At 37.5% G+C, this 62,960-nt stretch overlaps 6 protein-coding genes, 1 long non-coding RNA gene and 1 other non-coding gene across 8 annotated transcripts in view; 5 read left to right on the top strand and 3 right to left on the bottom strand.

The window, feature by feature from the left end:
• LOC140855860 (uncharacterized) overlaps nucleotides 1–4,952 on the top strand; it is a 5,825-nt gene extending 873 nt beyond the window's left edge. Inside the window, exons 2-3 of the long non-coding RNA XR_012139260.1 lie at nucleotides 2,080–2,508; nucleotides 3,008–4,952. This is a non-coding gene — a long non-coding RNA (uncharacterized lncRNA). The remainder of the gene's footprint in view (nucleotides 1–2,079; nucleotides 2,509–3,007) is intronic.
• LOC105039486 (probable WRKY transcription factor 54) lies at nucleotides 2,958–5,643 on the bottom strand. Its single transcript, XM_010915652.4, has 3 exons — nucleotides 4,354–5,643; nucleotides 4,113–4,241; nucleotides 2,958–3,850 (listed from the first exon to the last, which is right to left on the bottom strand). The coding sequence occupies exons 1-3, from the start codon at nucleotides 4,659–4,661 to the stop codon at nucleotides 3,217–3,219; spliced, it is 1,071 nt and encodes a 356-aa protein (XP_010913954.1). The 5' UTR covers nucleotides 4,662–5,643; the 3' UTR covers nucleotides 2,958–3,216.
• Nucleotides 5,644–18,652: 13,009 nt separating this feature from the next.
• On the top strand, nucleotides 18,653–24,685 carry LOC105039465 (RNA polymerase sigma factor sigE, chloroplastic/mitochondrial). The gene is made up of 5 exons (XM_010915625.4): nucleotides 18,653–19,429; nucleotides 19,820–19,966; nucleotides 21,628–21,864; nucleotides 22,068–22,331; nucleotides 24,197–24,685. The coding sequence occupies exons 1-5, from the start codon at nucleotides 18,776–18,778 to the stop codon at nucleotides 24,389–24,391; spliced, it is 1,497 nt and encodes a 498-aa protein (XP_010913927.1). The 5' UTR covers nucleotides 18,653–18,775; the 3' UTR covers nucleotides 24,392–24,685.
• A 10,224-nt stretch (nucleotides 24,686–34,909) lies between these two features.
• Nucleotides 34,910–36,999, top strand: LOC105039457 (transcription factor TRY). The gene is made up of 3 exons (XM_010915613.4): nucleotides 34,910–35,146; nucleotides 35,272–35,359; nucleotides 36,583–36,999. Exons 1-3 carry the CDS (start codon nucleotides 35,092–35,094, stop codon nucleotides 36,695–36,697), a joined length of 258 nt encoding a protein of 85 aa, XP_010913915.1. The 5' UTR covers nucleotides 34,910–35,091; the 3' UTR covers nucleotides 36,698–36,999.
• A 2,920-nt stretch (nucleotides 37,000–39,919) lies between these two features.
• On the bottom strand, nucleotides 39,920–41,984 carry LOC105039449 (protein WHAT'S THIS FACTOR 1 homolog, chloroplastic). Its single transcript, XM_010915601.4, has one exon. It carries the CDS (start codon nucleotides 41,784–41,786, stop codon nucleotides 40,194–40,196), a length of 1,593 nt encoding a protein of 530 aa, XP_010913903.1. The 5' UTR covers nucleotides 41,787–41,984; the 3' UTR covers nucleotides 39,920–40,193.
• A 2,907-nt stretch (nucleotides 41,985–44,891) lies between these two features.
• On the bottom strand, nucleotides 44,892–51,791 carry LOC105039443 (uncharacterized). Its single transcript, XM_010915588.4, has 8 exons — nucleotides 51,412–51,791; nucleotides 51,254–51,327; nucleotides 49,777–49,857; nucleotides 49,597–49,681; nucleotides 48,616–48,713; nucleotides 48,430–48,517; nucleotides 46,915–47,269; nucleotides 44,892–45,359 (listed from the first exon to the last, which is right to left on the bottom strand). Exons 1-8 carry the CDS (start codon nucleotides 51,697–51,699, stop codon nucleotides 45,109–45,111), a joined length of 1,320 nt encoding a protein of 439 aa, XP_010913890.1. The 5' UTR covers nucleotides 51,700–51,791; the 3' UTR covers nucleotides 44,892–45,108.
• A 3,494-nt stretch (nucleotides 51,792–55,285) lies between these two features.
• On the top strand, nucleotides 55,286–57,397 carry LOC105039436 (uncharacterized). Its single transcript, XM_010915575.4, has 3 exons — nucleotides 55,286–55,792; nucleotides 56,143–56,391; nucleotides 56,801–57,397. Exons 1-3 carry the CDS (start codon nucleotides 55,427–55,429, stop codon nucleotides 57,044–57,046), a joined length of 861 nt encoding a protein of 286 aa, XP_010913877.1. The 5' UTR covers nucleotides 55,286–55,426; the 3' UTR covers nucleotides 57,047–57,397.
• TRNAM-CAU (transfer RNA methionine (anticodon CAU)) lies at nucleotides 55,856–55,941 on the top strand. The gene is given in 2 exon segments: nucleotides 55,856–55,893; nucleotides 55,906–55,941. It is a non-coding gene; the product is annotated as a tRNA-Met (tRNA).
• Nucleotides 57,398–62,960: the final 5,563 nt, after the last annotated feature.

Below are 62,960 nucleotides of genomic sequence, written 5' to 3' on the forward strand. Positions count from 1 at the left end.
AAAGTGCCTGAAAATAATCATTCCAAGCTAACAGACCGGCATTTTTTTTTTTTTTTTAAAGCTTGTGTCATACCTCTGCAATGCAGAATTGCAATGTCTTGGATTCAATTCTTCATGCAAATGTTTCTATATACCAAGAATGGAGGTTTATAATCTCGGTAACAGTGTATGCTGGATGGAGACCGGTATGGTATGGTGCCGGTACCATATGGAACCCTACCAGTACACCAAAAAGATTTTATTATTTTTTATTCTCAATTTTTGTAAGCTTGCTTTATTATTTTTTAGTGGAATGATATTTAAATATTATATGCTTTAATTTTTATAAAATAAACTTTATTTTATAAAATAAAATAAATATCAAAAATCAAAAAAGTTATGCCATTGCTTGGATCTGACTAAGATCTACAATATATGGAAATTATGGTAAAATACAAAATTTTACAAAATTCGGGCATGATTTTTCCATATTTTTTTGATTTCTTCCCATTCATGGAGTGTAACCAAAAAAAAAAAGGAAGGAGAAATATCTGGATTGAACTTCCTCCTCACCCTTCCACTTTCTCCCTCTTTTTCTGCTCTCCTTCTCTCTTTCTCCTTGTTTGCTCCTCTTTTACTTTGAAACACAGAGGGAAAAGAGTGTCAGGTCCTTTCTCCCCTAATTATGAAGGCCTCAAAATGATATGCGGCTCTTTTTGGGGTGAACTGCTCAGAATTGAGTGGTTTGTGGTGGTTAGTTCTGATAAGGAGCGTTTCAGGCCAAAAACTGCATCACGATCATGAACCATCCAGATTTATAGTAGGTGTGGTATAATACCGACTTTGGCAGGGGGTTTGGTATGGTATTACATATATACCGTGGTAAGAAGAACTGTTATTGGATTAAGTTATCACCAGATTAATTCTCTTATGCTTTATTGGTTGTGTTATGCTTGTGCTGCTTATGTTATTTTCGTATCTAGTAACTTCTTTGTTTCTTTTCCTGTCATATGATTGAACATTCTTCATGCAGTTCCTGTTGGCATATATGGTAACTACCATGGTTTGTTGTACCACCTCATATGTCCGATACAAGGTATACCATACCATACTGATAATGTTGTACCACTCTATACCGACACTATCATACCATACCGAACTGTATACCGATAATATGATAGGATTTCACCGTTATGAGATCCGGTACCAAGATGGTGAATCTTGGTAACCATTTTCCTAAGCTATTGAAGTTACGTAAAAAGAAGCACTTTTCTTGGGGTCACTGTGTTGTAATTTGAAGTTCCTATATTTTTGACAGAAAAAGTGCAATGTAGAACCTCCTTATCAAATGTTGATTGGCTGCATGGTAGTGCAGAGTTGTTGCTTACTCTCACCAACTTGTTTATTGTGTTGGGACTGAGAGAAGCACTGAGGAATATCAGGGGTGCAAAAAGGAGTAAAAATCAAGTTGTTTCAGAAGTGAAGGAAAAAGGTTCTGTCTTGTAAATGGATCCTATGTTAAGTTGTCATTCTTTGCTATGCAATGTCACTTTGTCCATCGGTTGGATCAACTATTTGGCATGCCAATCTACATCTGGCTTCTATAAGCCAAGCAATCAAGCTAACATTTTAGTTCAGTGGTTCTCACCCTTATAACCAGAGCGCTGCAACATAACCTCTTTATGCTAAGAGATGAGGAAGCGTATGCATGATTTTCCAAATGTCATTGGACACAAATAAGTATGTTGACTATCTTCTTGTTAGCAGGGCCTGTTAGGGGTCCTCTTGTATGGATATATAATATTACCATCCGTAGTTAGGTCTGAGCTGAAGTGATTTGTTCTCTTATATATATATATATATATATATATATATATATATATATATATATATATATATATATATATATATATATATATATATATATATATATGTATGTATATATATATGTATGTATGTATGTATGTATGTATGTATTAATGCTCCAAATTTATTGAGGGCACATTGGTATATGACTTTATTTAACAAGATAGTTAGTGGAATTGTAAGGATATTGCATTGTCATTAACTGACTGATTTGTTTTATTATTGCATAACTAGAGAGCTCCATGTGGTTTGTGCATGCATAACGAAGGAAAGCAGCAATGACCTCCAATAAAGTGAACATGTATAAAGTACCTGCATGGGACTTCTTAAGAGATCTTTTATTCATATTTCAGCAATTTTTTGCTGTTGATTTGCATAAATGATTCACTGTAATTTGTCTCAGCTCCATATAAACATGTGAGAAAGCTTTCTGGCAATGATCTGGTTATCTTATTAAAAGATTCAGGACATGAAATGCAACCCCCATTAACACCGATTTTGTGTCTGAAGAGTTTTTACTTGGCACATGTGGTGCAGTGGAATAACATACTTCCTTTGAGGGTTATTCAGTTGTTGCAGGTTTTTCAATGGTAAACATTGCGATACGTCGAACAACATAGATCCAGTTGGCAGATTTTCTGATGACATGTCTATTTTAGCAAGGTGTAGTATTGCTCATAGTTTATCACCTAACAATTGTTGATTTGCATTATGTATTTATTTAATGCACATAACTTGTGGTCATTCAGAACAAGAAAATCTATAGAAGAATGCTGTCTGATTGTAAATAGGATCTTGGGATCTGCTCATGTTTAGCAAACTAAAACTCCCGCAGTTTTGCCTCATGTCTTAACCTTTTCCTCCTCTCTATCATTTTATTATGGTAATATAAAGCCTATGAATTAGTATGGAATCAGTGGACGTTTATATTTGGAACAGACTTCAAATAACATTAAGGGTCTAAGCATTCAGATATTTTTTTACCTTTTTTCAAACATGAACTACAATGGGTTTGCCAGTATTTAGCATCTCTTCTGAGCATACACTGAAGGTGGGAAACAGAGCAACCATAAAAAGTTGGCTTAGCAGTATCAAAAAGAATTCATGCTGAATTTATGATCAAAGGAGCTTTATTGATCTTCATCAATTAAAATAATAACAGTTACAGGTACACAACCCGAGAAAGAGAAACAGAAAGAAAGAGTTCCTTCTATTTCTGCTACATTAGCCAGAAAATAAAATCACTTGGCCCCTGATGGGGGTGACTTACTGCAAGCTGAGCTACTTCTACCACTCCGTCCTTTGGTGGCCAGGATTTCAGGCTAAAGACCTATCTAATAACCTACGTCAAATATATTCTCTCTTGGAGCCTTATGAGAAGAAGCTGGAAACATCAAGTTGAAATTTTGGATCGAACTCCAGCGGTTCAAGCATGAAATCCATGTCCATCAGAGGAGAATTGGTGGCTGAGGTTGCAGCCGACATTATTTCGGTGAGGTCAGACTCGGCTGTCTGAAGATTGAGCCCCCCACCATAGTTACTCATGCTGCAAGGGGATACTGAGAAATAGTTGGACTCTGATGTTGTTTGCGAGAGGAATGATGAAGAGAAGCTGCCCATGAAGCCACTATCCAGTGTTGGAGGGCAGGAAAAGATATGGTTCTCAGCCTTTACGGCACTGACTGGAGTGGAAGGGAAGGAGAAGGATAATGATTTCTGGTCCTGAGCTTCCGAGTCCAAGCCTTGGGTTATTACTTTGAGGCCTCTTTGGAAGGTTAGAAGCAGGTTGTGGTCCTGCTGCTGAGAATGCTCCTGGGAATTAGGTTTGTTTTGTTTCAGCTCTTGTTCCCGGGACGCTGATCTTGGGACTGCTTGGGACCTCTGGAGGCATGTGTGAGACCCATGGTAGGTGACATCGAAGACCAGCGGGTTCTCATCGGATCTCTGCACCTGTTTTGTTGCTGGGCAGCCCTGAGTGTTGCGGTGCGTGCACCTATAGTAGCCTCTGCAAAGAAGTGCAACAATGTCTGGTTAGAGGGAAGGGAAGGATGTTTAAAACTAGCTACCAACATAATCCAAGATTGTAAGTACTTTTCTCTCCTATTTTATAGCATGAAATGTGAATATACTTGTATTTTTGCATTTATTCTGAGATACCTGTCAATAATTGAGGCATTCTGACACTGTAGTAGTAATTTTTTATGAAAAGGATAAAGTTTGAGACTCAGAGGTGGAAAATAAGTAGATTAGTATCATTAGTTATTAACCTTGGATGTTTGGCTCCAAGTATTTCTTTCTGCCCATATTTCCTCCAGCTATAGCCATCGTCCAAAGGCCCTTCAACTCCTTCCCCTGGGCACACCTTGATGTGGCTGGTCCACTTGGGCAGTGTCTTCCTGCAGTTACACACAAGGGGGGAGCCATGTCAGCGAGGCTGGCTTATAATTCTGATTTCAAGCCTCAATATCTCAAGCTATCTGGATGAGAAGCAGGGGAATTTCTTTGTACCTCTTCTTGGACATCTCTTTGCGGTCATAATCCCTGAAGGCTTGATTGGAATTCTCACTGTGCGGGCTCTCGGTGGCAGAGTGTGGGGAATCAGTGCCAGCAAGCTGCTGCTGCTGGCCCTCTGAATCACTAATTTTGGCCATACAAATGGACTTGTCGATCGAAGACAGCATCTTTGCTGCTAAAGATTTGCAGAATTCGTTCGGACCGGGCTGATTGAGATGCACTTCCAGCTGTCTCGCCAGCTCCTGAAGCTGAGTCAGCTCAGTAACCAGCAGGCTTTGATTGCTTCCTGTTCCATTCTCCATTCTGGCCTCTAGGAAGTGCTGAAGAAGAAACACTGGAGTGCAAAAAGCCACCAGGCAAAAGAAAGCAGAGCAAATGGATGGTATTCTTATGGGATACGAGTGAAGATTACTGCTCTTCAGAAGAGCAGTGGGAGTGGAGGAGCCAGCTGAATTGGGAGGTGAAAAGTAGAAAGTTGAACAGATAGACTAATGAGTGCTTTTGAAACTAGAAAGAAGCAAAATTTGGATGAAATAAGTGGATAAAGTATAGAAAAGGCCTGAATGAAAAAAAAAAAAAAAAAAAAAAAAGAACCAGGAAGTGTAGCAAGCAGAGGAATGGTGTTCAAACCAGAAAGAAGCTATCTCTGGCAGTGTTTATAGGGGAAAAGAGATCCAGAGCAACAACAGATGGTGTTGTTTGGATCCACTAGGAGTAAAGCATCGAGCGCACTATCTTAAGAAGAGAAAAGTCGATGTGGGACCTCAAGCCTTCCCTTGTTTTTAGTTAGAGTTAGGAGGCCAGGGTAAGAGAGAGGAAGGAGCGTTTGCTGGGCGAGTGATGGGGAGGCAAATGAACAAACAAAAGGGCCTGTCTTATAAACACGCAAATGAGCGGGAGATAACGCGTTCGGATCTAACGCTTTGGTTCGTTTGTAAAATAGAAGGGGGACTTGACTTAGAAAAGCGTGCTCCTTGTTCTGTTTCTACGTCCTTTTGTGTCCCAAAGACCGGTTTTTTGGTCATAGTGCCAATGGGAGATGAGAAAAGAGATTAGAGAAAGATCACAATGCTGACCGTTTCTTCTTTGTCTCCAATTCTCCGAGTCATAGACGAGTGGCGAGATAAAGGGGAGGTCACAGGGGGAAGATGCTTCGAACTGACCGAGAAGAATCTTCAAACCAACTGGCCCAGAGAGAGATAGAGAAAATGAGAAGGATGGTGACAATCATAATATGCCCCTTCTGCTTACGCTTGGGATTATGGGATAGGTTGGAGCAGCACCACCACATGTGAGGGAAAGACAAAATACCGCAGGAGAGGATGCAACTGGGGATGGATGAACTCACCAGCGATAGGTTTCTCTTTCTTGATTGATGGGAAATAAAGGGACGCGCTTTCCATTAGAAATGAAAATTTTCTATTCTAAGAGTTTCCACTTGGACATTGGGATTCTCCGTGGTTGTTCAAAACGATGGATGTGGCATATGTTAATCTACAAGATAAAATGACATTGAGCATGATCTTTTTTTTCTTCAGATTAATCCTTTGCTACCAACCTCCTTGAATCCTTTAGATAAATATATTATTTGCATTAGGTATGTAATTTTGTTGATATGTTGGTATGCTGAAATGATCATAGGCCGGGTTCCTGGCCTAAATTATATTCATTTATATTTGAGCTTCAAGTTTGTCCTATTTAAAATGTAATTTTTTGTGTCCAGATCTGGCTCATAAACAGTTCTATCAGCGTGTGTGGTTCATAGCCAAAAATATTTTATTTTTATTATCTTCTTAAAATATATAATAAATTATATAATTTTTATTTATTTTTTTATTTGTGTTTGAGTGTTAAAATTTGAGTTTGGTTCTTTCATAGGAACCTTAGACATTGATCAAGTCAGCAGCCAGTAGAATCATGAACCAACATATGAAGAAAACAGAGACATGAGGCAACATAGAGTGATACGTGCGTATTTTGTACTTGTTGGTTCGTAATTAGACAGGTCCACCACTAAGATCTAGTCCAACTAAAAATTTTACATTTTTGAGGATATTAAAACTATTTATCACATTCATACCCTTGGGCAAAATTTAAAAAACAAACCCCAAGGTTAAATTTGTTCTAGTTAAAACTAGTCAGTTTCTATACATTCAATTAAAAATTTATTCTAGTTAAGACTAGTCAATTTCTATATATTCAATCATCCGTCATAATTATAAAAAAAAAAAAGAAAAATCAAAAATTAAGGAGCTTTGCTTCAAAACTCACAAAAACTCAAACATGAATCTCTAGCTGCTAAGCAGAAAAGATATGACCACCAAGCTAAAGTCCTGGTTGTTATCAAATGCCAGTTGATTAAGAAAGATAAATTTAAATTCACAATGAGCTAAATTTTATATTGTAAATACATTTTTCCTATCTGTTGGACATGAAAAAATTTGCCAAGCAAAATATATAACCTTACAATTCTCGAGATAATCGGGTTAAAATTGTCTTATCCAATAGGCTAAGCATCAATAATCCAACCAATACTATTTTGATGCTTGAGTAAATATATTGGACATAGCATTCATGTTAGAGTAATGCATAAAGGCAAGAGTCAGACCACCACCTAAAGTAACTCGCAACTCTCATGTCACTTACCAATCGGATATTGGACTAGTTCTGCAAATTGAATCATTCCTCCCATTCAAATGAGGGATCGGGGTCATATCTTTCGCACGAAGGAAGCATTCGTCTTCTCTGATACAAATCCACCATTGGATCAACCATCGTACATATCTCAAATCACTTGGAATACCATCATTCTTTTTTTTTTGCATAGATGTCAAAGCAATCCATGGATGATCCAACGATAGATCCACATGAAGGAAAATAAATCCTTCGTACACACAAGAACAAGATACATCCCGGACCCTAAAAGGCACACCGATTGTGACAACTTTTACAGCATTCCCTTACGCTCGCATGACCCACACCAAGGAAACTCCCATGCAAGCACCACATAATTGTTACGACTTGGCACGTGTGGACCGTTCCCAGTAGGTTACCCTTTTTACTCATTTTATACTTGAGGTGCAAGATCACCGAGCCATTTTATAGCTGGATTGGGGAAGACTTTCCACGTGGTGCTACAGAGGGTCTTAAATTGAGCACTTGGAATGCCGGATATACCCTGGTTGTAACGAGCAATTTCCCACGCGGTTGCGCGTCTGTCACTTGACACGTCCCAAAAGCATCAATCGTGGAAACAGAGTAATTGACAAAGTCATCCTCCTGACCGAGGAAAAAAATAGTTGGAGTGGAGCAGCGACCGACGACCATTTCAAAGTTAATTCCGTGTTCGATTGCCTCCCGTTATTTGGTGCGGTTAATGGATGAGGAAGCTGGAAAGGAAAATCTTGGTACCGATGGAAGCTTTTTTGTCAACAGGCACGGCGCCTTGTTGCGGACGGTCCACATCAGACGCTAGAAACTCTGTGATATGGCCTGTGTCACTATGAATAAAAAGGGTAGTTCTATTAAGGACGCGCTTGGTCCATGACCCGAGTTGGAATTGAAATAAGAATTAGACCGGACTAAAAGGAGAATTGAAATGACTGCATCCTCCAACATATTTGGTTCACAATCATAATTAGAATTGGAATAGGTTCTTAATATCGAGAATTAAATTTTGGAGGATTGGGACATATTTCTGTTCCCATAGAATTGGAATAGAACTCCTTCCAATGAAATAGCTGGAATAAGAGTCATTCATTCTCATTTCTTTTTCGTAGTCTCATTCCTCCAACTAAATGTGTACTAAGAGAATATTTGGTTTACGACTGGAATCGAAATTGCAATCAGAATGGATTGAAATGAGAATTGGAATGACCATATCCCTTAAAACATTTGGTTTGTGACTGAAATCACAATCTAAATCAAAATCGGAATGAAAATTTGAATCCTTAGAAGAGAGTGGGGATCGGATTTTAGGAGGATTAGATTATTCCCATTCCGTCCAAAAATCAGAACGAGAACGAGACTTTCTCCAACCAAAAGATTAGAATGAGAGTCACCTATTCATATTTCCATTCCAGACCCCAACTCCTTCCAACCAATCACTCTCTAATATTCTACCCTAGTAGATACAATCTTGATTTGGCAAGTGACAGTACATTTGGCTAATTAGAATGTCTATTTTCCTTGAAGAAAAATAGGTTACTCCAGGACAAAAATATAGAAATGTTATAATGGTGTTATGGGCCTCAATTAATTAGAGAACAACATGATCGTATTAGTAAAAATACGGTAATGATCCTACATCAGAAAGGAAAAGGAACTTAATGATACTTATATACTCATGGATTTATCCCTCTGTTTGCTTGAGCTTTAGAGATCAATTAGTTGCTTAGCATGGTTTTGGAGAACATGATCATTTTTGCCCACCGATCGTTCCTTTCGATCCGTACGTCGTCTCTTGATAGTGAAATATACGCGGACCCATCCACCTATGATCTTTAAGTTTTTGGAATCAATTGATTACTACTCAACAGGCATAACTCTATCACGTGGTATGACTCTTTCAAGGTAAATTAATGAGAATTATAATGGCATGGCCCATCTTGTTTGTGTGGTGACAAGCATGAATGATACGTTTCTTCTATCCCAACATATTAGCCATATTTTTACGGAATTAGAGTGATACAATGATGTAGTAGTGTAATATCCAACATTGCTCCCAAGTAATTATATCATAGAGAGGAAACATAAATCTAGACGACCATAAGAAGGACGTAGCCGCTAAGGAGAATGGTTAAAGAATGAGCAATCCTCGGTGAATCACCTTTCCAAGCATCTACACTTCCAAAGCTGGATTTTTATCCATCAAACTTCTTCTGCTGGCATCCGAATTGACCCCAAATGTTTATAAGGTTCAGATGGTATACCATTGAGTGGATGTTATGCAACCAAAGTAGCTGCTAACTCCATATAAATCAAAAGCACATGCCTCCGACTTTGGTGCACCACAATGTCTCGAAGCAAGGCACCTACCAACTCCCTCTCGAATTGCATGCTTTAAAGATGTCGCACATCAAGGATGAGTTCAATGCATGTGATTAATTCACATGGGCGATCCTTATCAGGTATAAGACACTCGTTTCTTAATGCATTGAAACCCTGGGACATGCCACTGAAACTTTCATCATGAATAGTGCCATTGACGAAGATACATGGATCCCCACGTTGTAAACTTGTTTTATAAACGTGACTGAAATCCTCATGTTCTAGGGAACCAGCGTGCAGGTCGGCATTTCTAACCATTAATAGTCAATGCAACAAGATCACAACTTATTAATAAATCAGTGAATTAGATGAAACCACCCACAACCAAGATATGCAAGTATATGGAGAAATAAGAGAACCAAAGAGAAGGCTACAAACACGACAACATAACACGAAATTATGTGGTTCAGCCACTATCGGACTACATCCATGGGTACAGAGAAGATCAAATCCACTATCAATTTAGGAGACTATAAAAGGTTTGAGGAGAGATTACCACTCAACACTAATGGACTTACTACTTTCCAATGGAAAACTCTTTTTTTGCTACACCTTCTAAACGCCCTTTCGATCTCGCGAAGCCCTCTTCGGAATGCTCTAGAAACCCTTCCAAACAACTTTGGAAGCTTGAACAAGCAAGAAGAACAAAAAAACTCACCACCATTAAAATCCTCTTCTCATTGCTCTTCTCTGTACCAAGAAAAGAGCACTCAAGAGAGAATACAAGTGACTTCACCTACTCAATACAATAGAAGTTTTCTTTTACCAACCCACCTTAGCCCAACAAGCTAAAGCATCAAGTAAGCCCAAACCCAACTAACCCATTACATGAGTTTTAAACCAAACCCAAAATAAACCCAATAAGCTAATTGATGAATTTGATATCACCAAACCCAACAATCTCCACCTTGATAGCAAAGTCATCATGCTCCACATCTCCGTGCCAACCATGTGCCTCTATGCTTCTTTCATCTTGAAGTCCAAAGAAGATAGGCTCCATTTCAATTTCTCTATTTGCATCGGCTATATAAGCATATCGAGTACATTCTCATGAGTGCCCATTTTCAACATCTCCACATTATCATTTTCAATGACCTTCCGGATGTAATGGTATTGTACATCAATATGTTTGGTCCTTTTATGATAAATCGGATTCTTTGCCAAATATATAGCACTCATACTATCACATAGCAACATCATGGGAACCATTTTCATGCCAAGCTCCATCATCAAATCTTGAAGCCACATTGCTTCCCTACTTGCTTCTGTTAGTACAATATACTAGGCCTTCATGGTTGATAAAGCAGCCGTCGTTTGAAGTTTAGACATCCAACTAATTGGACCATTCCCATTTTGAAATACATAATCCGTTGTCGATCTTCTCTTATCAAGATCACCAACAAAATTTACATCCGCATAACCTTATACTGAACTTGAGCTCTTGCTAAAAGTAATTGCATAATCACTAGTCCTCTTCAAGTAACGAAGTACCCACTTCGCTGCCTCCCAATACATCTTTCTGGAATTTGCCATAAACTGACTAAGAATGCCAACTGCATATGCAATATCCGGTCTCGTGCACACCATAGCAAACATCAAGCTACCTACTATACTAGCATAGGAAACTCGATCCATCCACTTCTTTTCATCCTCCGTCTTAGGGCATTGCTCCAAAGATAACTTAAAGTGATATGCAAGTGGTGTCTTCACCACTTTTGCTTTGCTTATACTAAACTTTTCAAGCAATTTCTCTACAAATCTCTTTTGTGAAAGTGATAATGTACCATTTTGCCTATCCCACCAAACCTCCATACCAAGAATTTGATGTACAGATCCGAGGTCTTTCATTTCAAAAGCCTTGCCCAGATCTTCTTTGAGCTCTTTAATTATTGCTTTTTTTTTTACATGCTATAAGCATATTATCCACATACAACACTAATACTAGAAAGTTACCATCTTTGAAGAACTTCAAGTAGACACAATGATCATACTTACTTCTTTGAAATTCTCGGTTTAACATGAATGTATCAAACTTCCGATACCATTACCTTGATGCTTGTTTAAGCTCATATAATGACTTCTTGAGCTTACATATAAGATGCTTCTTGTCTTCTTCTATGAAGCCTTGAAGTTGATGCATATAAACCTCCTCCTTTAGATCACCATGCAAGAATGCCATTTTCACATATAATTGCTCAAGTTCCAAGTCACTAGTAGCAACAAGACTAAGAATAAATCGAATAGAATCCAACTTAACAACGGGAATAAATACTTCAAAGAAATCCATACCTTCCCTTTGTGCAAATCCTTTGGCAACTAACCTTGCTCTATACCTTTGGATCATCCTATCGGTTCTTCTCTTTATTTTATAAACCCACTTGCAACCAATCGCTTTTCGGGCCTTTGGTAAATCTACCTAATCCCATGTTTGATTTTTATGAAGTGCCATCATTTCCTCCTCCATAGCCTCTTTCCAATGGTTTGCATCAGTAGTATTAATGGCCTCTTGAAATGTATACGGCTCTTCCTCCGCAATTAGTGTCTGAAGTGTACTTGGATCCACAAAATTTTTTAGATATGTAGGTGTGCGCCGCTCTCTTATTGAATGCCGAGACATATCATATACTTCTCCATCTTTATGAGAACTCTCTTCCTCATCGAAATCTTGCTCAACTTGCTCTTCAACCTCACCAAACTCAACCGATGCATTCTCCGATTCAACACCTTCATTTGGTGCATAACTTGTAGATGGAAGTTCAAAACCTTGAGTCTCATGTCGGATTTCTTCCTTCTCTTTACTTTTATTTTTCATGTCTCTTCTCAATACATTTGATTCATCAAAGTGCACATCACATGTTGTGATAATTTTGTGGGCCACTGGATCCCCTAATCGAAATTCTTTTACACCTTTTATATAGCCAACAAAGATATACTTCCTTGATTTTGGATCTAATTTTATTCTTTGACAACTAAAACCCAATGCAAAAGCATGACAACCAAAAATTTTTAAATTAGAATAATCACAAAGAGTTCCGAACCATATCTCCTTCGGTGTCTTTCCATCAAGTGCCATGAAAGGTAAGCGATTGATAAGATAACATACCATAGACACAGTCTTGGCCCATAACTCATACTTCAAATTGGTATTGCTCAACATACTACGAGCTTGCTCCATTAATGTACGGTTCATCCTTTCTGCAACTCTATTTTATTATGGATCATAGGGGTTGGTGTAATGCCTCAAGATACGCTTCTTCTTGCAAAAGAGAACTCTTCAGATTTATACTCCAAACCATTATCCGATCAGAGAACTTTAATGTGATGCCTGATGAGATTCTCTACTTTGGTCATAAAATATTTGAATACTTCAAATGCCTCACTCTTCGACTTGAGAAATTTAACCCAAACTTTCCATGAGAAGTCATCAATAAATGATATGAAGTAATTGGAGCCACCATATAAAATAGTAAGAGAACTCCATACATCCATATGAATATAATCAAGTATACCTTTACTTATATGAGATCCGACCTTGTAGCTCAATTCATGATGCTTCCCATAAATACAATGCTCACAAAATTCGGAAGCATCAAAACTAACATTTGGAATAAGCTTCCTCTCTACTAGAATCTTCATAGCCTTCTCACTCATGTGACCCAACCTCTTATGCCATAATCGGAGGAGAAGGTCATCATTTCCCATCACATAAGCTTCATCCATCATTGTGCTCCTTAATAGTTTGTATAAATTTTTAACTCGAATATCCTTCATGACAACCATTGCAACTTTAGAAAATCTAATAACTTCACCTTGCCCTGTGAATTTGTAGCCTTTCTTGTCTAATTCAAAATGGAAAAGCAAGCTTTTCTTCAAATTTGGAATATAACGAATATCTTCAAGCACTCGAACCATTCCATCAAACATCCGCAAGTGTACCATATCAACTCCAATCGTCTTGCTACTTGAGTTGTTTCCCATCAAAATCATACCACCTTCACAAGCCTTATATGTGCTAAACCATGAATGATGTGGACACATATGATGGGTTGCACCACTATCAAGAATTTAATTTTGATGAAATATCAAACTTGAACCCACCATCAGGACCTCATTATCAATAACATCCGATGTTAACTCTTCTACTTGATGTACTTCATTATTCAATTTAGAGCCATTCTTTCCACTACTTGATTCACCAATATCTTTTCTGAAATTTGAATCTTTTCGATTTCTACAATCTTTCTTAAAGTGTTTGATTTTACCACATAACCAACAAATCCCTTTACCATTTCGGCCTTTAGATTTTGATCTATACTTGGACTTGCTTCTTGAAGGACTTGATGTGCTTTCACGTTCTCTTTGATGATCTCTTACCAAAAAAGCATCCATCTCACTTTTCAAACTCCCAAAAATAGCTTTTCTTTGGAGTTCATCGGCTAACAAAGTACTAGAAACGGTATCCATGTCAAGAGAATCTTCTTTGGTACAACTTAGACTTGTAATTAATGTGTCATAGAAATCCGATAATGTACATAGCAAAAGTATGGCCTTATCCTAATCTTTCATCTTCTCTCCAATACTTTCAAGCTCACAAATGATGTTGTTGAAAATATTCAAATGCTCGAAGATTTTTGTACCTTCTTTCATTCTCAAAGAGTACAACTTTTTTTCAAAAAAAATCGGTTGGTGATTGACTTTGTTTGGTACAAGCTCTCTAACTTCATCCATAAGTCTAAAGCCGTCTTCTCTCCAATAATATTAAAGAGAACTTCATCTGCCAAACACATACGAATAATAGCTAAGGCTTTCAAGTCCATCTCCTCTCAATCATCATTTGACATCAACTCCAGCTTCTTATCCTTCCCAAGTAGAGCCTTATAATATCCTTGTTGTACTAGCAAATCATGAACTTTCAACTTTCAAAGCTCAAAATTTCTCTTTCCATCAAATTTCTCCACTTCTAACTGACTTGCAGCCATTAAGATAATTTGTCGAACACCTTGCAGTCACAACCTAAAGCTCTATACTAATTGTAGAGGATGACAATGGCAGAACCAATGCAATAAGATCACAACTCACTAATAAACCAGTGAATTAGATCAAACCATCTACAACCAAGATATACAAGTATATGGAGAAATAAGAGAACCAAAAAAAAGGCCACAAGCACAACAACACAACATAAGAAATTACGTGGTTCACCTGGACTACATCCACAGGTACGGAGAAGATCAAAATACACTATCAACTTTGAGAAGAAATTACCACTCAACAACAATGGGCTTACTACTTTTTAATAGAAAATCCTTTTCTCGCTACACCTTCTGAGCACTCTTCCGACCCCACGAAGCCCGCTTCAGAATGCTCTAGAAATTCTTCCAAATAACCTTGAAAGCTTTGACAAGCAAGAAGAATAAGAAAACTCACCACCATTAAAACCCTCTTCTCATCTCTCTTCTCTATATCAAGAAAAGAGAATACTCAAGAGAAAATACAAGTGATCTCACCCACTCAATATAATAAAAGTTCTCTTTTACCAACCCACCTTAGCCCAACAAACTAAAGCATCAAGTAAGCCCAAACCCAACTAACCTATTACATGAGTTTTGAACCAAACTCAAAATAAATCCAATAAGTTAATTGGTGAATTTGATATCACCAAACCCAACAGTCTTCCACTTCCATTGCAAGAATTATATCATTGAGGACTTCATTGAAAAATGTTGTTTTCAAGCTAATAGATGACTGTTACTATCAAAGAAAAATGGTAACAGAGATGCGAAAAGCCATGGCATAGGCTTTGGAAGAGATTGCAAATTCTTTGCCATGCTGTGCAACTACGTGCCAGCTTGCTTAAATGCTACCTCTTATGCGCGCATGACCATCAGAAGTCAAGTTGTTTCTATACCATACTATAGCATACTATGTCGGGGTATGTCTTTCATACATGCACGACGCATCCATGCATCCTTACGTGTGTGTGTGTGTGTATATATACACACACACACACATATACATAATTTATAGACTACATTTTGATATCGTGACTTTAGAACCATCGGGGTGGTAGCCCGTATGGAATGGGCCCTAGTTTTCGATCAAGTGATTCAAGTTCGAGTCTCGATGGATGTCGGAGCTTCGATTAAATGCTAGACAAAAATGACCTACGGTGGCCTGGACACGGGTCTGGAAGCGATTTTTGGTCCACCGAGTGATGCAGTGGATGACGTACAATACTAGACAAAAATGATCTACAGTGATTTGCTCCTGATGGCCTGGACACGGGGTCTGGAAGCGATTTTTGGTCGATTTTTGGTCCACCGTGCGTTCAGTGATGCAGAGGATGATTTTTGGTCGATTTTTGGTCCATCGTGCGCTACTCATCTGACTTGAGGTCTCCTTTTAAGCATGGTGGAAAAGGGATACATGCTTTATTGTTCTCTACATCGAACATTTATTCTGTAGGATGTGGGTCCTTATGATTACGTCTACAGGGAGTTGCTATGCTGGTCGCCTCCCCTCATCCATTTTTCTTACAAAAAAAAAAAAAAAAGCACTATGACTTCAGATGTCATGGTTAGAGCTAATATGCTGTGTTCTTCTGAAACATGGTGGGCTTTTGAGTTGGATACTCGATGGTGTACCAGTGAACAGCCTTATCGGAAGGTGAACAGCCTTATCGGCATCAAGCTTTACAAATCTTGGAGCCGAACAAAAGTTTACAATAGGTTCTGCCATGGAATTGAATGCATGGCTTATATGTGCTTACAGAATTTTTTTGTGCACCACCCGTGGCATAGAAAATCTAATTTGGAGCACACCACTTTATTTTATTGAACTATATGATCATTATTTTTCAATACATATTTAATATTCATAATTTTATTTTTTTATTTAAAATTTTAAATGATAAAAATATCTTTCTTAAAAATTATGATTTTTTTTAAAAAAAATTATAACATCCTTTACAAAAATTATGATACCTCTTTCTTTCCAAAAAAATTATGACGTCCCTTCACAAAATTATGACACCCTTCATAAAAATTATAACACATCTTCATAAAAATTATATCATAATTTTTGTGAAGAGACATCATAATTTTTAAGAAGAGGTATCATAATTTTTAAAAAAGATATTTCATCATTCAAAATTTTAAATAAAAAAAATAAAATTATGAACATTAAATATGTATCGAAAAGTTGTGGCTACACGGTCTAATAGAACAAAATGATATACTCTATGTCAGATTTTCAACAGTGATTGTGGATCGTGATGCGTATCAAAATAAGCCCACGAGAATGTTTCTTGCATAAAGAATTTCTCATGAAATTTTGTGGCTAAGCCCATTTACTAAGGTCATGGAAACGGTGGGGCATTAAAATCTGGGCTTTGGCCCAGTATTTAACATGAACGACGGAAGGAAACCGCCTCAATCTACGGTAAGCACAGCCTGCGCCAAGCTACAACCGTATTTGCTAGGGAAAATACAAGATTTGGAATAACAGCAAGCCTCTCCATGTTACACACACTAGAGTCCAGCAAATGGGATGTATGGGCAAGCATTAATCAGGATATTTTGAGGCCAAAATGTAGATCGTAATGTACAAGACATTTTTCTTGGTGCGGATTGGGGAGAGATACCACAGTAATGTTGCTCCATTATGGTGTAGGTTCATAAATTTGAAACATTGATATAGTCTCTCTGCATGCAGATAAGGCTGTGTACATTTAAGTCTCTTTGGATCCTGCATTAGTGGGAGACTGGGATATCCTTTTGGAGAGATTTTTGGAAGTTAGGTATATTTCAAAGTAGAGCATCCAAGCCTTTTCTAAAATATATAACAGAGATGACAATTGTTAATAGGTCAATATTTGCATACTATTTTATTATAATGGTTGCATTATGATTGAAAGCAGCATCTGTTGTTCACCACTTTGACTAGTTAATTTTTTTTGAATTCAAATTCCTATTAGACAAAATATATTTTTCTGCTTGATATAAAAAATGATGTAAATCAATATCAAAGAGTCTTGATTGTAGTAGCAAATAATGACTCATATAAATCTAGTATATAACAAAATTGAATTACTAATGGACTTGTTTTAATTGCAGCAGAAGAAAAGTGGATTTTCAAAGACATGATACCCTTGAACAAGGAAAACTACAAACCCGTTGATCTTATTTCTCATTGAGCAATGGAAAACAGTTACAAAATCATAATAGTTAGGATCCTAATGGCTGCTGGAATGACAGATCTGTGTCCCCAATGCAATGAATAGTTAGCTGCAATCAAAATGAATTGCAACCTACATTGGACTTGAACATTGATCCCTTGTGCTCATAATCAACTCTTCAATATTTTTTAATTTGCTTAGCATTGAGTGAGAATCCAACGGAAGAAAAGGCGGCAACTCTGATCAGTCAAGCGCCCGATGTTAATCAAAGCATTTTGCATTGAAACATTCGAGAAACTCATATTTGTCATGGTTTTGTATACCACATGAAAGTAATGTAATACATTTAGATTTTTGTTTAGTTTGTTGATCTCTACAAAATTATTTGGAGATCAGTCATATTTAGTTATTTATAAAAAAAATAAATAGAATAATTGATTGAATGGTCTCTTATGTGGCTAACTATTGAGCCTTAATTATGTGGAACTCAATTCAGCAGATTCTGTTCTAGTTACGGTCGTGCCAATATCATGGGATGTATTTACTCCAGAATCTTCGAAATTTGTGCCTTTTTTATTGGGAAAAAAAAAAAATGGAGGGGCAGTTTGTGAAAGTGATAACCCCAACTTGGTCGCTCCACCAGCTCTCCTTTGCCCACGCGTATTTTTGACGGTCCCGGTCCGCGGGATTATATCCAGAAACCGGCGAACCAAGAAAAAAAAATTTTCCAGCACCCCGCACCAATTTAATAACTGGCATCAGAACCGGCAACGTGGGGACGCCCTTTACCCCCCAACTCACCCTCCCGGGCCCACCAGATAGATACCGGAAATATCACGGGACTTATCAGAGTCATCCACGTGTTACCAATGCCATCCACGGATCCTCCCTTGGACCCAAATATATCTCCTCCCCACGTCACCCCATGAACCCCATCCCACCATCCTTTTCCCAACGCAAACAAATCTCTACCGTCGGATCCTATGAAGCCACGAGCGAGAGCTTGTGGCAGCCGTTACCCCTGCTTGCGTATATAACCCGGCATCACCACCCAATTACTTTATTAAAAAAAAAAAATCTCTCGAATAAACAACGGCCTTCTCTTCTTCCAGTTCTTGCACAGCGACAGAGAGAGCGAGCTCACTCTTCTAACTCTCAGCTCGTATCAAGAGTCGTGCACGGTTTCTTGGCATGGGAGTTGTCATCGTCCCCAGCTCGGCCTCCCAGACTCCGTTCGGCGCCGGTGCCCGCTTCTCCGCCCGCCGATCGCCGGCTTTTCGGCGGCCCTTTTTCTGCCTCGCCTTCAGAACCGATCGGGCTGCCAAGTGCTCAGCCGCGGCCGTGTCGTCGGAGGCCGTAAAGCCGCCTCAGAAGCCACCAAAGCGAGCTCAGGCCACCTCCGTCGACGCCGCCCCCACCGCTACACAGGACTTGGACTACAACGAGGTCGCCGCCGCGCTCGAGAACATCTACAAGCTCAGCCCGGCGGAGGTTTCCGATGTGGAGGAGACCGATCAGCGCGGAAGGCGGCGCCGTGGACGGTCGAGGAAAAGGGCAAAAGAGGGGGATGGGGAAGAGGGCAATGTGGTGAGGAATAGGAAGAGGAGGGTGAGGAGATTGAGTTTGGAGAAGAGGATAGCTTTGAGGAGGAGGAAGGATGAGGAGGTGGAGATGGTGGCCGCGCGGGATGAAAGGAGGGATCTTGATGAGGATGTGGGGAAGCTTTTGAGGGAGTACTCGGTATCGACAGATTTGGCGAGCTTGGATTGGAAAAAGATGAAGATTCCTCCCGTTCTTAGTTCTGCCGAGCATAATTGGCTGTTCGAGTTGATGCAGCCCATGAAAGTGAGCATTTTGATTCAATTTCTTTGATCTTTGGTTTGTTTTTGTTGATAACTCTTCAATTAATTGTTAGCTATCATACCATGGGTGTCCTCGTATACGCTGGTCCCAAACTTTAGCATTGCCCCATCTTTTTGGGATTGGCTAAGTGGAAGGAATCAGAAAGGGACATCTTTATTTTTTACTTAAATTTGTCCTCGTACTTGCGTCCATCATGGGATCATAAGGTAGATATGCTATAATATTTCTTTGCAAGTTCTTAGAGTCGATCATCTTATATGGAGCTGTACCACTCCTAGAAATAAAATTCAATAGTGGATTTTTTTCTATATTGCTAGAGGAAGGGAAATTTGCATTCATTCATGTCATTTCCTTTGTTTTGTTAAACTTTAGGCAATCTTTGAGGTGAAACATAACTTGAACAAGGATCTGAATAGAGAGCCCACCGATGCCGAGCTGGCCGCTGCAGTCAATATGACCGTGCCTCAATTAAGAAGACATATAGAAGTTGGTCGAGCTGCAAGGAACAAGCTAATCAAGGTATCTACAATATAGAATATCTACATTGCAAAAGAACTAGATGGGTAATTCATATATCTATTCTATTGGATCTTAACCTGAGTGCAGGTTATGTATGCAGATAACTCTAGAATAATAATCTATGAATTCTATGCCTTATATTTATTTTTCACTGTGGAACTAATACTGCAGTTGGAAGATGAGTGCTAAAGGTTTTAATGACATGCTTTGACCAAAATATGAAGAGATAAGTGGCTGATGAGATATTATTAATATAAAGTTGTAAACTAATGCCTGAAATTTGTCTCTTCGCCTTCTATAATTTCTTAACCTCTTTTGGATCTTTGATAGGCAGAAGGAACCTGACATTCATAAATAGTACTATAATATGTGAAGATATTATTTTAAGGCATATAACCTGTTTACTGTAACATAGTTATACCACAGCTAGTATCATTGGATCTCCTAAAGCCATGCCTCTTGCTTTAACTCTCATCTTATGTTCTCATTGTATTTATAGACCTCATTCTAGTTTCCCTTGTTATGAACTTTTCTTAGCAGCATGAATTCAAAATACTTTAATGACTTCAGACCAATAGAACTTTTGCACTTTTGTCTTAAGATGTGGAGGTTGTAATGAACAATGTGGATTGTCAGTATGGATGAACCATGAGTTGTGACACGAGGCATAACTACGTGAACCATGCACTTGAAACACACTATGAGGGAAAAAGAAAAGGACTGGCAGCACTCCCACTGGGCCTTCTTTTTTTTTTTTTTCTTTTTTTCTCCTTTTTTTTTTTTTGGTTGGTTTGCTTTTGTTTTTCGGCAGCGGGATGGTGGTGGATTCAGACTAAAAGCAGGGGCATCACCAATCATTTCTTTCCTTTTCGTTCCCTTTTTAATAGAAATAAAATACCACAGATCATTTAAAAAAGATGTGAAAATCACCTAGGTCGAGCAATTGGGTAACAACTCCCAAGTTTTGAACCTGGAACCTACTCTAAATGGAGGAGCAATGCCACTGCTGGGCTACAACCCAGTTTGAAGCCATTGTTGCAGTTTCTGGAGGAGTGAACTTCTAGAAGGGTGGAAAAACTTGAAATTCATTACTTTTACATATGAATGATGTTTCATGGATTTTATTGAAGCGAGGATCAGAACATGCTGATTTAGGAACCTTGTTATCTCTGTTGTACAAAACAAATATTCAAGTACCAGTGTGTATTGGTACCATGCTGTACCTGTGAAGTACCAGTGCCAGTATGTCCTGCAGTATATATAGTAGCATATGGACACATGGTACACACCTTGCTTTTATTGTGCCAAAACCAACATGCGTATCATGTGTCTGCATGGTGTGATACCATACTTGTCCATACCATATGGTAAGGTACCCATATTTTTTCCACACTTGGCATGAAATTTTTCAGGTCTTGCAGAAAACTGTATGGTTGCATGGTGCACTATTTCTTTCTTAATATGGTGGCGGTTACAATTTTTATCTCTATGCAAAATTTTTTAACTTGAAGAAGCTACCTCTTGACTAACCTTTTTAGGATTCTAAATGTGCCAAGTTAACTGAAAATATAGTTCATTAGAGTTCTTGATGTTGGTGCTTCAATAGCTCCACAAGTATTGAAGACACTTTAATTGACAAGATGCCTTAAAATTCGCTGCAGCACAATCTTCGGCTAGTTTTATTTGTAATCAACAAGTATTATCCGGAGATTGCAAGTGGTCAGAAGTTCCAAGACCTCTGCCAAGCTGGGGTGAAGGGTCTCATTACAGCCATTGATCGATTTGAAGCAAAGCGCGGTTTCCGTTTATCCACATATGGTCTATTTTGGATCCGGCATTCTATAATACGTTCGATGACCATTTCAAGCTTTACACGAGTTCCCTTTGGGATTGAATCGGTATGATAAACTTTTGATTTCTTGCAGCATTTTTAAAATTGGCTCCTCCTTGCTTCCTATGTATCAGCATCAAAGTTTATGGTTACTGTATTTTCAAAAACATTTTTCTTGATGTTTTCAGAATCTTGATGAATCACATGTACTTTAGCCATGCTAAAATATTGTGAACTTTTGTTGATAACATCTACTAACTGACAATGCAGGTCAGACAAGAGATCCAGAAAGCCAAATTAGAGTTGCAGTTTGAGCTTGGGAGAGTGCCAAAAGATGAAGAGATCATTGACAGAGTAAAAATTTCACCGGAGAGATATTATGATGTCATGAAGGCCGCAAAACCAATCTTTTCCCTTCATGCAAGGCATGCTGTAACACAAGAAGAATTTATTAATGGGATCACAGATATTGATGGCGTGGGAGGTGATAAACGTAGACAACGTGCACTTCTACGACTTGCTCTAGATGATGTGGTAAATGCCTACTCTAGCAGCCTTTTCAAAACTACAGGATACAAATAAGCTAACCATTTTTAAAAATTCCAAGGGTCAGAACCCGTTGTGACTGCTTGATATAGTTTGACTAGACTTGTACAATCTGTTTATATTCCATTGTTAACGGTAAGTAATATGTTTCTATAAAGAAAGGAAAAATTAGAAGCAGGATTGATTCCTATAGTTCTGTAATCTCAAAGTTCTCTGTATGAGTAATGCTATGGGGACCAAGCATGGTACCAAAAACAAATGCTTCGTAACTCAGGCACCACATGAGTAAAAGAGATTGGTGCTGCTCAGGATGTCAGCAACTCAGCATCATATACAGTGGCTCTCTGGGAGTTCCCTCCTGACACGTGGTCCTGAAGCTTTTTCTTGGTACCAGATGTGGGCCCCAAAGCATTTTCCTTTCTATTCAGGAGGATAGACCCATGTTTGATTTTCTTACGCAGTATAGCAAACTACTGTGCAATCCTTTTCTTAAAGTCATTTTTAGATAGTGATGTCATCAAAAACTTCTCTTGGTCCATATAATTCTGATAGATTTTTCGCTGGGCTTTTCTTACGTACTATAGCAAACTATTGTACTATCCTTTTCTCAAAGCCATTTTTTGAATAGTGATGTCATCGCGAACTTCTCTTGATTCGTATGATTCTTGTAGATTGTTAGTTTGGATCTTTTTCTTGAGGAAATTCTAAATGAATTAAGATGGAATGACGTGCATGATGATATATTGTGAGCTTGTCTACCATTCAGTGACTTATTCAGATGTTAGATGCATCCTGTAAGCTGTGAAGCTAGTTAAGCAAACTTCCTATAGAAAGATGCATCATTTAAGAGTGTAAAACTTGGAGAGATGGCATTTGCACTGGTTGAAATTGAAGTCATAAGACTTATGTCTTTCAGAGTGATGCATAGGTTCTCTTTTATCATCGTATTACATGGAAAAAAAGAAAAAGAGGGAAATTCATAGCTTCTCTTCTTAACATTTCCTTTTCCTTTCCAAATTGCATGCATCCCTTCTTTTGTTATAAGAACTTTTAGATGGCCACATAAGAAGTTGTAGATGTTTTCTTGTAAGACGGATAAATTATTTATCAAAATTTTTTGATCTTAGAGGGTAAATGCTGGAGTTACTCAAACCAGCTTCAATTTTCTTTAGTGTGTATATTGTTATTCTTCAATTTCTCTCTGCAGTTTTTCCTAAAAAAAAATTATCTGCAGTTAAAAAAAGAAATGGCACTTACAGCATTATAAGTTGGCCATATAAACCGTAGTGGAATCAGAGATAGAATTTCATAATCTCCTGAACTAGAAGCATCTTGAATGTTACATGTTCTGCTGCTGCTGCTGCTTCTTAATTGCATGAATTCGAGTGAACTAAAATTTTTTACATGACAGAGTTCTAAAGTGTAATTGTGTTTTTTTTTTTTTGGTGTTTAGCAGACAGAACTTATGATAATTACTGCATTCAGTTATTTTACTTAAAAATATTTCCATCTGCACCACCACGTATACTGTACAGTATCCCAAGTTCAAGCACTTCTCGAAATACCTCAAAAAGGAATTTTGACTGTTGGGGTCCATCCTTTTCCCTGATTATAGATGTTTACATCGAACTGGTAAATCACACAAATCCTTTTGAAATTGTCGGTGCTCTTTATTACTCCCCATCAACCCACTCAAACAAGCATTATGTTCATGTTTTCTTGCATAGATTTAAATTGCAGTTCTTCTTCTTCTTCTTCTTCTTCTACTCTTTTTGATGATAGATTTAAAATTTAAAGTTAAATTTACTTGTTAAATTTTAGTGGTCCATTATAACGAACTGTTCTTTCTGCAGCTAGATTCACTGAAGCCGAAGGAGAGCTTGGTGATTAGACAGAGATATGGGCTTGATGGCAAAGGTGATAGGACATTGGGAGAGATTGCAGGAAACCTCAGTATTTCGAGGGAGATGGTCCGAAAGCATGAATTGAAGGCGTTTATGAAGCTCAAACATCCAGCTCGAGTTGACTATCTTCGCAGATATGTCTGACATGCCATCATTCTGTGCCTAGTGTATCTAAAACAGAGCAGCTGTTGTACTTTGAGCAACCTCCTCCTCATCATCAATATACATTCTCATTATACATGAATATCTGTATCATAGCCACAGTAACATATACAATGGATATCGATCGCATACAATGCCATTCTTCTGAGGTGGACTGCACTGGTGGTCCTCAAGTGTAACTTTGTAAAACTGCAGATGCAAAAAAAAGTGAAAAAGAAAAAGAATGTGAATGCATGAAGGGTCGGCATGTTTATTAATTTCATAATTTTGTGACAATATTATGTTTCTCCGCATTTGTAATGTTTGTTCCATCCATTATTGTTGTAGCAAGCATAGTGATTTTCAAAATCCCACATCGGTTGGGACTAAAACAGGGAGAGCCTGGTGTTCCTATAAATCGGCTCTTCTGATTCTTGTTTATAACCACCATAATAAATCAAGCCTTAGTTAACTAAGAGGGTGTAATTGAGGACTTGGAGAGTTGTAAGGAAAAGAGAGTTTACAATTTTGTCCATTTAAAAATTATAGTAATTTTATTTTAGTAAAGATATCTCTTTCGGGATCATGGATGTAGATCTATTTAAGAGATTGAACCACGTAAAAATTTTTATGTTATTTTTTCTTTTTTTTATTCTCTTTGTTATTTGTGTAAGTGCTTCCGCTCGGTTGCAACAAGTGGTATCAGAGTGAGATTCTAGCTTGAGAGAGAAAAAAGAGAGGAGCAGGAGATGCCACATCAACAGTTCAGGTGGAAGACCAGTCAGTGCCACGTCAGTAGGTTCTGATGTCATGTCAGCATTTTCTTTTGGAAAGAAGTTGGTTCTGATTAATTTTGACGTACTGCTTTCCTTTTTTAGGTCGGTTTTCTCAAATTTGGTTTATTTTGTGGTACTAATTGTTGGTTATTTGAGTAGAGGTGTTTAATTGGAGATTTATTAGATACCATAATTATATTGAAGAATGAGATTTCATTGTTTGATAGAATGACTGATTTTACTTTGTGACAATGCATAGTTCAAGATTATTTGGTGCAACAAGATCTTGATTCTGTATTGCAAGATGAAAAGTCGAATGAGATGAAAGATTTAGATTGGAGTACAATCCAAAAGAAGATAGTTAGTACGATTCGGATGGCACTGGCCCTATAAATTAAAATCATGGTGTTGAAGAAGACATCACTAAAGAAGTTATGGGACATGTTGGAGAGGAAGTATGCCTCGAAGACGTTAACTAACCGTTTGATGATGAAGATGGATCTGTACTCACTGAACATGGAAGAAAGAGGTAATGTTATTGACTATTCAAATAAATTGAATGAGTTAGTATCTCAACTATTGAATGCATGAGAGTCGATTAAGGAAGAAGAGTAAGCATTGCTCTTGTTGGCTTCACTACTCAGATCATACAGATCACTGGTGCAGTCAATGTTAGCAGAGAAAAGCACACTACAGCTAAATGAGGTGATGAAGATTTTGAAAGAGAATCATCGGATGATGGGAGATGAAAATTATCCCGGAGAGACTCAAGTACTAGCTACGGAGAGTTCTAATAAAGGGAGGAAAAAAAGAGGTGACCAACGTGGTGGAAGATCGAGATCTTGATCGAAAGGCTTTAGCACTGTTGAGTGCTATTACTGTGGAGAGTTTGGTCACATTCAGGTTCGCTGCCCAAAGTTCAGAGAAGACTTAAAAAGTCTAAAAAACTTGAAGGATAAGTCAAAGGGTGATTCTTCCATAAATATGGTCAATACTGATAATAAACTTTATCTCTCAAATATAGCTGCTATTGAGAGTAATTCTAGCTGGATGATGGATTCTGCTACTGATATCCATGTATCCACTAACCAAGACTTGTTTGACACTTCAGACACTGAGGGAGATTTTGGCTACGTCAATGTAAAAAACAATCTGAAGCAAAAGATTGAAGATATTTGAAAAGTTCGCCTGAAGCTCCATAATGATAAAGTCAAAATAATTCCTGATGTAAGGTATGTGCTTACTGGTAGAGCTAATATTATTTCATTGGTTGAGTTTGCTTCACATGGATACAAGTATGTTGGCATTGAAAATTGGTGTAGAGTGTATAAGGGTCAAAACTTAGTTATGCAAGAAACGAAGAAAGTGAAGAACATCTACTACTTAGATGGATATGCCTTGCCGGCGAAGATGGAAAGCAGCAGAAGGACCGACACTCCGAAAATTGAAAAGAGAGTTCAATTCTTTGACAAAATAAAGATATGTGGGACTTTTGAAAAATGGAGGAACTGTTGTGGCAAGCATAATGGTTTTCAAAGTCTCACATCGGTTGGGACTAAAACAGAGGAAACCTGGTGCTCCTATAAATAGACCCTCCTGATTCTTGTTTATAACCACCACAACAAGTCAAACCTTGGGTTAACTAAAAAGATATAATCAGGATCTTGAGGAGTTGTGAAGAAGAGAGGGTTTACAATTTTGTCCGTTCAAAAATTATAGCAGTTTTATTTTAGTGAAGATATCTCTTTTGGGATCGTGAATACAGGTCTATTTGAGGGACCAAACCACGTAAAAATTATTCTATTATTTTTTTTTTATTTTTTTTATTATTTATGTGAGTGCTTTCGTTGCCGGTCTAAATAATTATCTCATGAGGCTATTCTTTTTTTATTCATGTAATATATTCCTCTCGAGTCTAAAGCATTTTAATTTCCATTATGCCAATCAGTACAAAGAAATGCTATGGATTTGAATGAAAAAAGTGAAATTATCTATTGCTTTTCTATACTGGAACATCAGCTTTTTTGTTAGGTTTCTTTTCATTTGATATGAATATAACTTCTACCTCCAAAAACCTGGTAGACTTGTCTTATGCTAGTCGGGGATGCGTTAAATATGTTAATTAAAACAAAAAGCTAGACCCCAAGGCCAGCCCAATGGTCAGCATGGGGCAAGATTAACCAAAGCCCCATTCTGGTCTGTTAAAATGGTTGGGAAGGATTTATTCTTTGGATTCCTGGACTTCTCGTCCTGCTGCAGGCAAAGCCACAGTTCTATGAAACACCCAGAGATTCTTATGCCAGTGATTGCTTGGAAACAGTGGGTTTTTAATTTGTCGAATACGACAGATGACCATCAAATAATGTATGCCGTGTGTGTGTGTTACGATGCATGCGTGGACCGACTTATTTAATGATCTTCCATCTCCTGATGGCGACCCCCAAATAAAGGATTTATTCTCCATGCAAGCTTTTAATTTGGGTATAGTTTGTATTTAAATTAGGTCCAATTTAAATTAGGACTCATTTGGTTGATGAAAAGTGGAGGAGAAAGTGATATTTTCTGAAAAATGGACGAGGGCTTCTTGTTTAATTGGAGTTTTAAGAGGAAAGTGTAAAAAAAAAAATTTTCATAGGAGTCACTTTGCACGTTTCATAAAAAGTGAAAATCCATAGGAGATGGATTTTGGCACAGACTGTTACATAAACCACACGGACTTTAACATATTATTTGGATTGGAGGTATACGGGGGTTCATAAGGGAAAGAGAAAGGAGGGTTTTTTAATTTGTCGAATACGACGGATGACCATCAAATAATGTATGCCGTGTGTGTTACGATGCATGCTTGTGGACCGACTTATTTAATGATCTTCCATCTCCTGACGGCGACCCCCATAAAAGATTTATTCTCCATGCAAGCTTTTAATTTGGGTATAGTTTGTATTTAAATTAGGCTCAATTTAAATTAGAACGCATTTGGTTGATGAAAAGTGGAGGAGAAAGTGACATTTTCTGAAAAATGGATGGAAGCTTCTTGTTTGATTGGAGTTTTAAGAGGAGAGAGTAAAAAAAAAATTTCCATAGGAGTCACTTTGCACGTTTCATGGAAAGTGAAAATTCATAGAAGATGGATTTTGGCACAGGCTGTTACATAAATCACATGGACTCTTAACATATTATTTGGATTGGAGGTATACGGGGTTCATAAGAGAAAGAGTAAGGAGGGTAAAGAAAGGAGGGTTTTTTAATATGTCTTACATGCCATCATTCTGTGCCTAGTGTATCTAAAACAGAGCAGCTGTTGTACTTTGAACAACCTCTTCCTCATCATCAATATACATTCTCATTATACATGAATATCTGTATCATAGCCACAGTAACATATACAATGGATATCGATCGCATACAATGCCATTCATCTGAGGTAGACTGCACTGGTGGTCCTCAAGTGTAACTTTGTAAAACTGCAGATGCAAAAAAAAGTGAAAAAGAAAAAGAATGTGAATGCATGAAGGGTCGGCATGTTTATTAATTTCATAATTTTGTGACAATATTATGTTTCTCCACATTTGTAATGTTTGTTCCATCCATTATTGTTGTAGTAAGCATAGTGATTTTCAAAATCTCACATCGGTTGTGACTAAAACAGGGAGAGCCTGGTGTTCCTATAAATGGGCTCTTCTGATTCTTGTTTATAACCACCATAATAAATCAAGCCTTGAGTTAACTAAGAGGGTGTAATCGAGGATTTGGAGAGTTGTAAGAAAGAGAGAGTTTACAATTTTGTCCGTTTAAAAATTATAGTAGTTCTATTTTAGTAAAGATATCTCTTTCGGAATCATGGATATAGGTCTATTTAAGAGACTGAATCACGTAAAAATTTTTATGTTATTTTTTTTTCTTTTTATTCTCTTTGTTATTTGTATAAGTGCTTCCGCTGTCGGTTGTAACAAGTGGTATCAGAGTGAGGTTCCGGACTAAGAGAGAAAAGAGAGAGGAGCAGGAGATGCCACATCAACAGTTTGGTGGAAGACCAGTCAGTGCCACGTCAACAGATTCCAATGCCACGTCAGTATTTTTTTTTGGGAAGAAGTTGGTTCCGATTAATTTTGACATACTGGTTTCATTTTTTAGGTCGGTTTTCTCAAATTTGGCTTATTTTGTGGTACAATTATTAGTTATTTGAGTAGAAGTGTTTAATTGGAGATTTATTAAACACCATAATTATATTAAAGAATGAGATTTCATTGTTTGATAGAATGACTGATTTTACTTTATGACAATGCATAATTCAAGATTATTTGGTGCAGTAAGATCTTGATTCTGCATTGCAAGATGAAAAGCCGAATGAGATGAAAGACTCAGATTGGAGTACAATCCAAAAGAAGGTAGTTAGTACGATTCGGATGGCACTGATCCTATAAATTAAAATTATGGTGTTAAAGGAGACATCACTAAAGAAGTTATGGGACATGTTGGAGAGGAAGTATGCCTCGAAGACGTTAACTAACCATTTGATGATGAAGATGGATCTATACTCACTGAACATGAAAGAAGGAGATAATGTTATTGACTATTCAAATAAATTGAATGAGTTAGTATCTCAACTATTGAATGCACGAGAGTCGATTAAGGAAGAAGAGCAAGCATTGCTCTTGTTAGCTTCACTACCCAGATCCTACAAACCACTGGTGCAGTCAATATTAGCAGAGAAAAGCACACTGCAGTTAAATGAGATGATGAAGATTTTGAAAGAGAATCATCGGATGATGGGAGATGAAGATTACCCCGGAGAGACTCGAGTACTAGCAACGGAGAGTTCTAATAGAGGGAGGAAAAAAAGAGGTGACCGACATGGTGGAAGATCGAGATCTTGATTGAAAGGCTTTAGCACTGTTGAGTGCTATTACCGTGGAGAGTTTGATCACATTCAGGTTCGCTGCCCAAAGTTCAGAAAAGACTTAAAAAGTCTGAAAAAATTGAAGGATAAGTCAAAGGGTGATTCTTCCATAAATGTGGTCAATATTGATGATAAACTTTATCTCTCAAATATAGCTGCTATTGAGAGTAATTCTAGCTGGGTGATGAATTCTACTACTGATATCCATGTATGCACTAACCAAGACTTATTTGACACTTCAGACATTGAGGGAGATTTTGGCTACGTCAATGTAAAAAACAATCTGAAGCAAAAGATTGAAGGTATTTGAAAAGTTTGCCTAAAGCTCCACAATGATAAAGTCAAAATAATTCCTGATGTAAGGTATGTGCCTATTGGTGGAGCTAATATTATTTCATTGAATGAGTTTGCTTCACATAAATACAAGTATGTTGGCATTAAAAATTGGTGTTGAGTGTATAAGGGTGGAAACTTAATTATGCAAGGAATGAAGAAAGTGAAGAACATCTACTACTTAGATGGACATGTCTTGTCAATGAAGATGGAAAGCAGCAGAAGGACCGACACTCCGAAGATTGAAAAGAGAGTTCGATTCTCTGACAAAATAAAGATATGTGGGACTTTTGAAAAATAGAAGAATTGTTGTGGCAAGCATAATGGTTTTCAAAGTCTCACATCGGTTGGGACTAAAACAGAGGAAACCTGGTGCTCTTATAAATAGGTCCTCCTGATTCTTATTTATAACCACCACAACAAGTCAAACCTTGGGTTAACTAAAAGGATATAATCAGGATCTTGGGGAGTTGTGAAGAAGAGAGGGTTTATAATTTTATCCGTTCAAAAATTATAGCAGTTTTATTTTAGTGAAGATATCTCTTTTGGGATCGTGAATGTAGGTCTATTTGAGGGATCGAACCACGTAAAAATTATTCTATTATTTTTTTTATTTTTTTATTATTTATGTGAGTGCTTTCGTTGCCGGTCTAAATAATTATCTCATGAGGCTATTCTTTTTTTATTCATGTAATATATTCCTCTCGAGTCTAAAGCATTTTAATTTCCATTATGCCAATCAGTACAAAGAAATGCTATGGATTTGAATGAAAAAAGTGAAATTATCTATTGCTTTTCTATGCTGGAACATCAGCTTTTTTGTTAGGTTTCTTTTCATTTGATATGAATATAACTTCTACCTCCAAAAACCTGGTAGACTTGTCTTATGCTAGTCGGGGTTGCGTTAAATATGTTAATTAAAACAAAAGGCTAGACCCCAAGGCCAGCCCAATGGTCAGCATGGGGCAAGATTAACCAAAGCCCCATGTTGGTCTGTTAAAATGGTTGGGAAGGATTTATTCTTTGGATTCCTGGACTTCTCGTCCTGCTGCAGGCAAAGCCACAGTTCTATGAAACGCCCAGAGATTCTTATGCCAGTGATTGCTCGGAAAAAATGGGTTTTTTAATTTGTCGAATACGACGGATGACCATCAAATAATGTATGCCGTATGTTTTACGATGCATGCTTGTGGACCGACTTATCTCCTGATGGCGACCCCCATAAAGGATTTATTATCTATACAAGCTTTTAATTTGGGTATAGCTTGTATTTAAATTAGGTCCAATTTAAATTAGGACTCATTTTGTTGATGAAAAGTGGAGGAGAAAGTGACATTTTTTGAAAAATAGATGGGAGCTTTCTGTTTGATTGGAGTTTTAAGAGAAGAGAGTAAAAAAAAAAAAATTTATAGGAGTCACTTTGCACGTTTCATGAAAAGTGAAAATCCATAGAAGATGAGTTTTGGCACAGGTTGTTACATAAATCATACAGACTCTAACATATTATTTGGATTAGAGGTATACGGGGGTTCATAAGGGAAAGAGAAAGGAGGGTAAAGAAAAGAGGGTTTTTTAATTTGTCGAATACGACGGATGACCATCAAATAATATATGCCGTGTGTGTTACGGTGCATGCTTGTGGACCAACTTATTTAATGATCTTCCATCTCCTGATGGCGACCCCCATAAAGGATTTATTCTCCGTACAAGCTTTTAATTTGGGTATAGTTTGTATTTACATTAGGTCCAATTTAAATTAGGACTCATTTGGTTGATGAAAAGTGGAGGAGAAAGTGATATTTTTTAAAAAATGGACAGAGGCTTCTTATTTGATTGGAGTTTTAAAAAGAGAGAGTAAAAAAAAAAAATTTTATGAGAGCCACTTTGCACGTTTCATAAAAAATAAAAATTCATGAGAGATGGGTTTTGGCACAGGCTGTTACATAAATCACACGGACTCTAACATATTATTTGGACTAGAGGTACATGGGGGTTCATAAGAAAAAAAAAAAAAGAGGATAAAGAATAAACTCTTGTTTGATAAAATTTTTTGAGAGGTAAAGGAGAATAGAGAAGGGTTCTCTCAACCCCTCCATACTCCCCATTTACTCAATTTTCTGTACTCCGATATGGGGTGTAACAGAGGAGAAAGTTAACGCTTAATTTTTATTTTTAATAAAATTTTAAAATTACAATTAGATTATTATATTTTTTATCTTTTCAACTGCCTTTTTGCTCTTCGCACAACTCAGAAATTCATCATATCAGAAAGTTGAGCCGTGAATCAAAAAAAAAAGAACGAGCATTTGTTAAATGGAACGGACATTTCAAAAAGCTAAAATCATTCTCAAATAGATTCATATAAATATTAAAAAAAAAATCAAACAGAATAAATTTAAAAAATATATTTTTAAAAAAAATAAATATTTATCAAAATATCATAAATATTAAATAATATATCTATTAATAAAAAAATATATTTATCAAAATATATATAAAAATTTTCCTACTCTTTTTTTTTTTATCTTCTCTATTCAAATAAAAATAAAATATATATTTTTTTATTTTTTAAATAAAAATTTATTTATTATTATTATTATTATTTTTTATAAACTTTTGGGTATCTCCGATCCAAATCAAACATAAGATTATTGGTGAATGATCCGAGCTAGGTGAGCAGTCAGCAGCATCCTTCCTTGGCAAAACGACAATACCATTTTAATGATACGCAGTGACAATAAATGCAAACAGTTTCCTGCATCTTTCTGCTGCAGAACGACATTTTTTTTCTGGGGGCCAATATTTGTGTCACGACTCAAATCCACCAGCTGGATGAAAACAACTTTCACAATATAGTTTATCAATCAAGAATACGACAAATAACGCCGATTTTATTGAATAATAAAATGGTTCAAATACAATTGATGATCCAGCGGTATACTTGCACATAAATATGTGAATTTTCGTACAAAATATCTTCAAGTCTTTTCACATTTTTGGCAGACATTTGGACCCTGTATTAGTGAAATATTTCAATAATTTGTAACATGCAAGTCTGCATGCGGTAAATATATATGCACTTAATATTTAGCACTCCCTAGTAAAGGACGAAAGATAGGCTGTAATTGTCAGAAAGGAAAGATCATCTGACGTCTTCAACCCGTGTCATTTTGTCAGTCCGGATACTACCCAACCGTATTATTCCCTTCCTTCCTACCAAAAAAATCTTATATATATATATATATAATTTGGATAAAATCAATTGAATTTTAGCTTGGATCTGATCAGAACAAAACTGAATAATGACGATTTTACATCGATAATTCAATTCGTTGATATAATCTATTATTTTAAAATTATTTACTCACAAAAGATCATAGGATTTGAAGATCCCTAACATACGCATCAAATAATTAAAAAATATATTTAATTTAATTTTATTTAAATTATCTAATTTTTGATTACTTGATATGTAGGTTAGGAATCTCTAAATTATATAATTTTTTTTATACAGAGATAATAAATCGTATTCAATGATTTTGATTATTGACATAGAATCTTTATTATAGAATTTTGATTCGACTGAATTTGAATCTTGATCGATTTGATCTTGATCTGACTTTTTCTCTCTCTCTCTCTCTCTCTATATATATATATATATATATAATCATGACCTCCCAGCTCTTAGGATTCCACAGTGGAGTGATCAAGATTTTTTTCTTTTCATTTTTTTTCTTTCCTCAGGAGGAAAGGAGTCCTTAATTATTATTCTGGCTAATAATCTTTTATGGACATTTTCTCTTTCTTTAAGGACCCCACTGGATGCCTCAAAATCCAAATGTCTCTCTAGGACACTCTTAAAATAGATTAGAGCTGCATGTTCCGTGCCCAGGAGTGCTACTTGACAGCTTCAACTTGATGACAAGCTGTGGCTTTCAGACTCAAACAAATAGTATCCTACATCTTTAACAACTTGAGCTCATGACCTACATGGCCACAGAACTGAGAATCATGCAATCAAACTAATTAGATAGTGAATGAGGGAGTCGTATCGTGTTATTAACCTCAGTAATTGGACGGGCCATATTTATAATGCAAGGTAAAGAGGTGCATGACCGGTTTATGGTTGGTGGGAATCGCCTCTTCCTGTTCTTCTCAAATTATTTGTATATCTGGCAAGCATCTGGCTTATCCCTGGTGCTTATGTTGCACATGCAGCGGACGGTAACCCCGCACCATTAATTGTTTGCGTTGCAAGCAAATAGGTAGATTAGTCCATATAAAAATGGTAAACTTTGTCTCTAATAACATGCAAAAAATAGTTGTGATTAGTGTCTTTTTGCGAATACCATGGTTATCAATAACCACTCAAGTGGCAGACTAGGTGAGGAATTAGGTATCAATCCGTCGTACTAAGAGCTGTTGGTAATAGTAAGTAGTGATTATTAGATATTTGTAAGCACTCTCAAAACGGATAGATGCTAGCGGGCACCAGTTAATTACAAGCACTATTATGATGCAATCACATTCCATCAGTCCTTGTTACTTGCAGACATGTTTTTCATGCGGCATGGTTTGTTAATTGCACCATCCCCGGACAAAAGGAGGACGCATCCTGTAAACTAGATCCGTTGATTCCTACAATCTTTGCCTTCCTATTTGTTCCCGTGCCATCTTTTCCATCAGCTGAAGCTATGGATAAGTCTAGGTGTCAAAAACACTCCAGAACTACTCATTGTGACGCTGAAGGTATTATCAGGCTTTTTCTCTCTACTGTTTATTTCTCTGCTTCCTGCTCCATTAGAACTGTTGACATGGGTATCATGGGTATTGCTTGCTTGTAAATGTTCCAATGAGTGATTAATTGGTGGCAGAGGTTAGCAGCATGGAGTGGGCGTTCATCAACCTGTCAGAACAAGAAGAAGACCTCGTTTACAGAATGTATAGGCTAGTCGGTGACAGGTATAAAACCCCCCACCTGCTCTTCTCTCATCTGCTGTTCTTCGAGTATCGAGTTCCAGATTCCGGATTAGCATGACATAGGAATGATGAGTTGGTGTTTTTAACCAGTGCCTGTAAATAGATATTCGATGCTAGAATAAGTAGAGATAGATATTTCCTATGTAATCTCTGCAAGGAAATTAAGAATGAACAACAGGAATGTCCAAGGTTCAGTAATCTGAAACAAAGGGCAAGTTGCGAACATCCAATTTGTAAACCCCTCTACAGGTAGATCATGTTATGTCCCTTTTCTCATGCCGTTCACAACAAAAATCAGAAGGGAATAGCTCATAATAGTCACTGCTCCACCAGGAGTTACACTGACAGCCTCCTTCAAGGTAAAAATATGAGCCATGGCGGGCAATCAAGCTGCTGGCCAAGATGCATGCTTTGCCAAGTGGGTCAAACCTTTGCTGGAGCTGGTTTCTATCAAGGCAAAGAACATAGGAGTGCAGCATATAATGGGTGTTGATGTTGTTTTTTCTTCTTTTATTATTCTATTTGGGGGATAATTAAGGGTGTTGATCCAAAAGTAGACTCAATGACCCTACATGTTTGGATTCGAATCTTGCATATTGGATTTGATTTCGAATTAGATATTCTAATGAACCAAAAACCGAATGAATAGTTTAATGATGGGTTTTAAATATATTATAATGATAATTAATTTTTAAGAGATGCCATGCATTTAGGTCAGCAACATTTTATTCTGTGTCTTTTCAGAAGTGAAGCCATATTAGATCTTAATATTATTGCCATCGATTGGGTGATTCATCAGCACCTAAGAGAAGACAATGAAACTGCCCTTATCTGTGATATATGTATCAACACTGCATTCAAACAAGACGATCGCATAAAACATATGGAATTAATACATGATAGAAAACATCCCCCATACTACAAAAACACCTTTCATGCAAACAGAAATGCAAAATACTTCATCTGAGAGATCCTCGAATAATAATTCGCTCAAATACATCAAAAAGAAATTCGAAATTTTACAATTTCCAGTAAGTGGATTGTATGCAGTGGTCAATCTAATCAATAATTATAGCTGTTGCAGATCTCTTCGGAGCCTGAAATAATTTTATAGCTTTATCAGGTGATTTTTTTTGGGAAGGAAAAAAAAAAAAAAGAATTCTTTTCCCAAACAAAAGTCATGAATGTTACATGGGCTTTTACAGGTGGACTCTCATAGCAGGGCGGATCCCAGGCAGGAAACCTGAAGAAATAGAGAGGTTTTGGATAATGAGGCATGACGAAGGGTTTGCTGAGAAGAGGTTGAAGAAAGCAAGCTGAGAGGAGAATATTCTGTCAGAAATGGTTGATGCCAACCATGTAGTTCATCATGCTGAGGACCCACTTTATGCCCATCATATGTTCACGGACTCTGTCCTTTATCATCTACATATTTTTTTTTTTTTTTTCCCTTTTCTTTTTTTTGGAAGATCCAACTAGTTTGTTGTGTTGTTTTATGGACCATGAGAGTTGTCCCTCTCAAACTTCTTGCACCCTACCATGGTTTTGCCCTAGTAGAAACAAAGCTATTTGTACTTTCAACATACATTACACTGTTATTTATCCTCAGCCAGTTGTATGAAGTGCATCAAATTAGGGGACTCTTCTATTTATTTTAATGTAAAAAAAGAAGCATGGCTTTATCTAAGTCACCAAGTTCAACTCAGAACATATAGCAAGTAGGCTAAGTGATAAGAATGAAGTTGCGTCAACTTTGGCTGGTAGATGATCCAAAAGTACACCATCAGTCATAAATCAGGACCCACCACACCAGCAGGGAATTTACGCCCAAACACAACGAAGGAATGCTAAATAAGACTTCAAACGGCCAAGGAATTGTAAGCGTAGGAAAGAAGAATGATGGTTGTTGACTGGCATCTAGGGGTGACAGTTGCAAGCAAAGGAGGAGAGCTGAAATTGAATAAGACCTGGAAGAGCTAAACTTGATTTTGATCTTTATGCACGGCCAAGGAATTGTAGGCATAGGAAAGAAGAATGATGGTTGTTGAGTGAAATCTAGGGGTGACAGGTGCAAGCAACGAAGCTGACATCAAATAAGACCTGGAAGTGCTAAAATTGATTTTAATCCTTACGAACTCATAGAAGTTTTATCATGGCATTTTAGGTGATCGATGGTATCCTTATCAAAAGAAATCCAGTGGGAAAAGGTTATATAGTGCCGCTCAGCTGTTTTTTTTTTTTTTATTCAAGTGGTACTGTCTGTGGAAGTCATGCAACAGGTTCCAATCAATACACAACAAAAACAAGCAACGGACTGAAGACAGCTTGCCAGACTTAAGGAATTGGTGAAATCCATAAATCTTTCACCTTGAGGGTTTGTGGTGCGGGCTATCTGTGCTTATTAGTTTTCAATGTCTTTAGATATATCAGTTTAGCGCAGCAACTGCAGTTTCCTACCACAGAAAAGAAAAACAACCAGACCGCATTACCCAGTTTGAACTTGTTTACCTGCTGTCATCTAAAAGAATCCACTAAACTAGACTGGGCGGTGTAAACTAGTAAGCTACAAACATGGATGATAAGGAGCACATTTTCTGCTCAAATCAAATGCACCACCAAGTTTTCATAATGTTCCCATTACTTTAGTTGCCTGTCCATATCACAGCCATAATATGGTAGGAAACAACTTCAGACAACTTTAGCATCATCGGAATCAAGGCTAATTAAGAAGTGGGAGATCCTTGCGTGACATAGTTGAAAGAAACTTTTCCTTGATGAAACAGACTTGATGGGTTTGACCATCTTCATTCTCAAAATAGTTCAAATAACTGTTGGTCCCTTCTGTTATATTAGTAGCACCCCTAGGTCCATGAAAAAATTTAAGTGCAGATTGTTCCCCGATCATGGTTCGGAGGTTATGCAACTACTGTAAACTATATGAAGCACCAATGTCAGGAAAATAACACCACCTGACATTCCTACGTTCAGGAGAACAACTTAAGAGCTTTGCTGATAGTATTTCTTCAGGTTTCAAATGGGTTCTGCATAAGAGGGAAGTCTCATGTATCCTATTCATCATTGGTTGACTGAATTACCTGCTGCTCATATGAATACATGATAATGTCTACCACCATCTATGGCCTAGAGATGATACTGGTATTCGCATTCATTTTCAGAACTGTTGCAATTTTTGTATTATTTTTATCTTATATCTTCAAGTAGATAGTCGTTCATGTGTTTCATAGGTGCATGTCTTCATATATCTTCACATAATGGCATTCAGGTGCGCGTGCAAATAATCATGCACCTGCATTTTATATGAAAAAGCCAACAGAAAAAACCAAACTAAATCATCCTAGCAGACTTTGAGATTGCTTTCACCCAAGCGAGGATTCACTTTTCAAGTTTCAACCTTAAACTTCATTTTATCATCATATATGATTAGTAAAATATAGTGATGGGTAAGTGACCTTGGATGGCTAAGTATTACCTGGGCCATAAACAACCACGCTAGAGACTGTTAGCCTCCCTAAAATTCACCTAGAAAATAAATCCACAAGCACTAATTTGATAGAGGAAATTGCAGCTTCTATTAAACCATGAAATGCCATGGCAGCAAATTTTCAAGCTTTATCCAAAGTGAATTTTATCCCTAAAATGGAGCCTTGAGATGGTACATGGTCACTCATATTGAATCAAAGCATTCAACCAGCATATAACACCCTGAATTAACATAGAGACATGCTCATGCATCAATGCTCAATATAATGCTGAATTACTAGATTAAAGATTCCAAACACACTACAATCCTTTTCCACTATTTCATATAGAATAGGCCATAACTAGAACTTTATAGAGGCATATTTTTTAAGGAAGTTGAACATAACTGAAATAAAGATCTCCAACCACTTAAAGTTGTATACAAGTGACAAACACTACAATTGGAATACACTGTAAAAGGCAGATCACTTTAAACCAAGAATGAAGAAAAGGAGAGGCACTGCTACATAAATTCCTTCACTGATTGATGGATGAAAGACAAATCCAAGCAAAGAGAGTAAACATGTGGAATATCAAACTGACTACATGATAGAAATATAAACTAGTTTATCTGACAAAGGAAAATGGAGAAAAAAGAAAAAATACAATGCTTAGGATTCTTCATGCATCATCATATTATAAAATAGCATATCACTCTCTGAGGAGACTATCTAATGATCGCCAGAAAGTTGAAATCATTCATGAAGGTGCATTACAAAAGGTGAATGCAAGTCAATGGCTTCCTAACATTTAAAGCAGTACATGATATGCAGGCATCGACAAATGAAATACAGTCTATCATACTGCTATGACATTTAAACAAAAAATCTTCTATTTCAAAATCAGTGGAGCTCGTGGTAAAACTAGTGAAATTCGTATAGTCCAAGGCACGGGTATTGCAAACAAGTAGACTGAAAAAGATTGTTGAGAGATAACATAACGAAAATAGATAAAATGAATTACAGCTCAAGCAAGTCACAGTTTTGATGAACCATCAGAAAATTGTAAAAGTTCAAGACGTAGTGTTACTTCTGGTCATTAGGAAGCACCATAAGCCAATCAGAAATGTACAAATAATAGCAACATCAAGAGATCTTCAAATTACAGAACATGCTGCCAAGAAATTCTATATCCAATTCAAAACCTTAAATGCATGATGAGTTAACTTCAGAATGTTATCCATACCCATACTTTCCAGTGAATGAAATACAATGTAAAAGGCCATCGATGCCATTTTTCTTCATAACTTAGGTTTAAAACAAATGCCAAGACACTTTCACCACCGTTCTCTTGGTCTTCCATCCGGAAATACAGGAACAAGAACTTTGTCTTGTGTCTTTGTTGAGATATTACGTGATTGTGATTTGCCTTCCTCAAAACTTAGGCTTTCACCATCATCAAAATCTGGTGGCAAATCATCATCTTCATCACTCCAATCATCTTCATCATCATCAACATCATCATCATCCTCATCAAATTCACTACCTAGTTCATCATTCAAGAAACTATCCACATCCGACAATTGCTCATCACTTTCCTCTCCACCTCCTTCCACCACTACATTATCTTTACCAGCCACTTCAGACTTTCGTGCTCCCCTCCCAGGGAATCGTGGAATAGCAACGAGTGCCCGCATCTTTTCCTTCAGAAGCAACAACCTGTCCTTCTCAATCAATTGAGAATCACGATAAGCTTCACGGAGGAACACCGAATCCCTGTCCCCCTTAAGTGACACATAGAACATATCTGGGTGCCTAATCAGCATCCCCCTCAGCTGTTGTGAGAATCGAAACTCCTCCCTAAAATGCGTGAGGTGATCCACCAATGTCCTCTTCTCAAGGGTGAAGCTCAATATCTCATGAACCACCCCACATGCATGCTTTTCCTTCTCAGGGGTACCAGATCTCAACTCTGAGAAATCAGAGTAAGGGGATATATAAGGCATGTCTCTAAACTGACAAATTCTCCTCATTTCTCCCTTTGAAACATTCAAACCCCTCGGAAGCTTTACCCTTTTGAACTTGGGAGGCCTATCGATGATCAAATTTCTCTCTTCAATTTCTCTGATCCTATTCTCTTCCTCAGCCATCTCTGCTGCTGAAACTGCTAGCTCGGGATCCCAATGAGTCAGCTCCAGTGCTGGGCCACAATCTGTTGACACGACCTTGAAGTACTGCGGGTACCTTTCACAGATCGTATTCCTGAATTCCACTGGAAGGCCAAGATCAGTTTTTAAATGAGCAATCTTCTCTATAAGAATCCGCTTATTGAGTGACATCATCAGCAGTTTCCTCAACTTCACTACAAGCAACTGCTCCATCTCGTTCCTCACCCTCAACTCCTCCAAATAAACCCTTTCAGCTTCCGGCGTCATTCTAAACCTCAACGAGTAGACACCTTCCTCCACAATCTCGAAAACACCGGGAAAACGCTTCAAGAGCGCAATGAACCGGCGCTTCCGGGTGAGACCAAGGTCTCTCCTGAATCGGCCGAGGTCTCTAAGATTCATTATCCTATCAGGCTGCTTGATAAGAATATTCCTGATCTTCAGAACCAGCTTCAGCTTCTTGTCCCGTTCGATCACAGTATCAAAAGGCATCTCCTTTCTTCTCTTGACGACGGCTTTTACACGAGTAAAGGGCAATGGTTTCTTCTTCTGACCTAATCCTAGCTTGTTCTCATGAACGACAAGATTTTTACCCAAAAAGGAGGAATTTTGAGGTGACAGGAGGGGAAAGGAGAGGTGGGCTCTAGGGGCAACGGATGGCTTGTGGAGATATAACCGAGAAGAAGACGGCTGGGCGAGGGAGAGAGGGAAAGGGCCGGGAGGGAATGTTCTATGCGAGGAAAGGAGCAGTTTTGGGTCCATGAGGACTGCTGGAATTCAGAAAAGATCGATTTGATTGAGAAAAATTCTTCCTATGCTACAGATTGGTAGTGATTTGCATGGACCGAATCGGAGAATGGAGGAGAAACTTACCGAGAGGAGAAGGGTTCTTCGAGATTGGCCTCTGGGGTATGGCGATGTGGAGCAGAGAGGGTTTTGGGAACAAAACCCCTGGGATATTTTTCTGAGCCCGTTCTATCTCTTCTAACGGGGATAAGGTTGTCTTTGTCGATTGCCAATGTGGGTGTTTCCGTCTTCCCGTTAAGAGAAACGATCGGCCAAAATAGCCCTTAACCGGAAATCCAAACCGGTTCCAAATAACAACGCGCTTAACCGGATTCGGTCCGGATGCCTTCACTTCGGGGATGGGACTGGGGCTCTCATTTTCAGTGAGATTATGCCGTGTACATCTATTCTCTGGGATAGTATTTGGATTTTTTTTTTTATTCCTGAAATAAAAATATAAATTTTTAAAAAATAACTATTCACCTTTGTTATTTCAAATTTCTGTTTGGTTGAAAATATGCTATTCCACCAAAAATAAGATGTAATTAATACAGTATTATTCAATATACCTAAGATAAAGTGTAATTAATGTTCATTAAAGATTTAGAATAAACTATTTCATGGTCCATCATGAAATAGTTAAATTAGGATAGATGGGAATAAAAGAGGGTTGATCGAAATTGCTAAATCAAGATAGTCCACCGTACCTTTTTCACCTGTTTGGGGGAATAAGATAGAATAAGCTCTTATTCTACTCAGAATTGGGGTATCCAAATACTATCTAGAAGAGTTGGATGCTCAAATCTCTCGAGATGGATACACAAGCATCAGCTCGTGAAATGTAATAATGTTATAATTCCATGGATCAGCAAAAACAATATTAAGATGAAAAGTTTTATATTTAGATAGCTGCTACATCATCCGTATCATTGTTAGATAGCTATTGCCCCTCTCTTGAGCGCATCTTGTTTGGCACTAAATATGATCGTTCATATTTTTGAGGTGATCGACAAATATCCAATATGGATGACATGGTGACTATCCAAGACTATATAACCACTTATGATGCATCTATGATGCAAAACATGTACTACAGAAGATCCAAACTTTATGATGAAAATATTGTGAAAATGTATCCAGAAGCTCTCCATTTAGCAGGGATGCCAATTTGCATACCCAAAATGTACCATCAGTCTTAGTGAATGGATAGGATAATTTTTCTGCTGGAGACAAGGATCCTATTGGCCATGAAGTGTGGGGAAAAAAAAAAAAAAAAGCCATTTCCTGTAAGAACACCAAAAACAAAAAGAAAAAAGAAAAATCCAAATAGCTAAGAATTATGAAAGACGAGTCATTTCAAACACAATACCTATGTGTTTGATTTTAATTTTGTTTTTGTGCTTTAGGAATTTATATAATTTAAGCAGATTCAAGCAGTATCACCAGAAAATTTGCAAAGTTGAACTCCTACACAAGGGAGGATCAGAAAGCCTCAGAATGGAACTGAGTGTTACAGCAGTCAAGAAAGTAAATCAAGATTGACACCATGACCGTTCCGTTGGCAGGTCGAGCGCACGATAAACTTATCATTCTCACACATGTTTTTGCAGCACCTAAAACTGTGTTAGAAGCTATCATATTGGAAATGCAGCAGATTCAATTAGACAATACCGAAATATGCCCTTGCTGGAAGTGAGGAAACGAAAACATCATTGTTTTGGTTACTATATAGAGTGCAATGAGATCGGAATACGAACAGACATTGGCCATTAAGGCCTCTAGAACAGCATAAATGTCATCGCTTCTCCGATGGATTTTATCCTCTGTACGGAACACATGAACTCTGTACTTAACCTCAATCCAACAACATGCAGGTATCTTTCTTTACGTTGAGGCCTCTCAGTCTCTTTCACCTTCATCACCTCCTCCCGACTTCCCAATTTAGCATAAATATTAGAGAGAGCCGCATAGAGAGACAGATTGGAATCCAAACAACAAATTCTCTCAGCCACTCTTTCACCCACTTCCAAGTCCATGCAGAACCAGCAGGTGCTAAGCAGAAGTCCCCACACTTGTTCACCTTCTCGTGTAACCTGATCAACAACATATGCACATGCTCCACTTTTGGAAGCAACCCATAGCATTCCACCATGGAGTTTAAAAAAAAAATCTCATTCCCTCATCAACCTAACAGCACGACTGCCAGCCAACAGAAGCCCTACGAAGGTGACTGCATGAGGATCTATTCAGTGTCTAACATCTTCCCAAACTCTAATATTGCTTCTAGCCCGAGATGTATACAAGACCATTGATGAGAGGAGTCCACAAGGCCATCTTAGGCGAAACAATCAGACTGAATGCTGTCCTAGCATCGGCGATGTTGCCACATTTAGCGTAAATTTCAACAAGAGATTTCCCAACATAAGCATTTGACTAAAATGGCGTTTGACACAAATGGGCATGAAGTATTCTTCCTCGCTGGAGATTCTAAATTGTTGCACAGGCATGGAACAGAGCAGAAATTATCGATGGGCTGCATTCAATTGATGAATGAGACATAACTTTGCATAGCTTTAAAGCTTCCGCAGGCTGCTCTTTTTAAAAGTATCTTGAAATCATGGAGTTGGAAGTCACTGTTTTCCTTTCCTCTACACACTCAAATAGTTTCGAGCCTCCCTTAAATTGGTGAAACACTGACATCATGGTGTTCAAAGAGAATATTTTTCCAAGGCATTTTCTCAAACAAGCTTTAAAGCTTCCACAGACTGCTCATTTTTAAAGTATCCTGAAATCATGAAGTTCCATGCTACGGTGTTCCTCCGTAACACATTCAAATGGTTTCAACTTTCAAAGCTTTCCGACACTCTCCAGTGCTATGGGAATAGCCTGATATCAGAGCCGTCCACAAAACAACATCATGGTTCGGCATCCTGTCGAACAAATCCATACTCCATAGCATCGAACTCCAGCATCAAACTCCACAACAAAGGATTCCGGCCATGCAGCGAGTCAAAAAGCTGACACGCACGTACAAGTCAAGCAAAGCCATAGGAACAACTAATCAAAATGCTAGAAAACATGTTATAGCAAAAATGATAACTGAATGATTGCATACCATCTCATTGTTAAAAGGCAGGCACTGCTTCACTTACAGATAATTTAAAAATCTCATGAACCTTAAATGAACTCGACTAGGACATAAACAGTTCAACCTTTCAGAAAACGGTAAATTAGTACTTTACATTAGTACATTACAGCTTCCACTGCCAAAACCTAATAAATATGGGATCGGCTGACGCTAGAGAAGATCAAAAAAGTAATCCAAGCCTTGTCCGATTTCCCAAATTGAAAGGCCAGCACCCCAGTCTTGAGCTTCGTCCAGCCGCATAGAAATCGACATCAACGATGGGTAAAATACAGCATGCCTCACATTGTCATGTGAATAGATGAAAAAATGCTCAGCACTTTTATCATCCCACCGAAGCACAGGTCTGTGCTTCTCCAGCAATGAAATGTAGTCCCTTCCAGTGATAGCTCCACTACCTAAACCTACAAGACAAATCATGATGATAAGCATACAGTGCAAGTGAATGATAACAATTCATTTATAATTTGATGGAATGAAAATTTTCCCTTTTACAATGTAAACAAGACAAGATGGTGTCTAGGACAGCATAAATCCAATACAGTATTCTATTCAGAAAGTCACAATTTCACTCTAGAGTTCATAACTAACTTCCACATAAGGACCTATAGAACAAGTGGTCCTGCATGCTTTTTAAAACACTTAGAGCCTGTTTGGATGGTTGGGCCAAAATCCTATTGGATTCGTGGCCCAAGCACCAAAAATAATGGACTGTAAGCAGGTCAGGCTATTTGTTTTCAAATATCCAGAACCACTTTTTGATTGGGCTGGCCCGGATCCCATAGCGAGAAAAAAAATGACCTGCTGAGGTTATTTTTTTCTCCCTATGGGAGAGCCAGACCATTCAAAAGTGATTCTAGATACTTATAAATATAGCACCTGGCCTACTTATAATTCAATATTTTTTATGGTTGGGTTATGAGTCCCATAGGATTTTGGGCCCAACCATCCAAACAAACCCTCAAGGATCCAACCTTCTTGTAGTATATTTAGATTCTATGCATATGTTACTGATATGATATACTGATGCCAATTTACGCTCTTGAAATATCTACAATGAGGAAATAACTATCTCACCCATGCAAAAAATCTCAGTTAAAACTGGATTAGAAATTTGGTCAGGTTATCATTCCGCCTGCTGTAAGACCAGTGAATGATTGATAATGGATGGTGCAAGATGCCCAGAATCAGTCATGCCCTACGTAATCAAAACATTTAGGCTTTGGTATATTGCAGGGTAAAATAGGAGGAAGGAAGGGGGAGGGATGATAACCTACTTTTTTTTTTTTTTCTAGTTTAGGCTCCTTGATTCTTGATCAGTAAAAGAAGGACTCAAAAGAATTCTTGGGTGCTCACCTTGCAGTCTCTCACAGACTGGATAAAAAATATTCTATCAAAAAAGCAGAATAAAATTTCATTTTAAACCTCCTTTGTCCACCTCAATTCCTCAATCCCTCTCAACCTGATCACAAATATTTCCTAACCAAATGGGTAGGGCTGCAAACAAGTTAACCAGAGATGAGTAATAGGCTGCTCTAGCTTGGGTTATTACATAAAAGCAATAATCAAGCTCTAGCAGAGTTTGACAGCATGTTTTCAAGCTTGGCTCTGCTCTGGCCGGCTTGTTAAAAGAAAAACTTGGACAAGCTTCTTATCGAGCCGAGTGAAGCTCCCACTCATTTTTGCCTATTTAACATATTCAAGTTTGGCCATTTCTGAGCCAGGCTTTAAAATATCTGAGTTCAGTTTGTTCCCCAGCCAAACCAGGCTTGGATGAGCCCTCACCAATCTGTGCCAGAGTTGTTCATGAACAGCTTGGCTCATTTGCAGCCATGCAAATGGGGCTTTAAAATTTTACCACAGACAGAACATGCTATGATCTGGCTAAACACACAAAAGCAACACTCTGAAAGACATCCAACACCCATTGTCAGAAATCAATTCTACATGCACACATACCTTCTGAGAGTATGAAATCATTCCCATAAAAATTGATGCCTAGGAAGATTTTGCGAGCTTGGCCATGAGCATCAGAGTTAGAATCACCAAGAAGCATGTGCAGTGAAGAACGTATCCAGTTCAAGGGTGCATTTGGACCAGGACGATGAGGCCCTGAGAAGTCATAAGTCATGAGAGAGAAACCATCTATGGCATCACTAAGCTGCTGAAGATCTTGCGGCCCAAAATCATATTCACCAAGCTTTTCTGAATGAGGAGGAGAAATGACATAAATCAATTCCAAATGGCGAGCAGCATCTGCCATTGAGCTCACTGAATGCAACGCTTTTCCCAGCTGCTTGATGAATTGTAGTGCCTACATTGCATCAGGGAAAAAGAAATATTGGTTATACGATGCTTAAGCTATAGATAAAACAAGACAATTGCATGTGGTGTAAAGTCCATAATATGGCAGCTGATGCTAGTCTAACTCCAAGCATTTCAAATCTCATAGGAAAATACTAAAAATGTGTAACAACCTAAGACCTCACCTAAAAAAGCTAGCCGAAAAGTGTTTATCTAAATTCCTTGACCCTGTATAACTACACAAGATCTACTCAATGCATAGCTGATGTGGGGCCAAACACACTTGCACTAGTCGTCACACAATCTCCTTGTTTAGGCCCTGCCTCCTCAGCAGGCTAAGGACCCAAAGCTATTCAAATCCGATCACAAACACCACAATCAACCGATGGTTATCCCAAATAGGTCCTCACTGCAATGCCCTCTAGCCCATATGGGCCATAGACCAGGTTGGCTCTGATACCATTTATAACTCAAGATCTCATCCAAAAAAACTAGCCAAAAGATGTTATTTGGTTCCTTGGCCATATACAAGTACCTAAGATCAATCCATTGCATAGCCGATATAAGACTAAACACATGTGCACATAGATCTTCACAAAATGCATACTAATATTTATTCGCTGGAAGCTTCAAATTCGATGATTTATTAGTGACAATTAACATGAAGATTTTCGGATAGTACATGATTTTTAAAATGGATGACAAAAAGGTTATTTTATTAAAAAAATTGGGAAATTTATAGGTTTTATAACCAAGAGAAGTGCTAGCATATGTTTTTAGCATGATATAAAATTGGAGCTGCTTAGAAACATAAAAAGTTAACAGCACATTCTAAATTTGTCGTGATATCTTCCTGTGATGACACAGCATCCAGGATAGGATGTGCTCCAACAAAGAGAGTCCTTGCAACACCAGTCGAATGGGCAATTATAGATTTGATGAGGAAAGAGAAAGGGCAATTATAAATTTGATGAGGAATGAGAAATGTATGCCTAGGTGTCATTACTTAACTCCATAATATTAAGTGGAAAAGCTATTCAAGAAGACTACATGTCAATGAAGAAATAAAAAGCCACCAAATATATGGAATAATCACATCACAATTATTGTTAGGTACAAAGCCAACACTTCAAATATCAGCCCATCAAACATAATCAAGTTGGAAATTACCATACTACGCATGTCCGGATCATTCAGTACACCATATGCCGCCCATCTTGACCAGGATTCTAGCACAATACCGTCATACCCCATTTCCCTATTCACTGACAAGTAGAAGTTAAATTTAACAATCCCATGAATGGTGCTGTAGAAAAAGATGATAACAAGGACCCTTGTATAAAATGAAGCACCTACTTGCACTCTGTTATTATGACATCAATTGCCTTAGTCCACTGCTTCTTCTTCAGGAGCAGCTCTGCAGGAAATGCTTCTAGAACAACTCTAGGTAAAACCTATTAAACAATCATATATACAACCATCACATGAAATTTACTTTGCATGGTAATCAGTAGTGGTGCAATATTGGATCCTAATTTGTTTCATCTTTAAGTCCTAAAACATAATACTCAGCGCAAGTGTGCTAGTGCTTTTGATATATAGACATTTTCTTTTCAGATTCTATTAATACATGAAGAAAACTAAGTGTCAACATGCTTCAAACAAAAGCATAGTACAGACCAAGACATGAATCACACATAGTCTGCTAATTGTTTGTCATGGATAAACCAAGAAAATGTCATAGATTACTCAAAGGGATAGAAATTGTATGAACATAATTGGTGCATCAATAAATAGATTTTAGACCACAAATCAAAGGACATCTACACCTCTTAACTACATTTGAAATATTTTTAAGCATAATTATGTTTATATATAAATATTAGTGATCTATTAGGTTTGGTGTAGTCTAAGTAAAAAAGAAAAGTTGATTCTGGGTAAGTTTCCTATAATATAGATTCTTCAATGAAGAATTCCAGAAGCTTATAGAAATATTTATACTGAACGAGTATTGAAACATGCCAACATTAATATGTCACTATGTCATCCCAGTAAAATAACCAAGGTTGCACAGCTTTCCGTGATTTTTTAGAGGAAAATATCAAATAAATGGTTTGAATACTGTGATATCTGAATAAATAGCAACAAATTATAGGGAAAAAAAGCTAGTTCTACAACATATCTGTATAAGTTCTAGCAATATTATAAAAAAATATGGCTGCAACTGAAAAGTGCACTAGAAAAAGAAAATAATAATTAAAGGTCTTGAAAAAGATTGATAGGAAGCATTGGGCATAAAGCATCAGTCTGCATTAGAAGCTCAGGTTTATGATGTACCAGAGAATGTCCATTCATTCGAACTTCAGAAATCCATTTGATGTCAGCATTATGCCGTCCTTCAAGAACTAGTGTCTTCCCCTCACTGAGAAGAGGCATATTAGAATTACAACAACCAAAAAAAAAAAATGGAAACCTAAACATGAGACACAGCTGTTAACTTCAGTAGATTAATCATACCTCTTCAGCTCATACCAGACAGGTGACAGATGTGTTAGCTTAGAATTGAACAGGTTTGCAATTTCATAGCCTCTGGAATTCCTGCATTGCACATATTCCCTCCAAGTAAGCAAAGAAATCAAGCCTGATGCATGTCTCAAAGCAGAGACAACTTTCTAGGGATATCTTACAGGAACGCAAAATTTGAAGGTATCATTATCACAACCCTAGCTTTAGTGTCATCACCAAAAACCAGTGACAACACATATACAATAAATAAAAAATAAACTAGTGCATTTGGAAGCGCTTTTTTATCATTTTCTTCGACTACTAGTAAACAATGCATTCAAAGTGATCAATAAGATATGGCAAAAATGGCCTCAAAGGTGTAATTTTGTAATAGTACGCACAGGATTCATTATATAAAAGGTGGTTGTGTTTTCCAAGATGAGCTGCACAATAGTAAGATTGGGGGTGCGGTTGGGCTCCAATTGTGATTATGGTGACAATCAGACAAGGATTAAGGGTTTTACTAGGCAGGTCGATATAGGCTGGAAGGAGGAGAGATGGTATGAGTTGCAAGATGAAGGGGAACCTAGGAGGGGGGGGTGACAAGAGGGTGGCAATTGAAGGTGTTATATTGGTTTCTAACTTGGAGGTCTTATTATCTGTAACCAAAATCCAATAGATAAATATGAGATCTTCTTGGATCACACTTTGAACATATTATAAGTAGGTTCCTTGTTTCTATAGATAAAAACCAAAACATTAAATCAGATTCCATTCAAACTATCAAGTTGTCATCACACCGGTACAAAAGCCTAAAAAGCATGACCTAACCCTATTTATGTCAAGAAAAATAATTTATCGATACTGTTGAACACAATGGAAACTTCAATCATCTAGGAATCAGTGTTACAAAAGAAGATCAACCAACAAGGATAACAGTAGTAAGAAATGATGATGAAATGGTCATATTAAAACTTTACAAACCAATCAATAAGTAAAAGTTCGAGCCCAGCAAAAATTTAAAGCACAATCATAAACATTTTCTACTTGATTTGTACATAAGGTAGATGTAAAATAAAATTACTGAGTGGTGAAATAAGAACTATGAAAAGATTGCAGCATTATACGAAATTAAAAATAACAATCATTGATCTAACCTTACATAGCAATCAAGAAGATGATAAACAAACTCAAGAGTAACAGAACCATAAAATAACATTACTGAGTGGTGAAAGAAGAACAACTAAAAGATTGCATCATTGTAAGAAATTATGAATAAACAAACACTGATCTAACCTTATATAGCAATCAAGAAGATGACAAACAAACTCGAGAGTGACCCCTTCGAAGGCAAACCAATATAAGTGGAAAAAAAGATGAAATATTTTCAAATTATTTCTATGTATTCTAAAATATATCATGGCTTCAAGACGAAAACATGAACAACAACAATAATAAAAACAGGCTGGGAGGGGAGCAAAGCACATGCCAGGGAGTTATGTATGCGAGCACGGGATTCGGGAAGTGGCGGCCAGACTTGTTCTCGGAAACCCTTCCATGCTCCTGAAATAGATCAAACCATTACCAAATAACGGGGAAAGAATGGGGGAGAGATGGCCAAAAGAGGGGAAGGGTTTGTGAGATTACGGTGAGGATTTCTTGGAAGGAGACGTCGCGCTTGACTAGGCCCCGCTCGTAGACCGAGAGGGCTGGCGACGTGGCAGCCACCGGTCGCCGGCGGCTGCCGCGGTACACGGTGAGGGACCCAACGACCAAGAAGAAGGCGAGGGAGAAGACGAGGAGGGAAGCGGACGAGGGGAACCGGGGAGTAGAGGCGGCGCGGCTTCGGGTCCAAGAATCCCTGCCCGGGTGATCGGAACCAGACGGCCGATCTGGAGGCGGGTAGTTCCGGCGGTCTCGCCTCCTGGGCGGCATCGCGGAGCCGGATCTGGACTTGAGGGTCGCTGACTGCGGGTGCTTCTGCTTTCACGGCCGCAGAATATGTGAGTTGGGCTAACTGATGGATGGTTTTCCCTACGGGTTGGATCAAATTTTCCTCGGATGTGGACACTAGTTTCTAAGCCCATTGGCTGAGACACAACAACCTAAAGTTTGCGTTTGGTAACCGACAATTTATCTAAATTATCAATAATTTAAATTAAATTTATCAAATAATCATATTTGATATTTATTTTTAATAATAATTTATTTTATATTAATAATTTAGATTATTTCTCATGAGGCAATCCAGATTGCTTGAGCAATTGGTGACTATCCAGATTATCGAAAATATGATAATCTGGTAATAAATATTTCGGACAAAATTATCTTTGTCCTCTTTTTCGTGCACTACTGTTTCTCTTCTTTTCTCACAGTGCTTACTCTCCTCCAATATCGTTGGTAAGCTGCCCCTCTCCTCCGCCACCGTCCTCTCTGCACCTCCCTCCCTCCGACCCCACCACCATTCTCTCAGCCCCCCTCTTCTCCGTCACCATCTTCTCAAGCCCCACCTCCCTTGGCAATGATCGAGAGATGCGGCGAAGGTGCTGAGGACAGAGCCGAGGAGGATGGTGGTGGTGTAGAAAAGGGAAGGAAGGAGAGGAGAGAGAAGTGAAAAGAGGCAAGCTTCTCTACTACTTGCATCATTGTTGGAACCCTGAAGTCCTCACCACCCCTCCTTTAATAGCTGGATATCCCATTCCTCATGTCCATGATGCCGCCAATGGAGGCAGACCCGGTCACGACTATTACCGCCACAGTTGTCTTTGGGGGGGGGGGGGGGGGGGGGCTATTTTGGGGCTGGAGCATCAGTGGTGGTGGCACTTGGAGAAGGTCTATGCATAGAGGGTGTTCTGGCAGAATCCCCAAGATGCAGCAGTGCTAAGGATAATTAACTTTTTAGTTGGAGCACGATGGGGAGGTTGAGGCAGATAGAACTACTTATTTACCATGACGAGGAGAAAGATGGAGGTGGTAGTGAAGAGGATGGGGCCATAGACGACGATTACTGAAGGACCACAAATTAGGAAAAGGAGCGGATAGGGAGGTAATAGATACAGCAATCCTGCACCTCTATTCCTGGATTTGAAGGCTAGATTGTGCATCGGTTGTTTCCTTGATTTGTTTTTCTTTTCCTTTTTTTTGAACTAAAGTGGATGAACTTGTCCATGTGGCAAGGCGTTACAGGCCCAGTCTATTGCTAAGCTAGTAGATCGGGTCTGGCTGATAATTTTTTCTATGCTTGAGGCTGCAAGTACTGTTCCTTTTCAGACTATCTTTATTCTGGTTAAAATCATAAGAAGGCGGATGGATGGGATTGAAATAATGGATGACCTCTATCTACTCTTTGATTCAAAAGGTTATAGAAAAAATAGATGGAAAAAAAGAGATTATCTATCCATCCTGACCCATCAATTTGCATACTTCCAAATTAGGAGGATAAAGAAAAAATAGATGGAGCATTGAAGGATGGACTTGCGCTCTTTCATTTTTTTTTTTGATAAAACTATAATGCTTCTTCACAATTTCATTCATATTATTTTTATATATTTTTATATGTACTATTATATTTTATTAGTCATTATTTTAATTTTAGTATATAATTTTTTATAATTATAATTAAATAATTAGATTATATTTTTTTATTTTTATTTATTATTTTTTAATTAACTATTTATATAATATTAATTATTTAAATTAAATTATAAATTATTATTTATATAATTAATTTATTAAAAATTAATTTATAAAATTATGTATTCTATTAATATTTATATAATTTTTTATATAATTATAGATTATAAATTTATACATTGTTTATTTCTTTAGTATAGATAGGTGTTATAAATTGATAATAATAATATTTTTATCAAAGAAAAGTTTAATAAAAATTCTATACAAATGTCATCCATCCTTCCTCTTATTCCTCCTATACCAAATAGAGAAGTAAATTATTTTCACCAATACTTTCATATTTTATCAAATATATGAGAAAATGGATGAATTTTTCATCCATCATTTTTTTTTTATCCATCTTTTTTTCTCTATCTATTCTTCGTATCAAATAGAGAATTAATTCGATGGGGGGCAATTAAGAAGCAACGAGCATGATAGTTTCGAATAACAAATCTTGCCTCATCATTAGCTCCGTGGGCCATTGAAATTTATTTATCTTCACTAAATCCATGCAGTGGGTAATCCAACAGTGGATTCTCGTGAATGATGGTAACTCCATCATGTAAAAAAGATAATTTCGATCTCGGTGAAGTTGCAAAGTGCTTGTAGAGCAAGAGCTCCTGAAATTCTCTTATATGAATTCGGTAGCTAGCTGCTTTTGCAAGACTGTAGATTTAAATTAGCTGATTAGTTAAAAAATAATATTTTGTACCATATAGAAGGCAAAGTCTTGCAACATTTATTATTTTAATGAAAAATTGATATTTTTTTTATTCTTCCAAGTTAGTCTCGATGGGAGCTATCCCCTATCTTCATTTATCTTCCTTCATTTCTTGCAATTTATTTTATAATTTCTTTCGACAATCTTTATTTTGTAATTTGCTTGTGATCTTTGATTAAAATACCATGATAAAACAATTTAGGTTTTGATTGGAATTGATTTCTCAATCTACTCCTCTTCGAATTCGATTGAAATTGCATGATAATTAAATATTTTTAAATAAAATGGTCCATAAAATTTGAGATCTGGCTTGAAGTCTAAGTACATACGAAACTCAAATTTAAAAAGCTCGAAGATCGGATTGCATTGGCTTGAATCTGACTAATTTTTGGGGGTGTTTGATTCGCAATCGGAATCAGAATAGAAATGAGAATCGGAATGGTTTGAAATCAAAATTAGAATAATCAAATCCTCCAAAATATTTGGTTCATGATCAAAATTGAAATCAAAATTGAAATGAAAAATTAAATTCATAGAGAAGAATAGGGATTGAGTTCTATATAAATTGAATCATTCCCATTCACTTCAGAATTGAAATCGAAATGGGATTCCTCCCAATCAAACGGTTGAAATGGAAGTCATCCATTCCGATTTCGATTCTGATTCCGATTTTAGATCTCTATTCCCCCCAACCAAATACTTATTTAATTATTTTTCTGATCGTAGCCGGCCCAACTCCAGATTGCCCGTCCTTCGGCAGGTCTACTGTTATACAAAATATCTTGTTATTTGTTGTGATTCTTATTATTGGCTCTTTCATTTCTCATTTTCGTATAAGTACATTAATTAGCTTGTATCCAATCTTGTAATTCCTTTCATAAATTATATATATATATTAATGTTTATCCCCTGCGGACCTGTTCCCAAAAGCAAACGAACGTATCTTACCGTCACACACGAGCGCGGATCCCCAGCTGTGCACCGCACGATGCGGTGCACCGTGTGCACCGTCCGGCGCACATGTATCATCACTACATGATCGTTTGGATGCCCATGCACGAAGCCACGTATCGATTCTCTTGCCGCTTTACTCTCCCTCGCCCCGGCTTCTCATGCCACCTCATTGCCCCCCTCTCTCTCTTTCTCTCTGGTATCACTTCTCCCATTCACCACCCCCAGCCCACTTCTCAATCCTTCTCTCCTGCTAAAACTGAAACCAAACTCTCCAGTCCAAGACAGAGAGTCCCGGCGACCAGTCTCCACACAATGGTGAAGCTCGCCACGGCTCGAGAGAGCCGGATGTACGGGCCCCACCCGGTGCGCAACCGGTGGGAGTACATCAACGCTGGCCTGTACGTCTTCGCCGCCATCCTCCTCGTCTTTGGGTTCGTGGCCCAGCTCCCCCGGAGTGGTGAAGTTGATGAGTTTGGTCTCGTGGTTATCCTCATCGGGTTGGTGCTGGTGGTGGCGGTGAACGTTCACGACCTCGTTGCCCACTTGGCCGGCATTGACTACCGCTTCGAGCTCATGGGTTTCGATGTCCAATTGGGCCTCGTCGAGTTTGCAGTGCCACTGGTTCAGACGATAGGATCCATCCTTGTCTTTATTGCGATTCTTTTCCTCTTAATCCAGGTGTGGAATCTTTGCATAATTTGTTTCATTGGAAGGAAATGGACAATCGCTTATCCCCAGATGGGGGTGGTGGCGCAGTTGGCTAGCGCGTAGGTCTCATAGCAAAGCGAGTGATCCTGAGGTCGAGAGTTCGAGCCTCTCTCACCCCAGTTGTATTTTTTTTTTTTTTAAAAAACAAAACTCAAGGGAAAAAAACGTTTTTATTAAGAAGATGAAGGAATTTGAATATGGGTCTCATATGTTTTTATGTACAAAAATTTTGCAAAAAAGGTGCATTATTCTTGATATCTTTTTTCTAGCCAGAATAACCAAAAAATTGCTTTATATATCATACATATGTTGGAATGCAGGAAGTTAGAGGATACAATTATCGTTTAGAAAAGCATGCTCTCAACATGCTGATGGCCGGGCCATTGCTATGGGTGCTCGGTTCGATCCACAATGCCTGCCAGGTTTATGAACGATCTGATAGCCACACCCAGATTCTGCAATCAGGCGTTCATGTACCATTCCTGATGGGAAGCTTCTTATTCTTGTTGGGTGGCATTTTCAATCGCCACGACATCTTTGGCTCGATGCATCACAGCATCAAGTTAATGGTAAGATTTTCTCGCAACAAGAATTGACATGTATTGAATCATGTAGGTAAAGATTATTGTCTCAAGTAATAATGGTATGATTTTGATGGAATATTGTATTGCCATGTATCAAGTCGAGGGTAAAGATTAATCTATCGAGTAATATATAGTATTATTTTGATGGAACTATGTTTTTTTTTTTTTAGAAAAAAAAAAAAAAAGATTTCATTGGACATACAATTACCATGAATCAAGCCATGTAGGTGAAGACCATGGATCAAGTATCAGTCCTTATTGAACATTTGTTGTAGTTTTTGGTAGTTTACAAAGATTATGTGAAGCTTTATTGCTTTATTCACTAGTATGTCGAGTGTCTCATGACTCTTGGTTAGCAAGGGGAAAAACCTTATTTCTGCTGCAATTTATGCAGGCAAAGAGCTGGATTTGGTTGAGCATATTTGGGAGCTTGCTATTCCTGATTGGAGGAATACTGAATGTGGTGAAGGTGTTCAAGATGCAGCAAGCTGATGGGCTGAGGCTGGAGAAGCTCCGAGGAGGGGCGCAGGAGAGACTTGTTAGGGACAGAGAAGGTAGGGTCCCCCTGATATTGGAGGACGATAGGAGGCGGCGGCAGGTGGAGGAAGTGAGAGCCACCGAGCCGGTTCCCAGAGCCTGAGCACCCATAACTTTGGTATAATTTCTCATATGCTGGCTAGCCCTTGCTTCCCTACCACTAAGCTCTCATAGCTTAAGATTTGGGTTGGCGAGGTGATGGAATTTGCCTGCATGAGATGGCCTAGTCTTTCATACGTTCCTAATGCAAAGTTTGAGGATTATGCCTTTCTTCATTCCTATGTGTGAATGTTACAAATTATATGAGTACCTTGCTTTGATTTGTATAAAGCCTATTAGATATTATATTAGATTACTTTAGATTGTAAGAATATGTTGCTGTAACTTAGTTTGTAAGAAAAAACTCTGTTGTCATGTTCAAGAGAAAGAGATGCTTGTTATGGACTCTGAAAGACATGCAAGAGCAATAAATAAACAAAAGAAATAGCAAAGTTAATTAAGAAATACAAGCAGCTTATGAATGAGGAGTGGGATTAGTTTTTGACCATCTTTGTTGCTAACCTTGAAAGCAAGACGCCCATGGTCCACTGTCCCCCAAGAGCTTCTAATTGGCCTTGCCTGGGAGAAGGCAGCAGGGAAGCCCTTGAGGGAGAGTGAGCCATGGATGCCCTGGCTCGGACTCCTGGCATCAGAGAGCAAAGCTAACTGGAGATCTTCATTGCCTTAGCTTTGGCATCCACACCTTTGAAGGAGTGATACATGAGCTCCTTCTTATAGACCGAGGTGGGACCTTCACATCTTTGACATTAAACAGCAGTGAAGTTTTCTGGCCTAGGGCAATTCCCTTTGAGGACAAAGGAATAAAGCAAGATTCGGCACCTTAATTATCAAGTCCACGCAAAACACATTTGAGTATCCATATGGGAGGATTTCCTTTTGACATTCCAATATTCTTCGTGCTCATGGATATGATGATATCTAATCAACGAGGCATTTGCCAACTTTTAGGGTCATGAACCTGATGACCTTTGGCATCCTTCAGGGGTTAACCTTCTTATTTTTCTTTACAAGGAGCAGTGGTTTTTCTTTCAACATTTTCTTTGTTCAATTTTGCTGTTTGGACAAATCAATCATATACTGTACTACTCTTTTTTTTTTGGTAAAAGAAGGAAGCATTGCTTAAAAGAAAAATAAAATGTTATACAAGATATCAACACAGTGATGAAAAAACAAAAGAACCCCCCAATACCCCTCACCACTGCAACAACACAAAACAAGACCCATGAACTTTAGCAAGAAATAGCACCCTGGTACAACACGGCAAAACAAATTGCAGATGAAGTCCCCATTCCTGGAATTATCTATATTTTTCCAAAAATCTGAAGAGGTATAGGCCTTTCACTATAGCTTTGCAATGATTAACATGAACCTGACACCCTTCCTTTATGTTCAACATACCTGCTGTAAATGTAAGGCTCTTTAGATCCTGGCTAAATATGTATAGGTTGTACACCAATCAATTTTGGCAGGTCGAATAGGATAGATTGAACATGTTGCAGTGGAATCTCATGTATTGAAGTGACTTGTCTGCCATTCAAAATACCACTTCCCTTTCAACTTGCATGTATTAAGCATGCTCCCAGCGTTCATCCTAAGCCAAAATTGAGCCAAGATCCTGCTCTCCATGAAATTTGTGGTTGCATTACTTATAATCTTTTTTTGGGTTGCTACGACGTGCAATAGGAAAAAGAGAGAGAGGGTAGAAAACAGACATGCCTCACCAATGTAAATATTAGAAGAGCTCACATTGTATAATTAGAATAGATGCACTTATACAATTAATATGTGAATTACTTAATTATCTCAAGATTTGAAGAGGATACAAATGTTGCATACATACCCGACCCTTTGTTCCAGTCATGGGAAACAACTCTGAGTCGACCCCAAACACTTTGACTTCAAGAAAGCAAGTCCTCTTGAACTCAAAAGAGTGCACGTTTTGTCACGCCCCTGATCCGAGATTGTGAATCGAGGGTCATGGCAACCGCCGCATACTTATGAAAAACTCTTCCCATAAGCATGCAAGGCATCTTATCATGTTATCTTAAAACAACAGCGGAATAATTAGTCAATAATTCAAATCCAAAATATAACGATCTAAATTTTTTCTTTAATGTCTCAATAATTCAACAATGATTCATAATCCTTACATCAAATTCAATAAAACTTTCAACCGAAAATAAAAGTACAGAGATTCTACTTCTGATCACTTTGCCATTCATATCTTGTATCATCTTAATTCTTCAACATCTGTAAAAACAGTAAAATAGAAAGTAATGAGCTAGACAGCCCAGTAAGCAATGATCACTTTTCAACAGATTTCATCCGGCATTTAAGTAAATAATCATTTATAGAAAATAAGTATATAGAGTTCATCAATTCGAAATCAATTTCAATTATGTAACATAATTCATGCCAAATTCATTTCTTTTTCGAAAATTCAAGTTTCTTTTGAGATTTCAATTTCTTTTGTTCTTCAATTCTTTTCGTCAACCATAAGCTATGACCATATTTTTTCTGTGGCAGAGTCATAACACCGCGTATCTTCTTGCGGTGAGCTGCGAATCATCTGGCAGCAAAGTCCTTCGAAATCGCTGGTCTCTCTGGCGGTTTGTCGCTGGTCTCTCTGGCGACATGAACCCTCAGGACAAATCAATTGCCAACATATATGCCCCCATTGGCAGGGTCCTTTACATAGTCAAGTTGTCAATTCATAATGTTCTTATATCAGAATTCTTCATAAATCATGTTTCATATTCTAATTTCAATAATAAAACATATAATCATGTAGTATCGAAAACAATCAATATAATGCATCATGGAATCAATATGTTCAATCATGCTTCATCATAACATTTCAAATAAGATATTTTCATAATAAAATATAATTCATCCAATTCATGCATCGTTTCACAAATCATGTCAGAAAAATATATTATAATTTACCGATAAATCTAAAAAAAGTGAAACATTACTTACCTCGAACGTATTCCAATAAATTCACATAATTCTATAAATTTTCTTTCAAAAATTCTGTTTGTAGATCATATCGTGATATCCCATGATCAAACATCCATAATCCTATACAGAATCAATTTTAATAATTAGAAAGAATACGAATACCATATTTCAACGGTTTAGATTGGGTCCGATCATCTAATTTCATCTAATCAAAATCTAATTAGGACCTAAATGATCCAAAGTTTGACTATCAGATCAAATCAGATTCGAAGTGATAGGACCGAGGTTTCTTCATCGATTTCATAAAATCAAGTGGAGAGTGAAAATCAGAGGAGAGAGAATTCATGAGGTACAATTCGAATTGATCAGGTGACACAATCCAACATTACGATTGATCCAATATCTCGATTGGTGAAATCAATATGATCAAATCAAGTTATGGCTAGATCGAAATCATGAATGATCAAATCTAAAGATTCATGGTCTGATTAAGGTGGGTGCCAGTACGCTGTCTGATAATCATGGATCAGAGTTCTTCATTAGAATCAGATCAAGACTATTAAAAAAAATTTCTTCATTCACTAACTTTTTTAGAGAGAGAATCAATCAAGAGAGAGAGAATATTTTAGAGAGAGAAAATTCTAGAGAGAGAAAATTTTAGAGAGAAAATTCATCTTGAATTCTTCAGACAATATGATTCAACAAATTCTGATCGATCGGATCAAATCATGCTGAAATTACCATGTGGATAATTCAATAAAATCATGAGAAATAAAATCTAAAAATATCTGATCTGATCAAAATGGATGTCGGTGTATCGTCCGACGATCACAGATCAAAAGTCCATCACGAGGATCATTTAAATTCATCATCATTCTTCTCAAAATTCTAAAAATCTTAGGAGAGAGAAATAATCTAAAGAGAAGATTTTAGAGAGAGGAAGTAGAGAGAGAAAGTCCAATTCTAGAGAGAGAAAATACTAGTTCTAGCTGAAGAAAGATAGGGAAGAGAGAGAAACTCTCTTTCTCATATTTTATTATTTATATCATTATTTATTATTTTATTTTATTTTTTTTCTTCTTTTCTTTCTTTTTTTCTTTTTTCTTTTTCTTCACGGAAGAAAGAGGAGAAAATCCTATTATTATTATTATTATATTATTATTATATTATTTTTCTTCTTCTTTTTCTCTTTTTTTTCTTTTCTTTTCCTTCTTTTTCTTTTCTTTTTCTTTTTCTTTTCTTTTCCTTCTTTTTCTTTTCTTTTTCTTTTCTTTTCCTTCTTCTTCTTTTCTTTTTTCTTCCTTCTTCCCGTGGGTTCCTTTGGGCCGAAACAGGGGATCTCACAACCCCCTGTTGGCTGGCCGGCCGGCGGTGCAACCAGCATGGGGCGACCGTTGGCAGGAGGGGGGTGACCCGACGATGAGAGGGGGGCCAAACCGGTGGTCGGCGGTGACCATCGGCGTCAGAAAAATTGAAGAAAAACGGGCAAAAATAGTGGTTCTTCCGCAACAAAATTCGACGACCCCGATCGCCGACGAACGTGCACACCGACACAGAAAGGAAAGGGGAGAAGAGAAAAAGGAGAGGAGGCTTACCTTCGATGCCGACGAGGCTTTTCCGGCAAGCAATTGGACGAACACAGTAACGGGTCTTTCGCGGTGGTTTTCTGGTGATTGCCGCCAACTGAGCTTATGATCATTGGTGGAAGGGAGAGAGGAGGGATCTCCTCCTTAAATAGAGCCGGAGAGAGCTCGTTTCCGACTCCGATTGGGAGCCGACAAGAGGAGGAAGAAGACTCCCTTTGGGAGTCTTCTCCCCTGTTTTCTTTCTTTTTTTTTCGTTTTGGGCTTTGGTGGGCTGAGATTCTTACATGGGCTGGGCCATCACATTCTTCCCCTCTAAAAGAAATTTCGTCCTCAAAATTTTTCTTGCTTGAGTCTTCATAGTTTCTTATTTGAATCTCATCCACAAATATTTCAATAGTCTAATTCTTGATATGAATTCATTCTTAACTCATTTCATAAGAAAAAAGTCAGTACATCAAACATTGATCTGAAATGGAACCATTCATTTTCTTATTTATCAAGATCAATATCTTAAAGATTTTCAATATTTCAAGATTTTAAAATTATGATCTCATTTTCTGTAAAAATTAATGTTCAATATCTCATGACTCAAATTAAAATCAAATCAATCTCTTGTGAATAGAAGAAGGTCAATATCTCTATTCTTGCATAAGAACTTCATTCATCATCATTCATTTATTTATTTATTTTAATATTATCCATTCTTAATTTCAACCCATCATAAGATAGGAAAAATATACTTATGTGAATCACATAATGACATCCCAATCAATCAAAATTCAAAAATATTTTTTCTTATTCATACTTTCAAAGATTGAAGATTTATCATTTCACTCTCATTCTCAAACTTTTGATATTTTAATTTTTGATACAACTTCATCATTAAGTCATTTCATAAAGATCAATATCGCCATTGTTGATTGAATCAATATCACTATTTCTAGTCATCGAAATTTTCTTACTCAAACTCTTAAATATTCTAATTCTTGAAGCAAATTTTATCATTAAGTCATTCCATTAAAAATCAATAACTCAAAAATTGATCTAAATCAAAACTATATTTTTCTTATAATCAAAATCAATGTCTCTATTCTAAGTAAGTATATCAATTTGCTTTATCTAAATATTCACTACTCTTAATTAATCGATTCATTATCAAATTAAATTATAAATAACTTCAATCTATCTTTTGTCGAACAATCATCAATATCAATAGATAATTTCAATCTTTTCCATTCAGTCAGAGAAATAATAATGATCAAAAGAGTTCTAACTTCAAATTTTATTATACCCTGGAGATAAATATTTGAGTATAATAATCTAAGATCAAAATCATTATTCGATAAACAATCTCAAATTCTTCCTAATAAATCGAGAATTATAAAATTTAATTCTAGGATAGAGAAAATT

Source organism: Elaeis guineensis, chromosome 2 (genome assembly GCF_000442705.2).
Source record: "Elaeis guineensis isolate ETL-2024a chromosome 2, EG11, whole genome shotgun sequence".
In the NCBI taxonomy this organism is placed as follows: Eukaryota; Viridiplantae; Streptophyta; class Magnoliopsida; order Arecales; family Arecaceae; genus Elaeis; species Elaeis guineensis.

Excerpts from the sequence above, each read along its gene's own strand:
- LOC105039436 (XM_010915575.4), top strand. The coding sequence starts at position 55,427 with ATGGTGAAGCTCGCCACGGCTCGAGAGAGCCGGATGTACGGGCCCCAC. Across the intron at positions 55,793-56,142 it reads TTCTTTTCCTCTTAATCCAG|GAAGTTAGAGGATACAATTA; the intron begins GTGTGGAATCTT and ends GTTGGAATGCAG. Across the intron at positions 56,392-56,800 it reads ATCACAGCATCAAGTTAATG|GCAAAGAGCTGGATTTGGTT; the intron begins GTAAGATTTTCT and ends CAATTTATGCAG.
- LOC105039449 (XM_010915601.4), bottom strand. The coding sequence starts at position 41,786 with ATGGACCCAAAACTGCTCCTTTCCTCGCATAGAACATTCCCTCCCGGC.
- LOC105039443 (XM_010915588.4), bottom strand. The coding sequence starts at position 51,699 with ATGCCGCCCAGGAGGCGAGACCGCCGGAACTACCCGCCTCCAGATCGG. Across the intron at positions 51,328-51,411 it reads CCTTCCAAGAAATCCTCACC|GAGCATGGAAGGGTTTCCGA; the intron begins GTAATCTCACAA and ends GATCTATTTCAG. Across the intron at positions 48,714-49,596 it reads GAATGAATGGACATTCTCTG|GTTTTACCTAGAGTTGTTCT; the intron begins GTACATCATAAA and ends ATTGTTTAATAG.
- LOC105039457 (XM_010915613.4), top strand. The coding sequence starts at position 35,092 with ATGGATAAGTCTAGGTGTCAAAAACACTCCAGAACTACTCATTGTGAC. Across the intron at positions 35,147-35,271 it reads TACTCATTGTGACGCTGAAG|AGGTTAGCAGCATGGAGTGG; the intron begins GTATTATCAGGC and ends AATTGGTGGCAG. Across the intron at positions 35,360-36,582 it reads TATAGGCTAGTCGGTGACAG|GTGGACTCTCATAGCAGGGC; the intron begins GTATAAAACCCC and ends GGGCTTTTACAG.
- LOC105039486 (XM_010915652.4), bottom strand. The coding sequence starts at position 4,661 with ATGGAGAATGGAACAGGAAGCAATCAAAGCCTGCTGGTTACTGAGCTG. Across the intron at positions 4,242-4,353 it reads AAAGAGATGTCCAAGAAGAG|GAAGACACTGCCCAAGTGGA; the intron begins GTACAAAGAAAT and ends GTGTAACTGCAG. Across the intron at positions 3,851-4,112 it reads CTTGGAGCCAAACATCCAAG|AGGCTACTATAGGTGCACGC; the intron begins GTTAATAACTAA and ends ACTTCTTTGCAG.
- LOC105039465 (XM_010915625.4), top strand. The coding sequence starts at position 18,776 with ATGGGAGTTGTCATCGTCCCCAGCTCGGCCTCCCAGACTCCGTTCGGC. Across the intron at positions 19,967-21,627 it reads CAAGGAACAAGCTAATCAAG|CACAATCTTCGGCTAGTTTT; the intron begins GTATCTACAATA and ends AATTCGCTGCAG. Across the intron at positions 22,332-24,196 it reads GACTTGCTCTAGATGATGTG|CTAGATTCACTGAAGCCGAA; the intron begins GTAAATGCCTAC and ends TTCTTTCTGCAG.